Raw genomic sequence first — 72,089 nt, forward strand, 5'->3', positions numbered from 1 at the left:
ATCACCCCACCTGGCTTTCGATGTCAAATTTTAACTTTGTTCCCTAATGATTGTAAAAATATATGGAAAAATCAAAACAACAAATTAGTAAGCGATTATAAAATCCTGTTTCCATGCACGGGATCTACTTCAAATTTGCTCCACATATACTATAATACTACTTGCCACAAAAAAGCTACATGTTAGTAGTTGCTGCTTAACATATGCCCCGATCTTACAAATTCTTAAGAATATGCTTCACTTTATGTATATGAGCAATCCCAATGAAGTCAATGGGGCTTCTTATGTAGCTAAAACTAGGCACATGATTAAGTACACTGTTAATCAGGGCCTGTTAAGAACACAACTAAGATGTGGGCAATCGTGCCTAATGGCCAGAGCCATGGGGGTAGCCAGGCCTGGAGGTTAAAGCAAAGCTGAGCTGTAATCAAGGATCAGAGCCACGGGACAACTGGGGGTGTCATCGAGAGCAGAGCTGACAGTCAGAACCAGGGATAAGAAGCCAAATGCCAAAGTCAATGGACGAGCCGGAGACTTGGTCAGGAAGTGGAGCTAGGGGTCAGAGCCCGGGGTGTCAAGAATGGAGAAGGGGAGGGGCTGAAGTAGGCACAAGAACAGGTGGGGGTGGGCAGGTGTGGGCGGGCAGGTGTGGGCAGAAAATTCATTGAGCAGCCAGCAAGTGCTGGCTGTTGCTGGATCAAAGACTAGCTAGTTCTGCCCCTCCACAAATCAGAAAGTGCAGTCAATCAGGCAGCCCCATTAGGATCAGCTGTGTCCAGTGTGTTGCTAAGAGATTGCCCCTTCTGCAGCTGGCTCCCTGACAGGGCCATAAGTACTGTATCTTTCTTCACTTCTTGGAATTTATCAAGTTCTGGGTGCTTCTGGCTCTCAAAAGTTCTTTAGGAACTCTCATGGTTGCGGCTTCCTGTCCCCTGTTCACAGAGTTCACTGTCGCAGCCCTTTATCTTTTGCAGATCCACACCTTCATTTTAATTAAGAAGTCATAAATGCAGCTTTTGCCTCACACAGAGCTTCCAAGCAAAGAAATGCAGCTCTCTTGATATGCAACAACTGTAAATCTCTGCAGTCATCCCAAATAAAGGCAAAGAATCTATACTAAAATCCATGTAAATTACATATGATTTTTTTAAAACTCTGTTCCATTTTATGGAACTATTTAAGGTAAACACCCTTATTTGGTATGAATGCCAATTTTTAAGCCATGCACCTTGGGGAACAAATTATTTTCTTATTAACAGTACACTGTGAATCCAGATTCTCTTTTACGGAAGGGGACATGCTCTGGATTTACTTTGGTGTAACTAAGCAGAATTTGGCACAGTAGTTTTGTTGCCAGGACAAGTTAACTTTTCAGATTTCCTCTAACTTTTCTACACAATGATCCCTTTATAACAAGAATAAATAGCCTGATTGGCTGATTGAAAAATCCAGGTACTTGATAAACAGAAGGTAGGTTCAGAAGTTCAAGCACCTAGGTGAACTCAATGATGAATTTATAACCAGAACAGGAAGGCATGAACTAAATGGAAAGAAATGAATGGCGTGATTTGGGATAGGAGAATTCCTAGCAAATTGTAAAGATCTATAAGACTGTAATCAGGCCTGCGCTTTGGTATGGCTCAAATGTTGGGCACTGAGGAAGCAATAGGAGCAGATCTTGAATACAGTAGAAATGAAAATGTTAAGATGGATGACTGGAGTTACAAGTTTGGGCCATGTTCAGAACACATGAAATGAAGATGGTACCAATTAGAAAAAAGTTGAGGCAGTCCAGGCTTAGATGGTTTGTTCATGTGAAAAGAAGATTGGAAGGATATATAGGAAAGAGGGAGGTAAACTTATAAGTCAAGGGTAAGAGTCGGGTTGTAAGAGTCATAACTAGGTGGATGGTTTGTAGGTCATACAAAAGGATCTGATTAGCTGTGGAGTTTCCAAGGAACTGCTTCAAGACCGACTAGAATGGAGAAGAAGGACTCAATGAGATGACCCATATAAAGGGTTAAAGGCTAGAAGAAGAAGAAGAGTTAATAGAAGGAGAAAAAAATCCCTTCTTGATATCAGAGGCCAGATTCTCATCTAGTATAAATGGGTGTGGCTTGACTGAAGTCCAGAATGGAACAAAGAAGCTATTTAACAATTGTGACAAAGTTCCTCCTCTATCTTGGTGGGTCCTGCGCTTATTGGTGGATTTTCTTGCCTCAGAGATTCACCATGTGGGTTGGGGAACAGCCCAGAGACCTTCCCCTCTGGGAGAACCCACAGTCCAGGCCCGCCCTCTACTCCGGGTTCCAGCCCAGGGCCCTGTGGACTGCAGCTGTCTATAGTGCCTCCTGTAACAGCTGCATGACAGCTACAACTCCCTGGGCTACTTCCCCATGGCCTCCTCCAAACACCTTCCTTATTGTCACCACAGGACCTTCCTCCTGGTGTCTGATAACACTTGTGCTCTTCAGTCCTCCAGCAGCACACCCTCTCAGCTCCTCACACTCCCACCACAAACTGAAGTGAGCTCCTTTTAAAACCCAGGTGCCCTGATTAGCCTGCCTTAATTGATTCTAGCAGCTTCTTCTTAATTGGCTCCAGGTATCCTAATTAGCCTGCCTGCCTTAACTGGTTCTAGCAGGTTCCTGATTACTCTAGTGCAGCCCCTGCTCTGGTCACTCAGGGAACAGAAAACTACTCATCCAGTGACCAGTATATTTGCCCTCTACCAGACTCCTGTACCCAACTGGTCTGGGTCTGTCACACAATATACAGCAAAATGTACTATAATATTTGATGCACTAACACATTTGTGAAATCAGTAATCACATAGTGTAGAACATGAACCATTTTCCTTAGTGAAAGAACTAACAAACTTTCACCGTGGTAGTTTGAACATCTTGAGAAAGTGTTTAAAATTCTATTTTGGTTAAAATGCTCTATAAATATTTTTGGTTTCTGCCTACATAGCCATTGGCTCTGGAGTACAACTATTTTCCAGTGTAAGTTACAGCAATATCCATCACAGACTAAAAAAATAAATGAAAACAGCAGATTTATAATCATAGAAAGCTTATATCACCTATTGTTTTAAAACCCATGAATGGCTGCCATATGACCAAAAACAAGTCAAACATCCGTCCTGGAAAATATAAAATACATTCCACCTGATCACAAAGTTCTCCATACCAGCATGAAATCCATGGCAATCGTTTCCTTCCCATAACATTGTTGTGGTTATTACAGCTAGAGCAATCATTATTAAAATCAACTTCCATCCAACAACTGGCCTTTCAAGAACAGTTGAAAAAGAGCCAATTTTGACTCTGAGAAAGTGCTTGTGAAATCTTTTGTCCACAATTTCGTAACTCCTCTGCATATCTGCATAGCATATGCACTACATTAAAGTTATGGGTAAAGGTTTTTCTGACATATTGTATTTTGAATATACATTTAACAACTTATGTTGAAGCAATTTAACAAATGTAAGCCTCTGTGTGTCTATTGGTAGGTCTCATTTCTCTCACTGGCTGAGACATTGCACGGAGTGCAAACAAGGACAGCGGTGGCTAACTTCCCATAGGCCTCAGCAGGAGTTCCATGTGTAGAATGAGAGGCGAACACTGCAGTAAGGCATGAGGAGCAGGTGATGCGCTGTGATAATTTGTGCCATCATACTAAACGTGTCAGAAGTAATATATCTGAACCCTTTGTATGGGGGTCACACTTAAAAAGGTCTATATCCAAGAGAAAATTTCCTGTCTTTAACATGGGAAATACCCCTTGACTGAGGGATATATTTCAAAACGATTAAAATGTAACCACCATAGTACAGCTCTCATTTCCTAGACGGTGCACACTGTTGTACTGTAATTGTCAATGTGAAACCATTTACAATCTCTCATTTCAGCTGACAAACATTCAAATCCTTGTGCAACATGCAAGGCATTCCAAGGTCCCATAGCACTTCCCATCAGATTGGGTCTTGAACCCTCCATCTTGATGCCTGGACACATTCCAGTTCAAGTAACTTACATTCTTGCCCTTATAATTGCAATTCGATATGACATTCATATTCACTCCTTATTCTGAAGTGTTGTAGTGTGGTCTAATCCATCAATCTGTTTGTTTGTCTGTCTATGGTATATCAAAGACACATATCAACATGGTATCTAAACAGCTCCTCATTTCAGTGGTGGGAAAAGTGGTTGCAATTCATTTCCTATTTGATAGGAGAGTGTAAGTTGTGCTTCACTGATAGGTGCTCCTCTTTTATAATCACTTTCTGTGACTATTCTAGTGAACAAGTCTCCTGGCAGATACATTTATAGAAACAGTGAAATTTAAGCCAATACTACAGAATATTGACAGAAAATGAATGTTGAACTTGTAAACAGAGGCATGTGCATGGGAAACCTAATCCAGTCTGGGAGCAGAAATAAACAATGTGACGCTGGTGAACAGTCAAAACTCATCAACACAGCGCGAATTTCAGATCTTCACTACACATAGCAAACCACTAGCAAACAATCTTCAGACCAAGAATTAGCTAAAGAAACTAGTTGACAAATATTTTAAAATAACAAAAAGCAAACTGCTTGTAGACAATTCGCAAATAGGACAAAAAGTGATGTTCATTCAATACATTGAATTAAGTCTACAGAAGATTTTTTCCCCCTGGTCTTATCTTAGCTTTAGGAACGTAGAAATTCATACCAGTAAGTTGAATGTTGATGGCTTTGATGTTTCAGAATTTAGCACAAGCTGCAATTCATGATTATAATGAAACAGGGACTGTTGGAAACACCTATCTTACAGTAAAGGAGTATGATGCATGGAAAACCTTTGCCAAGAAAACACATTGAAACAACAAAGTCAATATTTACAGATTCAGCCTGGATCTCTCTTAGCTGACAAACCATTCAGGTACCAGGCCCCAGACAACCACAGAGTGAACAAGCCTATGGATAATGGAAACTATTACACTTATTAAATAGAAAACCTGTTAAACTATTATATATAACAACAATCAATGATGATTTAGATGCAATCCTTTAATGGCATTCTTTGAAAATCACTTTGATAATTACCCTTATTATACATCATGAAATCATGAGATTTAAGTTTGAGATTTATTTCCTGGAAAGGAAGTGTGGAAATATATTAAAGGGGGCGGATGGGGGAGGAGAGAGAGAAAGAGTTAGTTTATTAAGTTACTTAAGTAATTAAACAGGGTCCTGAGCAGCAGAACTGTTGGTTGAAAATCCTGGCTCCATTGAAGTCACTGGCGCCAGGATTCGGCCTCCTGGGTTCTGTTCCTGGCTTTGCTGCTGATTTCCTGCAAAACCTTGGGCTAGTAAGTTAATTACCTCTTTTAACTTCAGTTTCCACATCTGAAAAAAGGATCTAACAATCCTTCCCTACCTCATGTAGGTGTGAGAAGGTTTCATTTATTAGCATGGGTGAAGAACCTGGAGCACCTGAGGTGAAATATGCTTTACAGGTTGTTATTACCTTCTCCAGGTGACCTCCAGGCAGCTGTGGTTGGGAAAATATACATCCCTTCCCCCCACCCCAGTGTCACCTCTTCCCTCCTATTCCATCCTGCTCCCCTCCTTGCATAGATTTTGGACGAGTCAAGAGGCCTTCACAGACTCCAGGGAAAGTGAGCGGAGGCTACTTTTGTGGAGGAGGCTGAGTCTCCACTCTGTGCCAGAAGAAGAGGTCTGCACCGGGATCTGGGGGCATGATTTCCCCCTTCGTATACAATTTCCAAGAGCAAATAGAAGGAAGATTCAATCCTGCAAATCTCTGAGTGCCTCCAAGTCCCGAAGAAATCAAAGGGAGGAAAGGGCGCTTGCAAAAATCAAACCTATAGTCATCTCTCAGCTGCACAAAGAGAGCTCAATACAGAACAAAAAGCTGGTAAATCAAAAAACACTGCAAAAAAACAGAGCTCTTCAGTGAAAGAGGATTGGAATTCAGAATTCTGGTATTGGTGGAAAAACTTCCCAGCCCATTGGTTTATAATCAGATTGCCTTGGATAAAATCAGAAGGGATCCAAACCTTCAGTCAGATCTTGAACTGAATCCAGATTCAACACTTCCCCAGTTCCACATACCTTTGTCACTTCCTGGTAGAAATTGATCCGAGGTGGATTTCTGAATCCGAACTTTTGCAGGGGAAGGTTTCAAATCTGAATCCCCAACTGGATTAGGAACTTTCTCTAGAACTGGTTGAACCAAAAATTCAAATTTAAACAGCTCCAAACCTTTGAGAATGTTTGAAATCCAGCCTACACTAGCTTTATATCAGCTGAGTTTTCCTCCATTCTCTGCACATTTAGGATAGGTTTAGTGGAATGAAGGGACCTAAGCAGAGCCAAGGATCTGGCTTTTAATTTTGTGGTTTCAATCCTATTTCAGGAACTGCTAATCCTCCATATTAATTTAAAAATAAAGTCTGTTGCCTCATTCAATCCCATTTTTAAATAGTGGTTCCAGATCCTCAGTCCCCCTTCCAGCTGGAAACCCAGTGATTCCAGCTACCTGGGGATTCCCCTGGTATCTCTGGGCATGGTGTACAGTTGGCACAGCTGACTCTATAACCCCCTCCCTCTCAACCCCTGGTGTAAGGGTGATGTTGGGGTAAGACTGGAGTGCTGCTGTGATCCCCAGCTGCCAGTGGAATCTGGGACAGCCTTCAGGCTGCGGGTTGAACTGGCTCCAAACATCTCTAGGGACCACAGAAACAGAAAGGTGGCTTAAAGCCCACTTTTCTGCACACTGAGATGAGCGCTGGCAAGGCTGAGGATGTGGTCCCCATAACTTGACTCTTTTTTTTTTTTTTAAAGGACTTGACCTTTTTCGGTTGCCCGAAAAAGGTCAAGTCCTTTTTCTTTCCTTTCTTTTCCACAGTCAGCATTTATGTCGCGTTGTTGTTACATTCTTTCTTGCCAGTTGATTAGCTTTCCAGTCATGGACATATTAATGATCCCTTGCTTGTTTATAACATTCCTGACAAGGCTTTTCTGTGTCAGATTTTACCATGAACTATAAACCTTTTCTTTTTCTTGTTTGGTATTTCTCCCCCCCCCCCCCCAAATGTTAATCCCTTATGAGAACAGTATCTGCTAGAACCCCTTTAACTAGTGTAACAAATTATGCTTTTAACATAGTCTGACCCAAACTAGTCAGAGAAGCCTCTATATTAATGGGCTGAATTAATACTGGGCAAAAGGGACATTTGCCTCAAACTCTGGGATTAATGAGTCCCCATGTGGGGTATTATGTAAAGGGTCTTTTGTAGTGTTGTAGCCCTGTTGGTCCCAGGATATGAGAGAGACATTGTGGGTGACATAATATAAAAGATATTACCTCACCCACCTTGTCTCTCTGAGAAATGGTCTTGTCCAGCTACTCACTTACCTTTCTATTACTATTGACTTCAGTGCCTTCAGTCATATACTGAAAAAATCCAGTGGAGGACAACGAAAATGATTAGTGGGCTGGAGCACATGACTTATGAGGAGAGGCTGAGGGAACTGGGATTATTTAGTCTGCAGAAGAGAATAATGAGGGGGGATTTGATAGCTGCTTTCAACTACCTGAAAGGGGGTTCCAAAGAGGATGGATCTAGACTGTTCTCAGTGGTACCAGATGACAGAACAAGGAGTAATGGTCTCAAGTTGCAGTGGGAGAGGTTTAGGTTGGATATTAGGAAAAACTTTTTCACTAGGAGGGTGGTGAAGCACTGGAATGGGTTACCTAGGGAGGTGGTGGAATCTCCTTCCTTGGAGGTTTTTAAGGTCAGGCTTGACAAAGCCCTGGCTGGGATGATTTAGTTGGGGATTGGTCCTGTTTTGAGCAGGGGTTTGTACTAGATGACCTCCTGAGGTCCCTTCCAACCCTGATATTCTATGATTCTATGATCTGTTTGTTTCTCATATGCTACAGTGGTCACACTTAATGTCTGGCTAGTTTCGCCTAGATAAATAGATGAGACTACCTAGCAGTATCTGCAGCTGTCCCCATATTTGCTGTAAGGAGCACTACAAATACTGAAGTAGTAGTATTTAGGTCAAAGGCAACTGGCAAGCCTTTAAAGATGACCACAATAGCATTTTGCTACAGATGGATAATCCATTGAAAGCTATCTGGGGATTCATCCCAATTAAGAATCATAGCAACATATAATCACCACAGATGAATTATATGAGTAAATATTCATCATAGCCTGAAAGGAATTTTGGCCAGCTCCCATGAATCAATAACAGAAGATGTTCACCTTAGCCCTGAACACAGTGTTACCATTACTCTTGTCTCCAAGGGTGAAATCCTGGCCCCATTAAGTCAACAATTAACTTCAATTGGGCAAGAATTTCATCCAAAGAGTCTAAAGGGTGTATTCTTATTTTGATGCAAGAATGGTTCCCTGGGGATATCAAAATGGCTATGCCCTTGAAAGTTTGTTTTTCAAACTGCAGAAGACAGTGCTATGATACAGCTGATAAGTATGATCAAGAGCAGGCTAGTATGGAAAAAGTGAACTTGTACTTGGCCCTAACTTCACTTACGCCCAGGGCCTCAGCTTGAGCTGGCCACCAAATTACTATACAAAATCTGTCAGGTGTGTATGATTTATCTTTAACTACTGACATGCAGCAACTAATAATTTCAAAGACTTAAGAATGTATCTATAAGACTGTCCTCTTGCTGAGATTGATACCTATGTTATTTTGCATGTGGCTTGTAGTTATTTTCTTATATCAGCAAACTATATTTTATCTGTATAGGATACAACATGTGGCAAGGACTATAAAAGAATGAATTATCTCTAATGGTGTTGTGGGCTGGAGCACTGATTTCCCAGACCAAAATAAAACAGTCAGAGGTTTCCTGAACCAGTGCTAGCTCCTGTTCTTGTTATGTCCCCACTTGTTCCCTACTGAGCAGGCCCAGGTTGGGCTTATTGTTAATTTATTGACTGGGGAAGCCTTGGCTTGGGCATCTCCCCTCTTGGAACAGTCCAGCCCCCTCCTGGGCCAGTTGGAGGAGTCTATTTGAGCAATGTCTGTGATCTTTGCTGACCCTCACTGTCAAGACCACACTTCAGGCGCTATGACAGGGATGTCAACCTCTGGCCAAATACGCAGCCAAATTCTGCCTTCTGTCTGTGCACATTGAATGGAACAAGGCAGCACAGTGTTACCTTATCCAGCTAGAATTCAATGAAGACACTAAAGAGGAGTTGGCGCAGGCTGAACCTCCATCCAATCTGGATGACCTAATTGATTTGTTCATTCAAATTGATATCCCCCTGACTGAGCAGTGCCATGAGCATGGCTCAGCACTCTGAAACCTGCCAACACCCTGGACTGTGACTCTTCACCTGCGCAGTTCACTTGAGGACCTGGAACCCAGGCAATATGACCAGTTCAGCTTGCATCTACCAGGAGCAGAAAACCACAGATGCTAAGCATCAGTGCTGTGCTTATATTGTTGGGGACCTGGACACTTCACAGCATTATGTCCGGCAAAGGCTGGGCTGGTCTTTGGGTAAGGAAGCCATCAGGCCACAGCCTTGATAAAGGAACCTGTGCTGGACCAGTCTGCTTCCTCCTTTATAAATTCTTGGCTCCCTCATGCCAGTGTCAGGACAGCAGCAATCGCAAACCAGCATCCGACACACCTCCGATTGCCACTTCAGATCTGGTTTTCTTTGAGTCCTCAAGACTCATAGACCAGCATGTATGAAGCATAGGGTGACCAGATGTCCTGATTTTATAGGGACAGTCCCGATTTTTGGGTCTTTTTCTTATATAGGCTCCTATTACCCCCCACCCCCCACCCCCTGTCCCGATTTTTCTCATTTGCTGTCTGGTCATGATGTACCTGATTCTCCAAAAACAAATAATGATGAACTGATCCAGCATGTCCTGGAAGATGCCATTAATAAAATGCTGGAAGGTCGATGGGGCATTGCACAGGCTGACTGACATAAAGAGCAACAGAGGGTCCTGTGGCACCTTTAAGACTAACAGAAGTATTGGGAGCATAAGCTTTCGTGGGTAAGAACCTCACTTCTTGCATCTGAAGAACTGGGGATCCCAGTTCATGTCCCGTTTCTGGTGGTAATTTCCTGTGCCCTCTGGGAATCAACACCTGTTCCTCGACCACTTACCACCCAAACACCAACAGTCAGACAAAACAAGTCAGTCAGGTTCTGGAGCAGGACCTATGCAGCTTTCTTAATTACCATCAGGATGATTGGCTGTTGCTTACCTCCCACAGAATTTACCTACAATAATGCCACATATATCTCCATCCAACACACCCCTTTTTTTGCCAATTATGGATTCCATCTTTGCTTTCACTCCAAATTCCCCACCACGTCTCCAATGACCACCTTTGCTGACCTCATCACTTGCATCCATCAGATAAACCAAGAGTTTAAACTCTGGTTAGAAGAAGCTAAGGCAACATACAGATGATATGCCGATCAGCATCATTGGCCAGCCCCTAGCTTCTCAGTAGGGGATAAGGTATGGCTGCCCACCCAGAACCTTAGATCTACTCACCCATCTGCAAAGCTGGACCACCAGTACATGGGGACCTTTCAGATTACAGAATGGATTAATATAGTAACCTTCAGGCTACAGTTACCAGAATCTCTTAAGGTCCATCCCACATTCCAGATCTCCCTGTTAAAGACACATACCAAAAATATCTTCCCACATGGCACCACTCCCCTGTCTCTACCAATAACCATTCAGGGTCAGGAAGAATGTGGTTCGGCAAATTCTGGGCTCTCGCTGTCTACAGGGAAGGCGCCAATACTTAATTGACTGAAAGGGATATGGCCCTGATGAATGCTCGTGGGAACCCACAGAACACATCCATAACTTTGACCTCCTGCTCACTTTTCACTGCATCTACCCAAAGAAACCAGGCCCCAAGGCCTCTAGCGGGGGGATACTGTCGGGATTAGGGCTGCAGCAGAGTCAGTCTCCTGGCAATCCAACAAGCATAGCTGGTCAGCAGTATATTACCTGGTTGATTGCATCACCTGATTGGTAGGAAGGGCAGCTGGCTGGCTTTAAGCACAGCAGCAGCTGCAGCTTCCTTGCTGCTCAATGTCTATCGTGCCATTCCAGTCCCTGTAGCAGCAGACTTCCAGTCCCTGCTCCTAACCTGCATCAGCTCTGGTTCCTCTTCAGTTCCTGCCTCTCCAGAAACTATGACCCACGACTCTGATTGCCCTCCAGCTCTGGCATTTGGCTTCTGTCCCTCCAGCCCTGACCCTGGGCTTGTTCCTGGACTCTGCTCACCCTGGACCCAGCTCTAACCGGTAGGCCAAACTCTCGCTTTAACCAGCAGGCCAGACTACCTATGGCCCAATCTCTAACACTCCCATTAATTTCAAGGTGCTTTTTAGAATCCCACCAGGTGCCTATCAGCATCTCTAGGTATCTAAATAACCTTACAAAACTGGCACTTAATGCCAAGTATATTCACGTAATGTGTTCAGTCTGAATGAATGTATGTATCTTTTCCCATTTTTCTCTTGCCAACCTGCTTCTGCAGAACTAGCTGCCTTGCTTAGACACTGTAGATGAAATCCTGGCCACCTGAAGTCAATGCAAGGTTTGCCATTGCTTTCAATAGGCACCAGGATATCACCCTTTATGCAGACTTGGAAAATACTTGTCCCTAAATCCAACTTCTCATTTGGGAAAGCAGCCCTGAGACCTCCCAGTATTCATGTTACATGCCAAGGTGGTAATTTAAACATCCCTAAGGAGATATATATTTCCCATTTGAGAAAAAATTGGACTCTGTGAATCCCCAAAATGACAAAACTTTCTCCATAATACCTTATGTGGTGTCAAATTGACCTGTGATACTAGTTATAAAAGAAACACTGCCCCACAAGCAATACTTCCTGGAATCATGTGATTCCCAGCATCAGCAAACCATTACAATGTCATTTGCAGATTTTTCTGAGGACTCTGCTGTGATTAGCGCAACACTGTGCAGACACGTTGTCTGATAAATGAAAAATTTCAACATCACTCAAAGAAATCTACACACAAAATGAGCTCATCAAAGTTGTAAATAGACATTTATTGCAAATAAAAATCCACATTCACATCATTAAACTCATTAATTTTAAGGAGATCATTTTACATGAAAAAAGCAACAGAGGGTCCTGTGGCACCTTTAAGACTAACAGAAGTAAAGCACTTCTGTTAGTCTTAAAGGTGCCACAGGACCCTCTGTTGCTTTTTACAGATTCAGACTAACACGGCTACCCCTCTGATATTTTACATGAAGAATCTGTATTCATCAGGGCTGCTGCTTTTATCAAAACAGCTGCTTGTGACATGCATGTATTTATTTAAACGTGGCAAGCCAAATACCTATCTAACTATAAAAGTTTTGATTTGGCTGATGACATAGTTCTGACACTTCCATTGCTTCATTTTCTCTGGATCTGACAGTACAGGCTCATCGAAAACCCCAAACCAACAATCTGGAAAACAAAGACATTTATGGTATTACTTGGCAGTCCTGGAAATCCCTGCATAGAATTGATACACAGTAAGAATATTTTGTTTGCAAATGTCTTGGATTTACATGCAGACTAAATCTGTGGTGGAGTAGATTTTTTCCAATGACTCTCACTAGAAGCATGACTCTAGAGTATTGGGATTTTAATGAAATCAGTATGTACCACAGGTAAGATTGCAGAGAAGATGGAAGACTTAAACTTTGTTTTAAAAAGTTGATGGCCCATGTTGATGGGGGATCCTTCTTCAGACATGGGATTTTTAAATACAGCTATTCATTTTTGTTTTCTAAATCTCTGGAATAACTTCTCAGACTCTGGAGTATACCAAGATTTTAGTTTCTTTGACATCTTTCATCTTTTCTATTTTTACCTTTTGTGTGTTTCACTAGCTTTTATATTATATCTATACACACACATTATATACATATGTACTCAGACACCCTATCATTTTGTGTGCTAAATAGTCACATTACAAATATTTTAAATGTACCAGTAATTTGATCAGGCCAGAAATGTTGCATCTATTAAAGAACTAGCTGACTGAAATAAAATCTGACTAAGGCGCAGTTTTGATGCAGGAATTACTGGGTGAAATTCTGTGGCTGGGGTTATGCAGGAGGTCAGATTATTCAGTGGTTCTCAACCTGCAGCCCGCTTGCGGCCCAGTCAGCACAGAACTGCGGCTCATGTGACATCCTCAGGGCCATAGAGGTAGTATTTGATGCAGCCCACATAACACATTGTGGGCTACATATGCGGCCCACAATGGTAAATAGGTTGAGAACCAATTAGATGATCATAATGATCCCTTATGCCCTTAATTTATCACTATATGAAGTGTTAAGTAAAAACAGGAAAGATCCAAATAGTCATTTATGAAGCAACTAAACAACAGTGTTTAACTTTTTCAAGAAATTTACAGTGGAGAACATAGAGAATATACAGATCTAAAGCCAGACAAGGAGACAAATTCATTAGTGGCTAGTGTAAGCCACATAGGCATATTCACTTGTGCCTGTGTTGACTTTGGTCCAACATCCCCAATTCAAGGAGAATATGGTCTAATTTGTACAAATATCACAGTGAGTAAATGTATCAGTATGCCGATAGCAAAAAGAAGAGACAAGGAGAAGCTTTGGAAGAGCACTTGTTGAGTTTGGTAGGGGGTTGTTTTTGGGGGTGGAGAGTGGTTAAGCAAGTGCCCTTTTAATGGCTATCATTTGAGGTGTCATAACACATTAACATCTTGATGGCAGAACTTCAGCGGGTGTAAAATGTCATAGATTCAGTGACGTCAATGGAGCTATGACAGTTTGCACCAGCTGAGGATCTTTCCCTTGGATTTTTGTTTGTTTGTTAGTCCTCTCATGATCAAGAGAGACAGCAGCAACGAACCATGCCCAAGTGGAGAACAGTGGCAGACTGTTGGCCAGAAGAAGCGGCATTTAAGGAGAAAACTGAGGTACAGCAACTGTAATCACTAAACTGAAGTGACTACAAGTTTATTTTTCATGGACAAGTTAATTCATCACATACATTTTTACTACATTTAAAAAGTTCCTTTTGCATTTTCACAAATGATCTATTTTTCCTTATTTGTGCTTTGCAATTTTCATCTAAGTGATCCACCATAGGTAGCTTCTTGAAATAATACCCAGCTGTCACAGGCAGGCTGGTCCTTTAGGCAAGCTGAATTCAGCCTGGCTTCTGACCTAGCAGTTACCCTCAGCCTTGCCCCTGATCTAGCCATGGAGCGGCAATTAGTGATACCAACTGGATGTAATGGAATGAGAGTAACTGACCCCAGTTGCAGAGGATTACTTAAACACAGCTGAGTGGAGAAGGCCCAGAAGAGAGGAGGTATGGAGTTCCCACTCTCTATGGGAAGGGGTTCGGGCAGGTATACTGAGGAAAGCCACAGTGATAGAACTGATCCCTGTGTGGGGACAGACACTGGAAAGGGGGCAAGATCCAGGGAGAGACCATACAGGAGAGAAGACTCTCCTATGGAGACAAACCCACAGAGTAGGCTCCTGTGGTTGAATAGCTCTGAGGTAGGGTTCTACATGCCGCAGAAGACTTCAGTTGCCCAAGAGGGCAGAAGAATTATTCAGATGTTTGGATTTTCATTTGGACCTTTTGGTTACCCTGGAGGGGATTTGAACTTTATGTGACTTGGCTGGAGGGCTGAGGTACGGAAGAACCAGTGTGAGGCAGATGGTCAGTAGGCAGTGCTGGAAACGAGGACCCCGTGCAGCATCGCACCCTGACACACAGGTGTGCTATGCATGGTGAGTACACGACCTTATATGAAATGCTAAGTAAGAGGTTAGTTGCAAGTCATATCAAGCACTTCAGTTGTCCTGAGTCTTTTCTGCTTACTATTATTTTTCTGGACATGGATTTTTTAGGTTGGGGCTCCTGCACACTATTAGGCCAGGGAGAATAATTCTCTGCCAAAGCAGTGCTATAATTTAAAAACCTTTTCAGTCTGAATTATGGATTCAGTACATGCAAAATGCTCTTTGTCATCCTCAAGTGTCTAATTTCAGGGGGGGAAACTACAAAGAAGTAATAAAAAAAATGTGAAATAATGGAATGAGGCAAAGCAATTAAGTTCCCTGTTTCTTAGGCATAGACGGAACCTAACATTAGTCAGGTGGTTAACTAGATAACATCACTTTTCCCCCTCATTCCTTTAGAGTAAATGTATTGTGTCATTGTTCAGTAAATGAAGAAACAATTGAAATAAGTAGCCAAAACATTCCAATTGTATATTTTGCTCTTTACCTGCTTAAATTTCCTCTAGCGGGGAACTGTATCCTCAGAACAATAATTCCACATCATAATCTCTCTATTATGTGAGGGCTGCAATTTAGTTACAATTGAGATTAATGTAGCTGACCTGAACTCTTGACAATACAAAGCTTTCTTAAATCAATGTATTTAGAAAGACAAGGTCGATGACTTTTTTTGGACCTGATCCAAAGCCCATTGGAAGGTCTGTTGACTTCAGTGGACTTCAAATCAGGGCCCATTAAAGCAATTTTTTAAAAAAAGGTTGAATTTCAGGTTCCAGCAAGTAGTAATGGCTGAAATTGAGATGGTTCAGGGTGACAGTCTGGTTCAGATGAGCATCCCAAAGTTCAGACCAACTTCCAGCTCAGCTGGAAATCCCATAAGGATGGGTTCTCTTGTGAAATTTCTACCATTTCCTCTATCTAGTTGGGCCAGAAATAGAACAAGAATAGCATCTCTTTTGGTATTTTTGGCCCCTCTGTTTCTGCTGCTGACAAGAACCAGAAAATAAAAACACACATGAAAGTGAGAAAAGAAAAATATAAAAAAACCCAAAAAACTCTATGATGGGGCTACTCTCTAGATCCACCCACTGTGAGCAAGTGGGTAGGAAAGGAAGGGGTGAAAGGAGAATCTCTCGTTCTGCCACTTCACTGCCAGACAGCATACATAGGACTGGAAGGAACCTCCTGGGTCATTAAGTCCACTTATTTGCTATTGCAGGCAACCCTATCATATAATCCCATTCAGACTCCATTTTAAAGCTATGTTGTTTGCCCCATTACCTCTAGTGGGAAGCTGTTCCAGAACCTCACTCCTGTCGTGGTTAGAAACCAGTAACTGTCCTGATGCACAGTAAGTAAACTATTCTCCTCCCAGCAAGTGGGGGGAGGGATAGCTCAGTGGTTTGAGCATTGGCCTGCTAAACCCAGGGTTGTGAGTTCAATCCTTGAGGGGGCCACTTAGGGATCTGGGGCAAAATCAGTACTTGGTCCTGCTAGTGAAGGCAGGGGGCTGGACTCGATGACCTTTCAAGGTCCCTTCCAGTTCTAGGAGATAAGATATCTCCATTATTAAAGTGGGGGGGAATAGGGAGAGGACTGTGACTCTCCCCGCTATGCTGCTGGGGTTATGCAGCTACGTACCAGCTCTTGCTCAGGGCCAATTGTAAAGTTACAATTTAGTCCTTAGGCTGTAATTTCTTTGCAGGAAGTGGGACGTGCAACCTGTTTGTACAGCACCCACCACAGTAGGGTCCTAATCCTGAGGTCTTGAGCCTTACTGCAATATATCTAAATACTAAATGATAGTACAATTAGGGATGAGGTTAAAGCCAATTCACTCTTGCCTAATAGTAGAGCAATCCAGGTATTTTAATCCCAGACCCAGCATACTTTCAAATGCAACACTTTGCTTGTCATCTAGTAAATATTTTAATGATTTATACCTCAATAAATGCCAGTCCAAATGCGATCCCCATAAGTATGACCATATGGTGTTTGAAGAAATCAATTACCACAACGCTACATGGCTGAAAGAAAAGAAAAGAAAAGATTAATTATGAGTAATATAAGCTCATTAGGAGTACAGCCTCCAAAATCATTGGCTGCATGGGATAGCACTGGCCAAAAAGGTAATCCACCATGGGCAAGAGAAGCTGTTCTAATTTGCTCTGGTTTGTTACAAAGACAAAGAGTACATCTGCAACCATCCTGTGCTCTGGGAGGAATATCTGCTCTTTCTCTTCCCAAATATGAATCTAGTATCCAAATATACACGTAGGGTAAAGTTTCAGAATAAAAGACACTGCTTCAGTGTCTAGGGTTTGTGATACTGCCACATGCAAAATGAAGTAAAAATATCATTTGCTCTTATTTTCTCTGTCTAATCCCTTTTTATTATAGAGGGGCCAAAGCTGTGAAGTTCGGGTCTGGAAGTGAGTCAATTTCCCATTACACTGATATTTGCATTTGCTATTCCAGGTCAGGTTTATTACAGGCTCAGAGCAGGATGATTGGATATGGAGCCACATTTAAATCCAAACTTTCTCAGATGTTCGAGGGGCTCAGGCTGGAAGTGGGATGGAGTGAGCAATTCAGATCTGGAGTTCCAGTTTGAGCCTCTCTGTATTTTTTTATAAATGTACATATGCCTGTTCTTATCATGACTACATTTGCTCAAGTCGGTGACTAACTGCTCTTGCAAACCGTGGTGAAGACCAAGTGAGGCCCAGAGCCATCAAAACTACAGGGACCCTCCATCACCACCACTGTCCCCTGCCCGACATGTAGATGGGCTTTCACTCTATTTTCTCCCCAGTGATAAACATGTTTATCTTTCTCTCAAAAAGGCTTTAAATTTAGCTCTGACTCACTATTGCAGCAAGTCTCAAAATGGTGGGTTCATTTCACAAGGATCCTGCCAATATCCACTCTTGCCCATAAAATTTGGTGGTTTGCACAAGGAATTTGTCTTGCACCCACAATAATTCATCTATATTTTCACGCTTGTATTCTCTGGGTCCATTTAGACCCTGACTGAACTTTGGCCAAAGAGGAACATACCATTTCATATTTCTGAATGTTAAGACTTGACTCTGCCACCCTACACACCTGCTGAATATACCCTTATTCACAAGCAGCTTTCCTTCAGTGACACTACTCAAAGAATGAATTAGTACTCAGCATAAATAAGGGTGGCAGAATCTGGCAATGAACTTCAATATTTATAAAAATCTAGCCCCCACATTTGATATTTATAGAAATCGGCTATATAGGGGATGTAGATAATGGCAAAACCAGACATGTCGTAGCACTAACTTTCTAAAAATGCAGACATTTTATGCCTGTTTTCACTATTTTTCTCTGGATTTGCAGAGTTCTAATTTCCATGTAATGAGACAGATAAATCTTGAAATAGATGAATTGAGTTCCCTTCTCCCACCCTCCAATTTTTGTCTGAATTTCTCTTTGCTGCCTGTCATCATGCACCCTGTCTTACTGTTATAATTAAATGCTGAAAGCTTTTCCAAGGGGTTCAGCTGGGGGAAATGGCCCCTCAAGTGTGCTGTCAGAAAACATGCAGCATTTCATTCCAGCGGATTCTATAACTGAGCGTGAACCTTTTAAAAAGAGATTAACAATCTCTTATATTGAAGCCTTTCATCCTGAAATATTCTTAAGTACTTTAAAAGCTATGGGTCAAATCCTGGGCAAACATGTCTGACAATGTAGTTATCTTATTGTGTGGAATCCTGAGCCTGGGGTGAGAGAGGAGGTGAGTAATCCCCATAGCAATATGGAGCTGTCGCTAAGGCCTCCTGTCACTCAGAATCTTCACTGGTGACCACAAGCTGGGAACCCAGACAGGCTGCAGAGGTCCTTCGGGCACTGCACCACACTGTAGAAAGACAGGCATGGCAGGGGGAGTAGGCAGCAGCCAACAAGCATGCTGCACTGCACAACCGCTGGAAGAGAGGAAAATTTAACTAAGGAAAACAGAACAAACCCTTTTCCTTTTCAAAAGTGTCAGGGGCTCTTTAATGACCAAACAAAGCAGACAGAACCTCGCTCTATACCTCTTTTTGGAAAGTGCAATATTTAAAAATCGTACTTACCTTTTTATAAATGTATCTGTTAGAAGAAAAGATACAGAGATCTGTATTTTGGTCTTTCTGTGCACATTCACAGATCTTGAAATTACCATAAGGAGTATTAAAATTGCTCCCCCAGTCTTCATATCCCTTCACCAAACCACAGCACTGATTCTGTAAAAGAGGAGAAATGGAGGGGTGAAAGGGAAGAATGGTGACTGAAAACAAGTCACATAAATCTGTTTCACACTTGCAAACCTTACCAAAACATTGCACATCTAAGAGGCCCTTTGCATACATGTATCAATGTCTTCTATCAATAATCAGAATGGCAGGTGAATTGTAGTCCATAAATAAAGAGGATGAAGAAGGAACAGATTTCCAATATACAATAAGAAAGAATCAGTAACATGGCTTTGGATTAATGAATGCATGTGCCACAACATAACATGTAACAATGTTGGATGTTTTCAGAATTATGTTTTTTCCCTGCATTTTTTATTTGTATGTTAGACATAGCCAAAGTATTTCACATGTGAAAAAAAGCCAACCTGGAAAAAGACAATACAGGCATATAAAAATGTGATAGCTAGAAAAATAACTACCTTAATGGATGGATAGCCCATGAACCTAGGGCCAGAGAGGCTAGGGATTTGTTTTGGGTTTAAAAACCTAAACCAAGTGTGGTTTTGGTTCAGGTTCTATTTTATCCAAACCATCAAAATGCATGGGTGGAGGTAGGGCATCACAAAGTTCTGGTTTTAGCTCTTCTCTGTTTTAAAGGGCAGCTGGAACCACTCATCTTGTAGAGATGCAAACGTCATGGGACATCATAAAACAATCATGATTTACTAAAAAACAGAGCCACTATGGCTCTACCTCTGCTTTTTCCAGAGAGACTCCTCACCCCTCCTGGGGGCTGTCTAGGATATCATAAGCAATGGGTTGGGTCAGCAATAGGAGGGGGCAGCACAAGCTGTCTAAACACTGTCTGGCTACCATTCCCCTAGCATCCCTGGCAGTGTTCATAAGAAGAGTCCTTAAGCTCATCCCCTAAAGTCATGTGCTCTTATGGACCAGGCAATGCACACCCAGGCATAATAAGAATGAATGGTTCTGAGCAGCAGCTGCTCTGTGGTGAACGGCGTGTCCCCTGATGCAAATGGGAGTTGAGAATATTCTGCACTTCTCAGGAGGCATCTTTCAGGATCAGATGCATCTTGAATGTTCCACCTTTTCGTGTTAAGCATGCATGGATATGAGCCTGGATATAAACCCACAGAAAGAACCTCTCTTTTTATCCTGTTTTATTTCTCTCTCTTTTACAATAAAATATAGCATTGCATGACTTTCTAGTAAGGGAGAAAATATTTTAGATAAGCAACACATGGTGAATGTTCCATAAGATATGCTCATTTTTCTTTATGACTTACATAGTCCCTGGCAGGCTCCCTTATCCCAGGAGTAAATTTGCCACTACAGACTGGTGGTTGATTTTAAAATAGTAAAGGTTGGAGTAACAACTTTCCTTCAAAAGCTCTTCAGCTTGGAACCAATGGCCATCAGCCCTCTTCTAAAGCATCTTATCTCACTGGTGGTGCTGTCACTGGGTGACATTTGTCATGGCAAAATAGTATCTGTCATTCTTTGAGTGCTGAAAAGATTATACAGATTGCATATCTAGGTTGCTGCCATAGCTGGTTTGAATAGGGAGTGCAGCCAGATAGAGAGAGAACTTCCCTTAGATAGGGAGGCTTTTAATGCTGGGCGCAGTCTCTCCCTTGGCGCAGGAGTCTGCCAGCTCTGAGTTATTGCCTCATTAGAGACCTGTAAAGTGAAGACCTCAGACTGGGGAAGGAAGGGAGGGTTAGGATTAGCAGAGCTTGTTATAATGTTATCGTTCTTTGTTTTGAATCCTCCTTAATAAAGTCTTTATACAACATTTGCTTTCTCCCATAAACCCATTATGTCATCATTCCAGCACCGCTTAGATCCATCATCATTTATTTTAAATAAGATATCAAATTTCAATTAACACAGGTAAAATGGTGTGTGATCTGTAGCTCTGTGATGGGGTATACAAACCTCACACTGGGACGGAAGAGGTTAAAGGACTAGATTGGGTCCAGGTAGCCCCGCCATTCCAATCCCGCAGAGCATGCTCCAACTGGAGACAGGGTTGAAAAGGGAGCAACCCAGCTCAGAAAGGGGAGGATGAGGAAGAATGCAGACCTGTCCTGAAGGCTCCTGCAAAAAAGGGGCTGGAGAAGCCTCCCTGAAGGCACAGTGCTGTATGCACAGCTCAGCTGGGGCTGGCCGTTTTTGGTTTCCTTTTTCTTTTCCCCTTATCTGGGATCAGAAGCTGAGGGAAGGAAACTGTGTTAGGAAGGGACCCAGGGAAAGGCCCCTCCCAGAGGCCCAATGCTGGTGACCCTCCTAGGCAACAGGGCCAGAACCTCAGTATAAGTGGGAAGGCCACGAGGCCCCCTCTTTCCTCCTCTTCCTGTGTGGCCCTGACCCTGCTCCTCCTCTTTCCCTCTGAGGCATGACTCCATGGCCAGGCCAGAAGCCGGAGCCAGGCTGTGGTAAGAGCTGCCCAGGGAGCCCAGGCTGCTGTGAGAAGCTCCAGACCCTCTACCTGCCACGGGTGGGGGTCAGGGTGCCTGAAAGCAGCCCCCAGCCCATGCCCCTGCCCCCTCGGGCACTCCGCCGAGGGCAGCTGAAACGTTTGGGGCTCCCCACAGCAGCTCGAGTTCCCTGGGCAGCTCTTATCATGGCCCGGCTCTGCTTCCGGCCTGGCCAGGGGGCAGGGCCTCAGGGGGAAGAGGAGGAGCAATGGGTGGGGCCTCTTGGCTAGGGGGTGCTAAGGCCCACCTCAACTCCATCCCCTCTGGGAAGAGGCTGATGCCTCCGGCAGGGGCTGTGCTTGGCGGCAGGGGAGATGATCACCTTATCAGCTTCCTGCACCAGGAAGCGCAGCCCCTGCTGCCACCGCTCCGTGCCTGCCCAAGGCTTGCAGTTTTTTGGGGGGGGCAATGCGACCCCCAAACTACACCCAGGTTAAAAATTGGGAGGCCATGGTCCCCTTGCCCCTCCCCCAGTTCCAGCATCCCTGCTCCTAGAGCCCTGGGTTGGAGCCCAGTGGAGTGGGTGGGCCTGGACTCTCCTACCACTGCCGCATGACCGAGTAAGTGCTAACCACTAGGCTCCTTGGCTCACCGAGGACCCCTTTACAAGCTCCTTCTTTCATTGAGTATTTAGAAGAAATAAAAACTAAAACAAAGTACTTTAAATTCCATCGTCCTGTATCATGTTTGTGTTGGAAAGGAAGTTTTTCTGAAGGTAGAGAAAAATACTGAGACATTTCAGGCATCAGTTAGGTGAGAAACTGAACAATCATTGCCAGTCTAAACTAACGCAGATGCTACAGATAAGTGCTTCACCTATAGAGAGTAACCAAAGCCTTTGAGCAGGTGAGGCACTTTTTATATTGAGAATTTCTTTAGTATTTTTAAGAAGAAAATGAAAATGTTATTTATATTTTATGCCCAGCACTGGCCAAATTCTAAGGTCTTTTATTAGTTACTGCATCCTTACGCAGGTAAATTCGAATAAAAGTTCTAAGATAGAGTTTAAAGATAGAGGGTGGTGACAGAATCACAATCTAGCCTAGGGATGAATCTCCATTTGAGCACGGGGGTTCAAATTGCATCCCTCATGTCCCCATTGCTGTGAATCAAGAATCATAGATGTGAATCAGGTCTGTTTTCTCCAGAGAAGATAAGGTCCACTGGCACAGCAGTCAACAAACCTAGCATTATATGAGGTATTCAGAATGGTAGTAGAGACAGCTCCAAGATGCAAAGTTTGGTTCTTTATCTGACTTTGAGCAGTGTTTGAATCTAGGAATTTAGTCTTTCACTTTATTCAGAGTGACAAATTTTAGGTCTGGATCCAAATCCAAGATACTTTTAGACTGTAATCAAGTCACCTCTTAACCTTCTCTTTGTTAAACTAAATAGATTGAGCTCTCTGAGTCTGTCACTATAAGGCATGTTTTCTAAACTATTATTCATTCTTGTGGCTCCTCTCTGAACTATCTCCACTTTATCAACACTCTTCTTGAATTGTGGGCACAAGAACTGGGCACAGTATTCTAGCAGTAGTCACACCAGTTCCAAATACAGAGGTAAAATAACCTCTGTCTTTCTACTTGAGATTCCTAGTTTATGCATCCCAGGATTACAATAACTTTTGTAAGTAGCTATATGGGAAACAAATATTTACTAATGGGCTCCTCAGTCTAGAAGAGAAAGGTATAACATGATCCAGTGGCTGGAAGCTGAAGCTAGACAAATTAAGACTGGAAATATATATAAATTTTTGACAGTGAAGGTGAACCATTGGAACAATTTACCAAGGGTCATGGTGGATTCTTCAACACTGACAATTTTAAGTCAAGATTGCTTTAGGGATTATTTTGGGGAAGTTCTATGGCCTGTATTACACAGGAGACCTGATAATCACAATGGTCCCTTCTGGCTTTGGAATCTATGAATCAAAGGGTACGTCTATACTTACCTCCGGGTTCGGTGGTAAGCAATCGATCTTCTGGGATCGATCCCGGAAGTGCTCGCCGTCGACGCCGGTACTCCTGCTCCGCGAGAGGAGTACGTGGAGTCGACGGGGGAGCCTGCCTGCCACGTGTGGACCTTTGGTAAGTACCTTTAAGTTCGAACTAAGGTACTTCGACTTCAGCTACGTTATTCACGTAGCTGAAGTTGCGTATCTTGGTTCGAACTGGGGGGTTAGTGTGGACCAGCCCAAAGACTGGATATGCTCAAATTCAGAGGCTTGGTTCAGGTATCTCTATAATGGTCTGTATTTGGTTATAGGCTGCAGACCCTGTACTCTCCATAGCAGTAAGAACAAAGCTTACAAAATCAACAGAATGAGTATGCAAACCCTGCAAAAGAGAGACAATATCTCTGGATCTTCTAAACTCAATAGATAATATCTGCGATCTTGTAAGCTCCATAGTGGTATAACAAGTGCGGAGCTTACATGGGCCTTAGGAAGGGGCTGGAGACCTTTCAAGGAACAAGTGAGTCTGCAGACCTTGTAAATTCTCTTGGCAGCATGTGAAGACCTTGAAAGCTTTTTATTCATGGCTTTCTATGTTACTTACAAGAACTGCTGGGTGCTTCAAATTTTCTTGAGTAAGGGTGTTTGGATGAAGAAATTTACAGTATCTGTAGGCACGTGGCAGTTTGTAATCTTTGAACCAAAGTTATTTGGTTTACATAGCTCAAACTTAGGTTCTTTGAACCAGACAATTTAATTTATGGATCTTAGATACATAATATCCAGACTTTATAAACTCACATGGTCCTTAAGTGATTTACAAACTTTACATGGAACTTTGAAGTTCAAATAGTTGTAGTAAATGAGTCAACCATAAAACCTTCTAAAATATAGCTCAGTAGTTCTGAGAGAAAACAAATGAATATAACAAAGTTGGAATTTCTATACAAGCAGATGTGATATTCCTAAAAAAAGAAGAGGAGATAATTACCAAACATTCTCTTTTCTTCAAATGTGCATGTATCAAAAATGCTTAGTGCTCTGACAACACGCAGGTACTTAGATAATACAATAAAGACAGTGGGATAAAGACAGATACCAAACTTCCTCAAAATGTTCCTCTAGAAAGACTTTCATAAGAACATAAGAACATAAGAACGGCCGTACGGTGTCAGACCAAAGGTCCATCTAGCCCAGTATCCTGTCTACCAACAGTGGCCAATGCCAGGTGCCCCAGAGGGAGTGGACCTAACAGGCAATGATCAAGTGATCTCTCTCCTGCCATCCATCTCCATCTTCTGACAAACAGAGGCTAGGGACACCATTCCTTACCCATCCTGGCTAATAGCCATTAATGGACTTAACCACCATGAATTTATCCAGTTCTCTTTTAAACGCTGGTATAGTTCTAGCCTTCACAAACTTTCAGAAAGTTACAGGATGACTCATATGTAAGCCCCTAGTCAGTGGCTCAGACCCTATGGCGGGGGGAGGGACTGGGCATGGGGGACTGCATAATGGTGGATCCAGCGAATATTCTAAACCAGAGACAACATGTGGGGCAGGGCAAGTGGGGTCATGTGTATCCCCAGATTTGCTGCTTGGCTTGTACTGAGCATGCTCACACGGACTTCACATGCTCAGTAGCATCTGCTGAAGCCTCTGCCCTCACTCTGCTCCCCCACCCCACTATCGGCAGATATGGGTCGTCTCTGTGCTAACCTCTACCCCCAATTCTTACACAAACGTCACTGCAGGGAAATCATCACAGGAAAGAACTCCAAGCCACCCAAAGAGAATAGAATCCCCCTGTACAGTTTTTCAGCTGCATTTAGGGCAGTTTATGCTTTTTCAGAAGGGTGATACTCAACTCTGTGGCAGTGTAGTGATAAAACAAGGGTTAACTCTGCATCAGATGCAACAGACTAGACAGATAAAACCTGCCTTCAATTACCATTTTCTCAAACTTCTGAAATTTCTCTTGAAATACTTTAGAATCCTCAGTGACGGCTTGCAACTTCTTTGCCTCCTCGGAGAGAGTCTTGTTAAGTGTGGTTTCTATCTGGAAATCAAAGTGATATTATATTATAATAGTTCATACTGTGTGTAAAATATTGCAAAGAAATCAGCAAATGTGATTGAACCATACAGTACCTGAGACTTATACACTGCTCCCAAAATACCTGCTACGACCTGAAGGATCAGGATCAAAAGCAGTCCAATAAAAAACTAGCAAGAAAACAAAGAAGAAAAAAGTTAATACTTTTGACAAGCAAAAGATCATTTCTTCCAGCTTGGTGGCAAATTATTATTTACATGAATGGAAACTTTGGTAGAGCAAATTTACATCCTGGTGAGAGCTGATCAAAGTATTCGTCCTAACTCAGTTTGAGACAAAAATTGCCCTTTTTCTGTACACAAATGCCCTGGACCAGTGTAAGGGATGATGTGGTGTTTCACTGTTCCAGGAGGAGCACTGGGAGCTGTTATGTCTCAGGCAGGCACAATCTATCCGAAGACTGCTAAGTTCACATGAGGACTGCATATTGTGCTCTATCCATTGGCATGGTACAGATTGCTGCCTTCCCCAGTACAAATGTTTTGTGCAGATCCATGTGTGACATTTTATGCAAATGATGTAATGCACTAATTTGCATATTTTGACAAACCAATCCCATAATCTTCAAGTTGTGGTGAATATACTTGCACTCCAAGCAGTATGGTGTAGGATGTAGAGCTGCATAGTACTTAGCAGTTGTGGTTAAGGATGCTGGGTAGATGGCTTGGTGCTGGGTAAGGCAAGCTGCGGGTGGGGGGCAGTCAGGTGTGACCTGGGGGCTATCTGAGGTGACTGGGTGGTGGGGGTGACAGTGGTGGGAAGCTGGGAGAAGACTGTCGGGAGAAGCGGAGTGGGAGTTGGTTGGGGAGAAAGCTGGGAGCTGGCTAGGGGCTTTCTGGACCCAGTACTGGGTACCCCTCACCTTCTGTTCCCACATGGTTGCCACTAACTGTTCCTTCCCCTCTGGGATCCAGAAGAGGGAGAAGGGCGAGGGGAGACAGAGTGCCCACAGTGGCCCTGGCACTCAGGACCAGCTTCGGGCCCATTCCCACAGCTGTCAGAACCAATGACATCTCAGTAGGGCTGAAACGATGTGAGTGTCACACCGGATGCATGGCACTTGGCAGCTATACCCGTACACCAGCCCTGCTCTGTGTAAACTATCCTTTGGGATAACTTCTTCCTGGGTTTGATGGAGTTAGGAGTTCCAAGAGTGAAGGGACAGCTATCATGGGAGGCCACTAAGCAGCCACAATATGGTCCTATATTTTTGGAAACCCTCCCAACCCTGCTTATGGAAGTTGCCTTTGTCAGACAGTGAGAGGCATCCCACCATGCGCTGGGTGGAATGGTTCCAAACAGTTAATACAAATAATCATTTGATCAAGCAGAACTGCCCCAGATTACAACCAGTCTCATTTGCAAGGAACTTTTCCACAAGCCCTAATTTTAGTTTGAAAAGTTTAGGCAAAGGTTTTTCTTTCTGTGACCCTACCAAGATCAGCATGCATTGACTTTCCTTCATTGCACCACAGCACCCCAGGAAACCAAGGACCATAATGATGGAGCCCACTGCTATCATCAGGTCAACAGCTGAAAACAGGCTACTATCTAAATTGAGATCCTGTAGAGAGAGAGAAACAAAAACTCAGCTGTAAGAAAATCCTTTCTAGAAGAAGGGTAATTTGTTAGATAACCTGATCTACCTCTCCCTACCCCCCCCCCCCAAAAGAAGGTGACTTTGTAGTTGAGGATAGAGAACTGTTATGTATGGATTAATCAATCAGGGTGACATTCTCTCATGAGTAGAGGACACCCCTAAGGCCTGTGAACCCATTTCAGCCCTATTTTGAGAGTTTAAGTAGGAATTAGCAGTCCATTGTCTTTGTGCTGGCCCTCTGCACAGGGGTGAATTTCACCTTTAGTGAATAAACAAAGGTCTTTTGTCTTAAATATGATTTGTTCTGTTTTCAGCCAATAAATATTTGTTTTTACTTTATGTAGAAAAAAATGATTACCTGTAAAAATTCTGTTATTAATCTAGTGTTGGGGGGGGAAAAGTTCTTCATGACAATCCCAGAAATGCACTCACTTACTCTGTTGCACTTCCTGTGAGAGCACTATTCAGAATAGTACTAGATACACAAGAGGGCACGGTCAGATACATTTTTCCAAGGCTTCTATTTGTTTTAAACTGGTTCCTCAGTATTACTCTAAGGAATGGTGTCTGTATTTTGATGTGTGTGATATTTAAGCAAACGATTCCTATAATTCAATATAATTAAATATCACTTTATTCAGTTCCGATTGGGCATGAGCAGGGCTGTAGGCCAAAATTGAGAGAAACCTTCAAAGAATATTTTCCTCACTGTTGCCAAGATTAGTAACAATGTCTGGAAGTTGTCACATTTATCTTCTGATGGAAATAACAAAGGTGCATATAGACTAGTATAATATGAGGAATGCAGTGTGCTTTACTTTTCCAACCTGAAATAAACCTCCTATTTACTGTTTACTCTGAAACCTCCTATTTACTGTTAGAGAGCTGTATTCATCTAGCCAAATCCTGAAATTGTTACTCAGTAAAATAGTCAGACAAAATGCACATTGACTTTGAATGGGAACTTTGCCTGAGTGAAGACTGGAAATGATGTGTAAGGACTTCAAGATTTGGTCTCCAACTCTTAATTCTGCAGGCAGCAATTGAAGCGATACAGCTATTTAGAACTAGGGATCCAGTTCAGGAAAGCACTTAGGTACACACTTAAATACTGTCCTGAATAGAAATGCTTTCCTGACTCGTGGCCTTGCAGAGCACAGTTGTGATTAAGGTGTCCCAGGTATATAAGGCCATTTGGGGAAGTGTGCTGTATAAAGTCAATAAGACATGTGTGGCAACTTGAGCCTCTGTAGAAGATTGGAAGATTCGAGACTGGAACTTGTCTTCTATCCTCTTATGTAATAAAGAAGCTCATAGCTCTCCACTTCTCCACCACCAATGACTTTATATAAAATATGGCCATATTTCATTGTACCAGGGGACTCTATAACAAATATACAGTGTGTTCTTTCATGTCCACACTCTGGCAAAGGTGGGCGTTCACTCTCAGATTGACTGGCTGCAACACAGCCAGCCACCAGAGGTAGGACGCCAACATCTTTTTTTTTTTTTTAATTGTAAATGTGAAAATGTTGATCAAAGACATATTGTTCTTGATTGATGGGAAAAGTGCCCTGGCTCATGGTATGGCAACAGACTGGCAATCAGATGTCTTGGCACTTTAATCAGCCCTATAAAATCAACTTGGAAGTTGGAAAAATTGTTTCCAACATGGATAGCTATTTTTTTTTCACTTCTGGAATCAGTCAAGAAGCATTTTGAGAACAAAATTACTCACAAAGTCTCAAACCCATTTATCTCCCTCTGGCCCAGATTCATGCACTGAAGAAAAGAGTTATGTTTCTCACAAGTTTGGAGCTGGATGTGTGTCCCCCCCTCATATCAATATAGTAAGTCTTAAAAGCTCAGAGCGCACACTAGTCCACTAAGCCCCTCTGTGCTATCGAACCAGCCTCCCACTGAGGGAGATTCCTGAGCAGTGGCAGATGGAAGAGTTGCTGTTAGAGTGTGACTCCAATGGAACTTTGCTGTCAGGGACCATGGACAGTAGGTTGCAGGGGGCCCCAGAACCACTGAAGAAGCAAAGGGCCTCCACATAGAAGGCCTTGGCCTCTGGTAGATTCCTCAGAAACCTTAGACCATGGTGGGTGAACTTCCTGCTTATTTTGTAAGGAGGGATGGTGGTAGGTGAAAATCCAGTGAACTAATCCAAATAAACTCCATGAAGGGGACCTTGGGCAGTTTTCCTCTCCTCTCGTCTCCAGCAGGATTTCTGCAGGAAAGGACTTCATAAGGACTTCTTGATTTGGCTACCTTAGGGCCCTGTACTGCAAATCCTTACTCATGCAGTAAAAAGGGTTACAGGATCAGGCCTCATATTTTTACAGTTCCATTGGAAACATAGGAAAAATATTTCTTACGTGTAAAGGCTAAAATTGCTCAGGCATTAGACATCCCACTTTTGAGGAAGGGTTAGAAAGCAGAAAATTCACTGGGAAATTCAAAAGGGTTCCTGAGTGCACTTACTTCTTTTTCTAAAAAAATTTGGACTGACTTTTGAGGGGACTATTTGTTATGTGGGTATTGATCTTTCTCCCACATTGAAATCAATGGCCCAATTCCCTTTGACTTCAACGGGAGCAAGATCAGGACCATGTCACACAATAGAAATCTAAGCAGCTTTGCCACCAACACTGTAAACATATATAGTAGTAGTACCATAAAGAAAAGCTCACTGCACACATACCTCTGCAATTGTACCATTCATTTCATCTGACCACCTGACTGATCCCTCTTATTTAATGTTAGAGATCATAATTTGGTTACTATACACACACACCAGTCACCTCACTGAAAGGCTAGCAAGCTCATGGAAATTACGGTGGAAAATGAATTTGTGTTTATTAGCTGACCCAGTGCTTTAGCATTTTAGGCTGAAAAAAGTGTTTTTTTTTTGTAGGACAGAATACATTTACCTCCTGAGCAGCTTTGCTTACACGCATCCAGATAGAGACCCCCAGAATAATGCAGCCACACATCTGCAGGGAAAAAACATCAGTAATAATAATATCTAGCTCTCATCTATAGCACTTTTCATCACTAGCACTCAAAGCACTTTACAAAGGAGATCAGTATCATTATCCCCATTTTACAGTTGGGGAAACTGAGGCAAACAGCGGGGAAGTTCTTTGGCCATGTTTGCCCAGCAGTTCAGTAGCAGAGCTGAGTCTCTGCCCATTAGGTCACACTGCCTCCCTGTACACACACTCAACATCCCCAACTGCACCAGGTGCCTGCAGAAATACTGAAATTATCTGTACGGCAAAGCGAAAGAAAGATCAACAGCCCACAGCTCAGGATACAGCTTCACAGCCGGAAACCTTCATAAATGGCAGTTGAATTTCCCTCACTCACCCCAGTGGTGCAGTGTGCTGTGCACCAGCTGCCTGATGTTCCAATTCCAGAAGTTCCTACAGTTCAGTGATGATTTATGTATGTGGTTTGGGAGGCACTTTGTGATCCCGTGGGATGAGGGTGTATATAAATGTACAATGTTATAATAGTTAGAGAACACAGTGTATACCAGAGTTGTAAAAAAAGATCATTTCTCATATCAGGGCCATCCACATGGAGGTCCCCTACCCCCAACAGCCTTTTGTTCCCTGGCACTGTTTCTCTAATGAAACTGCACTACCAGGGGCTCCCTCTGCCAACAGCCTTCCCAAGCTGCACTGCCTTTTCCAGATAAGTACTGCAGGACCAGAGAAGGGATGGTGTGCATTCCCCCACCCCCCTTAGCCCACCCACTCTTTCCACTTAGCTTAGCCAATACTTGACCCAACCCAATGGGTTCCAACCCTGCAGGCAGCTCTCCACAGACTGGTAGGAAGTGAGAAATAGTTCTGGGTGCAGGACAGATACATTCCTGTGGGCCCAATATGGCCTAATATTAATGATCAAGTATCAAATATTGAAGTCCTCCCTCACTTTTTATTCAGGTAAACTTGCACTGATTTCATGGTTTTTTTAATTATGTCCCTGGGAGTCTGATTGGTGACTGAGTAAAATCTGAGAAGGATTTCAGGATTTGGCCCTGAGTGACCCACCCACCCCGTGTTTTTTATTAGCTGCAGTGGCTGACTACAAACAACCATGTGCAGATCCTGGTTTCCAAGAATAATATCAGCATTGCATATCAATCAGGGGTGTACTGTACCCAACTGGAGACATGCCCAGCTAGTTGAAAGCATACGTCCTGTGGCCTTTCAGATATCCTCCTCAGACCAGAGAAGACTAGGGTGACCAGACAGCAAATGTGAAAAATCGGGACAGGGGGTGGAGGTGTAATAGGAGCCTATATAAGAAAAAGACCCAAAATTCGGGACTGTCCCTATAAAATCGGGACATCTGGTCACCCTAGAGAAGACCTTAATGACTGGATGAAGGATTAGTAGGCAGGCAAAGGGCCCGACTCTCCTCTCACTAACTGTGATGAAACTCAGATTAGAACCACTGAAATAAAGATAGTTATACTAGTATAAGAGGAGAACCAGATCCAAAGAATGTACTGGCTTGAAAGAATGGAGGGGATGTGGGGAGAGGAGAAAGAAGAATCATTTAAGGACAGACTGCCACGTTTACACAAGTTCAGCACTACCTTGCTGTATCCCGTTAGTGGTCACTTTAAGTAAGGGTGGTAGAAGATGACCTTTAAATTTTTGAGAGAGATGATGATATAGGTGTCTCAGTAAGATAAAGACCATTCCTGGACATTCTAAAGTAAAATTGTTATTTTTATAATTTTTAGACAATTTTCCTTAAAAAAAAAACCCTCGCCCACTAAAAGGACCAGTATAATACTCAATCTCAAATCCCATAATGACTTTAGCAGATTATTTAATGTGGAACACGGCCAATACTCAAACCTGAACACTACATTTTTTTCTGCTTCAAAGTAAAAGTCCTGTAAGTACATTAGGCTTTTATATCTGAACAAGAGGAAACAATAAAAAGAGAGGATATTATTTGCTACAGCTATCTCATGTTATCAAATTTTAACTAGAACTTCCATTGAAATCAATGGCGACTTTGGCTTAAAAACTGATGGTATTATATGACCCCATGTTCAGGCGTTGGTCTATGTCACTGAGGAAAATATTTGGTTATGTACCAGACATTATGGGCTTTAGTCACGTTCACTTCAATGGCACTTCTCATGTGAGAAAGTACATTTGGCCTAAACTCATGAACAAAATTTGACCCACAATATTATTAATGACTTATTACTGCCACAGAAATATATCAGTAATAATAAAATGAATAATGGGCCAGAACTAGATTTTCCATTTAGTGGGAAACTCCAATTTCAAAATGTTTCCTTTCCGAAATAAAAGAGAACCAAAAATTGTTGCAGTTTCCTGAAAAATTATGAAATTCACCACCACCACACACAGAAATAGTTTCAGGTCAATCAAAGTGTTTTGCTTTGATAAAGTCTACATATTTCATTCCAATTTAGACTTTCTTCTATAAAACCCAATTTTTAAAAAATCTGAAACAAAAAGTAGTTTCAAAATGAAAAAAAATGAAGCATTACATTCTGAGAGGGTCAAAACACAATGTCTCAACCTTATCGGAATGCTCCATTCTGTTTTTTTTTTTCCAAATGAAATTTTGTCAAAATCAATACATGTTGACAAAATGTTTCATTTTTGACAAATCCGCATTTTTGGATGGAAAAATGTGCCATCAGAAAATTTCCAACCAGTTCTATGGGTAAAAGCAAATAACTGAGGGCTATATTGTGGCTTTGCCACAAGCCCTGACCAAGGGCCACCCATGTAGCTGAACTGCCTCAGGAGCAGACCAATGCCCAGACTGTGTCTCCCAGGGTCACAGTCTGGTGCCTGGTTCCCCACCCCCTTCGTTCAAAGGCAAATGCAGTAATCTGTGCAAGCCCTACACTTGATGCAGATGTGCTGACTGTGATGTCTGACTAGAATACTAGGGCTCCACCCACTCCCTACCCACATGGGTAGGTGAGGGAGTTGCAATTGCATGGAGATTGCACTCCTCCCTGCACTGCTTCATGTATTGTAGGCAGCCTGGGTAAAGAAGCAAGGAGGAGACTTACACACCCTTATTCCCTTGCATGGATGCATAGGCTGGAAATCAGAAGGTTTCTAACTCTCAGAGGAGTGAGGTTCTGGAACAGCCAGTAGGAGTTGCGGAGGCAAACAACCTAACTAGTTTTAAGATGAAGCTTGATAAGTTTATGAATGGGCTTGTATGACAGGATTGCCTGTGATAGCAGGGGATTGGACTCGATGACCCAGGAGATCCCTTCCAGCCCTATGTCCTTACAGGAGCCCTGAATAAAGCTCTGCCTTGATTTTGTTGAAATTCAATATACTAAAAAGTACTCAAGTGCCAATAGCTGTTCTGAGGCTGATGTTACCTTAGCTTCCTATTATAAGCTCAATTTTTCAACCCCACACTGGGGGGCAGTGCAAGTTGGTTGGATTGTTGGCACTTTTGGCAATGCCAATAGACCCAGTGCTCTGCCCACTTCTGGACAGTGCCAGGATGAGTGTGCTTGGGGAACACTGGCTAAAAGCTATAGTAATACCCACTGTTCTCCCTGCTGAATTCTGAGTGCTTCCACAGAATGTGGACATGGGAGAAATGCAAAATGACTTTTTTGTTTCTGTTTTCACCAAAAAGGTTAGTAGCAATTGGACCTCTAACATAGTAAACACCCGTGAAAATGAGGTAGGATCTGAGGTTGAAATAGGGAAAGCACAAGTTAAAAATTACTTGGACAAGTTAGATGTCTTCAAGTTGGCAGGACCTGATGAAATACACCCTAGAAAACTCAAGGGGCTGACTTAGGAGAAATCTGAGACATTAGCGATTATCTTTGAAAACTCATGGAAGATGGGAAAGATTCCAGAGGATTGGAAAGGGACAAATATAGTGCCAATCTATAAAAATGGGAATAAGGACAACCTGGGGAATTACAGACTAGTCATCTTAACTTCAGTACCCAGAAAGATAATGGAGCAAATAATCAAGCAATCAGTTTGCAAACACCTAGAAGATAATAAGGTGATAAGTAACAGTCAACAGGGATTTGTCAAGAACAAATCATGTCAAACCAACCTAATAGCTCATGTCAAAATAACCTAATAGTGACAGGGTAACAAGCCTTGCAGATGGAGGAAAGCAGTAGATGTGGTATATCTTGACTTCAGTAAGGCTTTTGATACTGTCTAGCATGGCCTTCTCATAAACAAACTAGGAAAATATAGCCTAGATGGAGCTACTATAAGGTGAGTGCATAACTGGCTGGAAAACCATTTCCAGAGTAATCAGTTGTTCAAAGTAAAGCTGGAAAGGCATATGGGGTCCCGCAGGGACAGTTCTTGGGTCCGGTTCTGTTCAACATCTTCATAAATGATTTAGATAATGGCATAGAGAGTACACTTATAAAGTTTGCAGACAATACCAATGTGGGGGAGCTTGCAAATGCTTTGGAGGATAGGATTAAAATTCAAAATGATCTGGACAAACTGCAGAAATGGTCTGAAGTAAATAGGATGAAATTCAATGAGGACAAATGCAAAGTACTCCACTTAGGAAAGAACAATCAACTGCATACAGGAACTCCTTGCTTAAAGTTGTAGTTATGTTCCTGAAAAATGTTACTTTAAGTGAAACAATGTTAAGTGAATTCAATTTCCCCATAAGAATGAATGTAAATAGATGAACAGATTAGACAAATTGTAAATAGGTAAATTAATGTAAATAGGTAAACAAATGAATGTAAACAGATTAGACACACCTGTCAGGAATGGTCTAGTTATTACATAGTCCTGCCTTGAGTGCAGCAGACCAGACTACATGACTGTTGAGGTCACATCTATGTTCAGCTTAAACTTTAAACACACTCAAAATCAGCCTGGGCTAGGTCTGAGTTCACAAACCAGCACTGGCTCATTAGAAGTTTATTTATTGTGTCCCCAAGGCATTAAAGGCTTTTGCAAACTCTATCTGGCTAGCCACAAACTTTCAGAAGCTACTGTTTGTGGTTCCTTTTGAGTTTTGTCTTCTGTTCACTGGGAAATATTCCCTGAGGCAAGTCCCGTGGTGTAGCTACTAATTCCACTTCTGGTTTCAGAGTCCCCTTTGTCAACCTGTCACATCTCTTGCCTAAGGGTTGACAAGATTCAGCCATGAGAAGACTGATTTATTTGAACTCAAACCTTTCAAAAACTTCCAGGTCTGCAAACAAGTAAAGACACAACAAGTATGGAGATCTGTTTCAAACCAAACTCAGAAGGCTTCATGCTGCTCTTCTTTTACATCAGGCCTGGATTCTACTCTCTCACATACTCCATCCACTTCAATATAATTACCCCTAATACACACTATTGCAACCTGTCAGCTTGCCAAAGCCAAAGTAAGAGACTCAGTGCAAGACAGAGCCAAAATAAGACACATACAAAAATTATTCCTGCAAAAGATTTAAAAATGCTTCTATAAAATGATTCTAACCCCCGATGTAAATAACTTACAACAGTAAAACCAAGATAGTTAATATGTAACATAGGCAACTTTTGGACTATAATGAGTGATGTCCCTCAAAATGAGGGCACTTGCAATATGTCGTCACAAAAACTAGATCTCTAATTTTGAATGTACAAAAAATGCAGGCATTTACTTAGCATTGAAAATGAAAGAAAACCAGAGACTAAGCTAATGTTGCTGATAAGCTGAAGTTAAATGGATTCTCTCTCCCCTCTGCTCTACCTATTTCCAATCATACTCTAGTTTTTTATTTATATCTAATTTCCTTTATAACTGCTGCTGCTATATTCCCTGAATACGGTGGGCTCTGGTTCCCATACCACTATTAGTAACTTAAACATCAACTTACCCAGAACAAAAAGTTGAAGATGAACATGGAATATTTCATGCAGCTGCTCACCCCTGCCATTTTCAAAAGCTAGTGAAACCAAAATTGCAGAGAAAGGTTTTACAGGAGCTCTTCCTCTCTCTCTCTTTTTTTTTTTTTTTTTTTTTTAAACTCTTCGAAAAGCTCTGAGGCTGTGTTCTGTGCTCTGATACCAAAAGTCTTGGAGGAAAGCAGTTACAATTATTTAATTAATACATCTGCCCTGGGTAAATATTAACCAAGCACCCTAAAGCACCACCAAGTGTTATCTCTGAATATGTGCATAGGCATGTTCTCTTGCTCTGTCTACAGGATTGGACGCTTTTATGTTTGCATTCTTATTTTCCATACCCCAAAAGTAAACAGATACTACAGGATAAGGCGTAATATCAAAAGTGGTGGAGAGGAAATAAAAATGTAAAATGTTTATAGGGTCAGTTTTAAGAGAATCTAACATTAAATGCTAAACACTTGCACTTCTAATACTTCTAACAATTACAAGATTTGCTCTGTTTCATCACTTTATTTACACATTGCCAGAATTCATAGACCTCCCCTCAATCCTGCTCCAAACATCCAGCCTAAGTAATGGGATGGATGCTGGCTTTCTCTGCACAGGAGTGGGAGAGAGGAATCTGCCACCATTATTTCAATCTCAATGCCCTCTCCAGACTGCTCCCGGCTTTCCCTCCATGACAGCATCCCATGGAGCTGGGATCTGTAGTGCAGAGCATACAGCCCTTGGGCAGATTCCCAGATTTTTTTCTGCCCCAGCACAGCGGTCAAATGGTTCCACTCTGAGACTCCCTACACCCTGAGAGCAGGGGCCAGGATTTTGTCCCAGAGTAAATGACAATGACAATTGTAATGACTTTACTTTGGTTTCTTTGGTTGCCCTCAAAGATATTATTAAATGAATATAGATATCAGATTGTTTGGCCTTCTCTATCGCTATGTTTTCTAGAGGAAACCCAACAAAACAATCCCAGGGGATGAAAGTCAGGCAGGCGTTACGTTGGGTTCTCCATGGAAAGAAAGCTTTAATTTGCAGATGGGCCCACAGAACTTTTGCTGGTAGAGGCTGGGGATGGGCTACATTGAATCAGTTTGAGCCCCAGTCACATTGACCAACCCCCCTCTTTAGTCAGCGGTGTTTACTGTTATCCTCCAGATCTCCAATTCTGAGTGCACAGCAAGGTGGTTTGGGGAGTGTTCTATATTTGCATATGTAACCCCTACCCCCTCGGAGTGACACTCTGTCCCCCTCTAGTGGTGGCTCAGCCAGCTAGAGATTGCTACAGTCTTGGCTAAGGGATATGCATCTTTTGGCTCATGCATTTAACTCAAGAGGTCTAAGATTTGATGTCCACTGCCGACACCACGCCCCTGTGTGGGGCAGCGTTACATATATATGTAAATGGTTAATAGGCAAGGTGTCTGAAGATGGCACACATGGATATGTAACCTTGTCCTGGATTTTGTTGGACCAATAAAATTTGTTGGGCACTGAACATGGGTTCTTCTTGTTGCTCTTTAAAAAGGGGATGTGCTCTAGGTTACACTGACTAAATATAGCCCATAATTTTTATTAAACTAAATTTAAGAAGACTCACCTGCTCTGAATTCTGATGACTGGTGTTTAATTAACCTGACTGATATTCAAATTTCAGAGGTATGGCATATTTTTGGGAGGTAACAATTTTACTAATCCTGAGGGCTTTCTGACTAATTTATTTCACAACGTCCAAACTGAATCAGAGAATGTTCCTAAAAATAATTGTGCTTATGAAATGCATATTTCTCAGAAACTTGGAGAAACAACAGAGTAGTATGTTTTAGATCTAAAGACCCAGATAAATAAACAAGTAAATAAATTTATATGTCTTCATGGAAAAATTACATAGCTACAAATGAATCATGAGAATAGTTCAAGTGCCATATAAAATTATATGACAGATTCTTTAAAGGGCAATGAAAGAATTACAGCTGACATCTGCTTTGAAGAGATAAGTCTAAAGTTAAAGTATGGAATTGCATTTAGAGCAGGTTTATTATCAGAGTAGCTCTGAAGAAAAGTGCCATTTTATTGTACCAGAGATTACACAGTCATGAACTGTCTTGTATAGTAGATACCCATTAACAATTGATAAGTTTTAAAATAGTTTTATCTGAAATGTTTGGACCAGCCATTCAAAAAGAAAAGAAATCACTGGGGGGGAAATGTGATAAACTGAGAAGCATTTTGATATAGAAACCAAAGATAAACATGTACATAATGGCCCCTCTCTAGGAGGTTAGTATGCAAACCTTTTGCATGTTATAAAGGGAGTCTATAGGTCCCACCCCACCTTCCCATCTTCTTTCCACCACTCTGGAGCACAAAGGCGGCACAAAGCTGGTGTACTGGCTACCTAACTCCGAAGATCCCCAGCTACTGGAATGGCCCCTTTAGGGGCTGTTGAAGTTGGGAAGAACTTAGAGCTAAAGCTGGGCACATTTTTTTGGTCAAATAGTTTATTCATTGGCATAAGGACTTGAATCCAGATCTTCCATTCCCAAAAGAATGCTCTAACCACCAGACTATGAAGACTTTCTTTCTTTGTTTTTGTTACAAAGTGGAACACCATCAACAGGAGAACTTGAGAAAGACCTAGCCTAGAATAGCCAATATCACAGTGGTTAGAACATGCTTCTGAGAAGGAAGAGACCCAGGTTCATGATCCCTGCCCCAAAGCAGGGATTTAAGCCTGAATCTCCCATATCCCAGGTGAGTTCCTCAAACATTGGGCTATTAGATTAAGAGGAATGGTGGCACCACTTCTTCCTCCAGCGATTCTGTGAATCTAGCCCTTTGCTAGACGCAATGTTTTGTTCGATCCCAAACAATATTATTGAACTGCCAGCAAACCAAAAAAAAAAAATCAGTTATTCACCCCGCTCTATGAAGATCAAGCCAAAGGCTGCTCCAAGGTGTGTCAGAAATAGAACCAGTTTCCCCCTCTGTTATGTTTTCAGTTGTACTGGGCTCATGACCAGTATAGTTGCAGATCTGGCGCTATTGTGTATACAGTTGCAATGAGGTTAGAAGACTTAAAAAGTTTAAGATCTAGATTTTAGTCAGGTCTCAGTCTATTTTTTCAGCATTGCAGGTACAATTGGAGGCTGCAGTTGCTGAAGTAATTTATCAGAACCTCTGGGATTTTACTTCTCTTGTCAGAAAAGAACCACTTACCAGTTATTACAAGCAAGTCCCAAGAGGATTCCAGTTCTCCTTAAGACCAGTGGCATCTCTTTTGTTCACCATTTATCCAGGAGTAAAAACCACCAGGACTTTTTTTTTTTCTTCTGGTCTCTCTGAAAAAACAAACGTGAACTTTCATATGACTTGATTGCTATACCTTGTTTGAGACTGATAAAAGGGGAATTGGGCAAAATTAATGTGGATTATATTATAATGTGGATTATATTCTAATTATAATGTAATCTTCATGTATTACATGAACTTGTCATAACAGTGATGTTTCATATTTATGTGCCAAGGTACCTAAGGTAAAAATGTGCAGTGTATGATTAAAAGTATGTGAGTGCCTTCCATTATTGAGAAGTTTTTAGTAACAGTTGTCTGCAGAGGATGGTAACTCTATTGTATATTAACCTTTATTCTTTGCAGTTGCAGATTTGGAGTATCCTTGATCATTGTATGTTTATTTGCAGTTGCAATTGCATTTAGATCTGTAATGACCTGATTCGCAGGTGCAACCAGAATTGCCAGTAGCAGTTCTAAATGGGTGCAACAATCGGTAATTTGCAAGTAATTCTGCCTGCAGTTCTGTGCCCATATTTAATTGTGCATGCCAAATTTCTCCCACAATCCCGGAGACTCTTATTCAACATTTAGGTCCTTATATATGTGTACAAAAATAAATGCTTTGCCACAAATCACCTGGAATCCTTTTCCAGTTAAAGGCGTTGAAAATACAAATTGCAAATAAGAAAAAACCTAATAGGTTAGCTTATGAAGTTATCAGTCACTCATTTGGGTGCAGTGAATGGGTGAGGCTAGCATGCTAATGTAGGGCAAAAGCTAAATACAAGTAAAGGTAAAATTCTGATATCATTCTGACTCTTGCAGCTGAGTCTCTCAACTGAACGATGAACCTCAGATTGTGATGACCAGACCCGATTAAAGATCCCAGGGCACTGTTTTGCAACAGAAGGTGTGAGTCACCCCCGTTAATTAAGTTGTATTTACCCTGTTCTGGGGTTTCAGTTGGATACAATCTTCTTCATTTCCTGTCCCTAGTATTGTGTAATGTTACTGTACACAACTAAAGAGCTGCCATATACTTTCCAAGGGTGTGCTGCACATCAGTATGGGTGAAATGATTCCTATATATAGTCAGTGTTGAATGCACTTTGAGGTCCATCAAGAAAGACAAAAGATAGATTAAAAATGGGTTTCAAATCCATATCTGAATTGCAAACTCCCCAAAGTGTGTGGGAATCTGGATCCACAGTTTTGGTTATAAAGATGGAGTAATTTGCAACATTTAGATCTGTGTTCAGATTTCAATCACCTACAATATTTCATGGATGTTGGATCTGGGATTTTGGATTGGGTCCATCTATAACAAATGTGAGATATTATTAGATTATTATTAGTAGTAATAATAATACTTAAACTGGAAATCAGTCACTGGCATTTTAGCCAAGAAACAGTTAAGGTGCTATTTCAAATGCAGGCTCACTAGACTACAGTTTTAATTCAATGGCAAGGTGAAAAGGATGAAATACAGTATGAACTTTTTGCCCAATATGGTTAAAGCTGCATAATAGAATAGGCTTGGTATTGCAGAGATATTCCTGTCTATTTGATTACTGAATGTACACATTCAAAATCTGAGAACTGTATTGGGATTTCCTGTCTGTTGTGACTCACTCATTCCTTTGAAAGCACAGCTATGCAAAAGATTCATGCTAGACAATGTGCGTCACTAGACTATGTGGCTGCAGATATGTGGTGGGGAAGAACAAGGTGGTTGTTTCTGCTCACCCCAATGTAGCATGGTTGGGGGAGGGGAGAAGCATCTAGAAAAATGGCCAGAAGAATAGTTCTCTGTAACTTGAGACACCACAGTCCCTTTATAGTCTTTATTCACTGGAAAAATACATTGTGTTAGAACACATACCGTGTTGCCAAATCTCACAAGTTTATCCTCAACTACTAGAATTGAGTGATTATGTGAGAATCTCAGCTTTCATTTTAAAATAAACTATGTTTCTATCCCTCGAGATTGCAGCGGGAAGCTAGAAAACATGACATGAATGCTCCCTAAAGGCTCAAAAACCAGGAGGGAAATAAAAAGAACCAAAAATGTATTGGCATTTTAAAAAATCTTGTGATTTTTCTGATCTGACTTATGTGTTTTGAGGGCATAGTGTTGGCAATACTGCTAATATGGTGTTAAACTCTTTGTGTAGATAAGGACTGCCATGTGTAATACAGTGTTAGCTGGTTGTAAATCGTAGAGTCCACCCTAAGACTGACTACTGATTTAATGTTAAGCACAAAAGCCCTGTCTATACTGAAGGCCAGATTATCCTTTATATGATTCTGGCAATGTAAAGGGTCTACATGAGTGTAAATCTCATTATGTCCCACTTTAGGCCCCTTAACATTGCAAAAATGGTTTAAAAGGGGCTATAATGTAAATGCGAATCTGGCCCTGAGTGTTTCATACTATGTTAGTTAATTAGCACTGCATAGTTATCTGGTGTAGAGAAGCCCATAAGGAGATGTTCCAGCTCAGTTTATGGCTCTGAGGCTCCACAAATAAGGAGCAGCAGAACTCTCCCCTCAACATTCCTACTCTCTGCACATGCATAATGAATTATTTTGGTTATCAGTGTCTGGCTTGGACAAGAGTTAATGAAAGGAAGATGGAGTCATACTGGTGAGACTTGAAAAGAGTACAGTTAAAGGAAAAAGTGGATATTACTCATATCTTAGTATGCCACTGTACTTTGATAGGCACTCTTTCTTTTATTTGATCTTCCTAACGGTTGGGAACTAAAGAGAAGGGACTTGATAAGAAAGAAAAAGAGACAATCTGGCAGCTCTCCCACTTGGTCTCACTCCAAACTTTGATTAACAGTATGTGGAGTCATGTATCTAATTCTTTAATTGCTTATACACCAATGCTAGGATCCTGGGTTTATAGGAACATAAGAATTGCCATACTGGGTCAGACCAATAGTCCACCTAGACCAGTATCCTGTCTCAGGCAGTGGCCAGTACCATAGCTTCAGGGGGATTGAACAGAATAAGGCAATTTTGGACCGATCCATCCCTGTCTTCCCTTCCCAGCTTCTGGCAGTCAGAGGTTTATGGTCATCCCAAACATGGGGTTGCATCCCTGACCGTCTTGGCTAATAGACATTGATGGACCTATTCTCTGTGAACTTAGCTAGGTCTTTTTTGAACCCAGTTATACTTTTTGGCCATCACAACATACCATGGCCTTGAGTTCCATGGGTTAGTTGTGCATTGTGTGCAAGAGTGTTTCCTCTGGTTTGTATTAAACCTGCTGCCTATTAATTTCATCAGGTGACCCCTGTTTTTGTATTGTGGGAAAGGGTAAAGAACACTTCTTTATTTACTTTTTCCACACCATTCATAATTTGATAAACCTTTATCATATGTCCCCTTAGTCATCTCTTTTCTAAGATGAACAGCTGTAATCTTTTTAGTCTGTCTTCATATAGAAGCTGTTCCATACCCTTGATCATCTTTATTGCTCTTCTCTGAACCTTTTCCAGTTCTATTATATCCTTTTTGAGATGGGGTGACCAGAACTGGACACAGTATTCAAGGAGTGAGCACACTGTGGATTTAGATAGTGGCATTATGATATTTTCTCTCTCTTTCAAGAGAAATTGGAATTGCTCATTTATGAGCATAAATTTGACCTAGTTGGTATTTCTCAAACCTGGTGGGAAGATTTGCATGATTGGAATGCTAAAGTAATGGTTATAATCTATTTAGGAAGGACTGAATAGGCAAAACAGGAGTGGCACTACATATTTTAAAGTCACTGACAACTCAGAAGAAAATGATCTTTAATGCTTTTGGAACAAGGTAGTAACAGATAAAGCCTAAAATGGGGTACTAGTTGTTGTCTGCTACAGACCACCAAACCTCACTGTGAAACAGGATACCAGCTCCATAAGCACCTATCTATAATGTGTAGGGGGGAAAGCTGCATTATTATCAGGGACTTCAATCTGAGTGACATATGCTGGAGGCCTCAATAGCCTCAGAATTTCTAAATAGTATAGATGAGAATGCATTGCATCCAACATGGGGGAATTCTATATCAGACCTTACCTTGACAAATAAAGAGGAACTGATCACACCATTAAAAATTAGTGGTTGCTTTGCTGCAAGTGATCATGACTTGATTACATGTGTTGTGTGCAAACAGAATAAAATCCAAACCTGTAATATTATACTTGGAAGTTTAAAAGGGCCAGTTTCACAAACTTGGAAACAGCTATGAGCCAAGTCAGTTGGGAGAAAGAATTTAAATAGAAAAAATGTGAATGAAAATTGGAAACTATTTAAGAATATTTTCTCAGATTCCCCAAAACAACAATCACACAATCAAGAAAGAACGCTATACTGGTTAAAAACCAACCTCACTTAGAAGGGAAGTAAAATCAGCTATAAAATAAAAAAACAATATAATCAATAGAAAAAGGGGTAGTTATATAAATGAATGACTATCGGCTAAGAGCTAGCAATTGTAGACAATTGTTAAAGGACACAAATGAAGACAAGGAGCTATCTATAGCTAGCAGAGTTAATAAGAATAAGAAGAGATGTTTTTAAGTATATTATGAACAGGAATCCTAACAATAGTATCGGCACATTACTAGAAATGGGAATGGTAGAATTTTCAATAAGGCAGAAATGTTCAATAAATATTTCTAGTCTGGATTTGGGAAAAAGCCTGGTGAATTCATATCAGATGATGCTGATGAAATAGTTTCCATTCAAACAGTAACTCAGGAGGATGTTGAATGCAGCTACTGAAGTTGGACATTTTTGAATCAACAGGTCCAGATAACTTGCAACCAAGAATTTTTAAAGAATTTATGGAGGAGCTCCCTGGATGATCAATGTTGATTTTCAATAACTCTTGGATCACTGGGAAAATTCCAGAAGACTGGAAGAAAGTTAATGTTGTGCCAATACTTAAAAAGAGTAAAAGGGATGATCTGGGTAATTATAAGCTTGTCAGCCTGACACTGGCCCCAGGCAAAATAATGGAATGGCTGATATGAGACTTTTGTAATAAAAAATTAAATGAGGGTACTATAATGCCAATCAGTGTGGGTTTATGGAAAATAGATCTACCTTTTTTATGAGATTATAAGTTTGGATGATAACAGTAGTGTCGATGCAATATTTTTTGACTCTGTAAGGCATTTCACTTGGTACTGCACAACATTCTAGGAAACTAGAACAATAGAAAAGTAACATGGCATATATTAAATACAGTAACTCCTCACTTAAAGTAGTCCCGGTTAACGTTGTTTCGTTGTTATGTTGCTGATCAATTAGGGAACATGCTCGTTTAAAGTTGTGTAATGCTCCCTTCTAAGTCGTTTGGCAGCCGCCTGCTTTGTCTACTGCTTGCAGGAAGAGCAGCCCGTTGCAGCTAGCTGGTGGGGGCTTGGAACCAGGGTAGACTGGCAGCCCCACTATCAGCTCCCCGCTCCCCTAAGTTCTCTGTGCAGCAGCTGCCTGCAGTTCAGCTGTGTCCCTCCCCCCACTGCCATGTGCTGCTCCTGCCCTCTGCCTTGGAGCTGCTCCCCGAGACTCCTGCTTGCTGTGCGGGGGGAGGGAGGCAGGAAGGAAGAGGGGGGCTAATGTCAGGGTGTCCCCCTCCCCCCTGCTCCTGCACCCCACTTACCCCATCTTCCATAGAGCAGGGGGGATAGAGTAAGACTCAGGACTGAGGGAGCTTGCAGCAGCTGGTCTCAGCAAGCTGATCTAATTAACAAGGCAGTGTACTTAAGGGAAATGCGCATATCTCCCTCCATTCCTGCTGCCTTGTGTAGAGAGAGAGTTAACCATTGAGGGCTCAGCCAATTGCTAGTTCATCATTTAGCAGTAAGGGAAATATCCCACCCTCTGACTCCTCCACCTCAACCAAGCTTCACAATCATCATCACTGTGTACCATTATTAAATTGTTTGTTTAAAACTTATATTCTGTGTGTGTGTATGTGTGTGTATATATATATATGTGTGTATATATATATACACACACATACATACAATATAGTCTTTTGTCTGGTGAAAAAAAAATTCCCTGGAACCTAACCCCCTCATTTACATTAATTCTTATGGGGAAATTGGATTCGCTTACATCGTTTCACTTAAAGTCACATTTTTCAGGAACATAACTACAACGTTAAGTGGGAAGTTACAGTAGATTAAAAACTGGCTAACCTCATTGAACAGGTGTGTTTCTAATCAGATCCCATAGGTATTAGTTCTTAGCTACTTCACTTTTTTATCAAATGACCTGGAAGAAAAGATTAAATCATTACTGATCAAGTTTGCAGATGACACAAAGATTTGGGTGCGGTAAATAGTGAAGACAGGTCACTGATACAGAGCAATCTGGATCAATTCATATGCTGGGCACAATCAAACACTGTATTTCAATGTGGCTGAAGGTAAAGTCATACATCCAGGAACACAGAATGTATGCCATACTTACAGGGTGTCTATCCTGGGAAGTAATGACTCTGAAAAAGACTTGAGGGTCATGGTGAATAATCACGTGAGTTCCTAATGCAACACTGTAGCCAAAAGGGCTAACGCCATCCTTGGACGTATAAACAGGGTAATGTAGAGTTGGACTAGAGAAGTTATATTACTTCTGTATTTGGCACTGAGGTAACCACTTCTGGAATACTGTGTCCAGTTCTGGTCTCCACAAATAAAGAAGGATGTTGGAAAATTGGAGAGGGTTCAGAGAAAAGCCATGAGAATTAGTAAAGGATTGGAAAACATTCCTTATAACAAAAGATTCAGTGAGCTCCATCTATTCATCTTAACAAAGAGAATGTTAAGGGGTGACTTGATCACAGACTATAAGTAACTACACCGGGAACAGATATTTGATAGTAGAAGGCTCTTCAGCAGCCAAAGGTATAACAAAACCCAATGGCTGGATATGGAAGCTAGACAAATTCAGACTAAAAATAAGGTGCAAATTTTTAACAGTAATGGTAATTAACCATCTGAATAACTTGCCAGTGCTCAGTTCCCTGTGCCTGTTCTTTGACAGGGGATCTGAGTAGAAGTCAATTTACTCAAAATTCAGGCCCTGCTGCACCACTCCGTGGGTGGCAAGACCTTGGAGCCCAGTGTTCCCTGTTCAAAAATCCAGAAGTCCGCTCTGAACTCAGCACCCAAATCCAGGCATTCTGAGGTGTCTGGCTGACACCACCACTGCTCTCCCACCCTTGCCTTGGCAAGGTCTAACAGCTCTGTGTGCTCGCTCGCTCTCTCCTGTTGCCTACGCAACAACTCTTCTGCCAGGAAACAAACATTACACAGCGTATCCGTCTATGATCCACTCTTACTTTCCTCCCCCAGGAAACTTCTCCTCTTTCAACAGACTGGTGATTTTTTTTCCAAGTCCACCTGCTGATATTTTGCTCCATACTAACGTAAAAAGACTTGATCTCCTTCCTTTACAGGATCAGGAATGGCTACTGTTGGAGGAAGCGGGACAGGGCTCTGAGGTGGCACTGAGCATTCTCTTTCTCTCAGGTGCTTGGCTGGCTGGTTATTGTTCACATGCTCAGGATCTAACAGATGGCCATATGTGGGGTTGGGAATAATTTTCCCTCAGGTCAGATTGGGGTTTTTCATTTTCCTCTGCAGCATGTGGATAGGGGTCACTTGCCAGAAATATCTGGGTATATCTCACTTAATCATTTCTGTGCCACTGGGGGGCCTGGGGTATTGGTGTACCTCACTCCTTTCTGTTCTCTGCCTATGAAATGTATTATTCTAGTCTCCTGTGGGCTGTAATACGTCGGTCTGATTTCAGTTGTTGGGTTTAGTGTGTAAGTGCTGGTGGCCTGTGATATACAGGAAGTCAGACAAGATAACCTGTTGATCCCTTCTGGCCTTAGCCTCTCTGACTCTAAGTCCCAAGTATAGTCTGCACATTTCTATTTTAACCCTCCAGCAAGGCTTTTCATTTGCTATTAGCTTCCTTGGCTGTTTTACATCCTTTTTACCTATTTACCTATTTCATGAACAAAGCTGTTCTTTTATATAAGGCTCAGTCGGGGACTTCATGGTTCCCAGGGCCTGGCCAGGATTCATTTAGGCTAAATGACCTTGGATTTAAAACATTTCATTGGTTTCAGAGGAACTACTGATGGAGTAAGTGAGTAATGGTATCCACATCTGGCCCTTAATTATGCAAACCATTTACTAGAACTAACTTCAAAATATCACTGCTGTCAAAATACTCTTGTTAAGGGACAGATTCTGCCACGCTTACTCATATTGAGTATTATCATTTATTTGTATTAGAACCTAGGGACACCAAACATAGGCCAGGACCCCATTGTGTTGTACAGACACAACAAAAAGACAGTCCTTGCCCCACAGAACCTGCAAAGTATCTTACTCTGTGAGTAGTCCTATTAGAATCATTGGGGCTACTTGCAGAGTAAGTTACTATGTGTTGTTAAGGGTGGCATAATCTGGTGTTAAAGCTTAGAGAGCAGTGCTAGAGCCTCTCCACAAGTGTTGAGGCTGCGCTGAAGGCCAAGCTTTCCATTGCAATGCATGCAAAGCACAAGGCAACCATTGTCAGTGCATACCCTAGGTCTAGTACAAAGTTGCTATTGAAAAACCGCTCTCCTTTTCCCACTCAAATGCAAGCCCTAACATAATCAGTATCCCTAGCTATTTAACGAACCAGTTTGCTGTTCCAGCCATGGTGAGTATGGCCCAGGGGCCTGGGTGATGGGCCTTGTGCTGTAACTTGTGGGCAACATAGACGGTGCTTGGAGACCGTGGACCAGCAGTAAGCCTCCCAAAGTCCAGTCTTTGTCCGAGGTTGCTCCGGGGTTTGTGTCCATGAGATAACACAGGAAACCCATCCACCCCCTTCCCTTAATGCTGCTGGTAGAAGTCACCCTGGGCTTGCAGATTCTGAGATCAATGCCGATCCCTGCCACCCAAACTACTGGCAGGTAGGGAAACCGTGATTGAGGGACCCAGAAATCACCATGGATGGGGGATCACATGCTCTATTGTTTGCAGTACGAGCACTTGTAATGAAAACGTCCACTGTCTTCTCTAGGTGACCCTATCTGCTATCAGTCTCCTGAGGGTAACAGAGGTGGCAAGGGAGCAGATGCTGCAAGAGTCTGCATACAGACCTTGTCCGTATGCTGCAATGCTGTGTTCTGCAATGATGCCAACAAAGTTAATACTGGAGTGGCATAGGAAAGTGTCCTACCGTGGTGGAAGAACTAAGGCAGCCCTCCCCAGAAACTTTCTGCAAAGAATTGCAGAGTACCTCCATGAAAGTTTCCTGTAGATCTTCATGGAGGATTCCCAGGCCATCCCTGTGCACATAAACAGTCTTTTCTGGGGGAGGGGGAGGCACCCTCTGGGTAGCTGGAGCTGCCACTGGGAAGCAGATACCCACCACATCTCACTTTTTCTTCATAATAAACATAAAGTATAAGAGCATATAACCGCTGCAGTTTGATTGGAATTGCGTACTCACCAGAGGTTCCTTCCCTGGCATCACACTTGGCCACAATGCTGTCCTGTGACTGCCTGGGCTGCTCCGGGGTTAAAAATAGCTCCTGGCTCTCAGGGAGAATGGATCCGCCACTTGCCTGTCTCCCATTCTCCTCTTCCTCCTCTTTCAAAACCTCCTCCTTCTTGTTGGTGCCTGAGGTGACTCAGACTCCTGTGAGGTATCCATGCTGTGGATAGTTTTGCGGGTAGTGGTGGGGGCACTGCCGAGAATCGCATGCAGCTCCTTGTAGAAGCGGCATGTCTGTGGGGCAAAACCAGAATGACTGTTCGCCTCTCCTGTCTTCTGGTACACCTGCCGAAGTTCTTTGATTTTCACATAGCACTGCTGCGTGCACCTGGTGTAGCCCTTCTCCCCCATGCCCTGCATGATCTTTTCATATATATCTATGTTTCTTCATCTGGATCGGAGCTGTGTCTGCACAGACTCTTCTCCCCACAGACCAACCCATGACCTCCTGTGTACTCCAGGCTGGAGTGTGTTTGGGTCGTTGAGTCGCCATGATCAGCTGGGCTGGCAAGCTCTCCACGCTGATCAAACAGGAAATGGGAATTCAAAAGTTCCCGGGGCTTTAAGAGGGGAGGGGCTGTTTCCTGTGTAGCTGGCTGCTGTGCAGTGGAGTTGAAAACCATCACCAGAGCGGTCACAGCAGAGCATTGTGGGCCATCTCTTGAAGGCCATTTCAGTCGAATTACACAACGCTGTGTCTACGCTGCCTGTCCGTCGATGCATCGACATCGAATTAAGCACTATGCCTCTCATGGAGGTGGAGTAATTAAGTCAATGTAACAGACGAGTTAGGTCAGCAGAAGGGACCTGGTAGTGTAGACTCATACATTATTAGGTTGACGTAAGGTGGCTTTCGTCAAACTAAATTTGTAGTGTAGAGAAGGCCTAAATTGCACATGTGTAATTCACATCAGTATTGAGAGCTTGTTTCCTATTGAAGTCATAGAAGAAAGACTCTATAAAGAGTCTGAGCCTGTGAGATGCTGATCAGCTCATACTTGCTGCTAAGCCCTCTCAGCCTCCACTGACTTAAATGGGAGTAGAGGATGCTCAACAGCTTTCAGAAGGATCTCAGCACCAGGCAGGATTGGCCCCAATATTTTGACTTCCACTATAAAAATAGCATCACTGTTTCAGCTTACCACAAATATTCTGGGATCATTCCCACCTGCACAGACAAACCTATGGGTAGGACCAGGGGACTAGATAGCACAGTGGTAGGTCCCTTAGACTGACAGATAAGGGGCAGAAAAACCCTGGTGGTTCTCTTCATTCCACCTGCAAGAGTTATGTTGAAATGGTAGAAGGAAATTGCCTCTCTGAAAGAAACAGGGGGTTCAGAATCCACAGATCAGCTTGGAGACCAAGTCATCCATTCAGAGACCCAGGGCTTCTTCCACTGCTCTGGGGCACTGGATTGGGCAGTGCAATTCAATTTGCGATCAACTAATAGGGACTCCCTGACTGCCACCATCCATGAAACCTTCACTAAAGTGGGCAGTTCACTGCTCTGCTGAAAAGTTAACTCAACTTCAGGCTATTCACTTTTAAAAGCCTTCCCTAAAGAACTGATATGGGACAATATGTGTAGTGCACCTGTCCCTCCAGCTGTCTACACTATTCTCCCTGCCCCCAGCTCCTGCAAATATCCAGAGTTCCAGAGGGGTTCCTGTTGGCCCAAACAGGGAGCAGGAATGGTCCCATGAAGTAGTTCTCTGCCCTTTACTGTGAGCAGTGGATATAAGCCAGGCCAAAATAAGGATATGTTAATGTTTTTGTCACCAGAGCTGCTATTACAAATCTGTCCCCATGCTAAAGCATTTGTCCACACCAAAGCCAACATTTTAGGAATCGTCTAAACTGCTTCTGGTGCGCGCACTGAATACATACGGGGAGGAAGAACTGTAAAGCACGTAGATGATCAATTTATAGCTTAAATCTAAAAAGAAATAATTCTTTTTGACAGAGAATATTTCAAAAAGAAGGCAATAATGCTGAAAGGAACAACAGAGTGAAATCATCATGGGAACAAATGAAACCTGAATGTTTCCATTTCATGCCTCCTTTGAGCATAATTGCTTTGATTTTCAACAGTTAGGATAACAAAGGATGCTTTTCCCATTGAGACTGTAGGCTCCACATCAGCATGCAGTTGACCTTTGTGCCTCTCTATGCTAAATCATTTGTTGCCATCCCATCAAAGTGAATGATTTTTTTTGGCACTACCTCCCCACGACAAACAAACAAACAATAAAGAACAATGTTTATCCTGAAACTGTGTCATATAGTGTGGAACATCCACCCAAGCATACAATTCCAGCTTCCCAGAACTGTGACAAGATCATCTATATCTGTGGTCAGGGTTTCCATATATATACTATATCCAGAGATGAGCCTGAACAAAAGCTATGGATCCAAACACCCTCCATCTATATTGAAAATCAGATACAAAGATGTGACCTTTATGGCTGGTCCCTGTCTCTATAATGAGGCAAACTGAAATCCCGGATCTGACCACCACCCACACTTTTGGGGAAGTTCAGATCTCTAATAAGTTTTTCACTTTGCTGTTTAGATCCATCCCTGCTATCATCAATGTACAGGACCCAAATAAAATTTATGATCCATAGTGTATTATTATTTAATATTTATATTATGATGACACACAGATGTCACAGTCAAGACAGGGGGTGGGGGACATTGTACTAGATACTTTATGTGTATAGCAAGAGTAGTAAGAGAAAATCTGTGCTCCAGAGCGCTTACTGATAGGAATAAACGGATGTGTTATATACATTATTCACTAAGAAAATTAGAGTCCCTTGACTATAGACAATAAAGGGCCAAATTCTCATTGGGTGAAAATTTGCACAGCTTCATTGACTTCAGTGTAGCTATGATGATTTACACTACAGGAGCATCTGGCCCAAAGACTAAATATTGCAGTATAATAACACCATGATCCGTAAGAAAATCCTAAAACGACTCAAGGGGAAAAACATCGGATATGGATATATGTAGGATGTTTACTCTAAAACCTCCCTAGAGAATCTGTGTGAACTATTTCCTCACTAAGCATGATAATAAAGGCAACAAATGAGGATTATCAAAGTCACCAGCCTTCACTCAAACCCCAATCTGTACTACATTTGTACAAGAAAAAAAAGCTGTGTTACTGATAATTGGCCCATTTTTCATAAGTAACATTTCACATCCATTTGCAAAATGTCAAATATACATCAGAGATAAGTGTCTTTTTGGAAATAAAGATGTATCTAAATAGCATCCTCCATCGCAACAAGACCCATGCCTTGGAAAAATACCATTTAATACAGGCATCTGTGTGCCCATGCACATTTCCCAGACATGCCTCCAACTGAAAACTCAACAGCTCCATGAAGACAACCTTCCACTAATTGCTGTTGCAACATTATTTGGATTACTGGTGCATAAATCTGGTCGAGCTCTTTCACCATCAAACTAGCCATTCATGTGCAAATATGAAGTGATGCGCCTCCCAAATTATGACAACATAGCACATAGCTTAACAATGTGCTTATGAGTCTTCTGATGCTGTGGAGATGTGAGATCATTGGACCAGTTACTTGACCACACTAATATCTTCTGTGCCATTCTAGCCCAATTGAGAAAACTTAAAGTTTGTTTAAGTGGCCAGCTGAAGATCTCCTTTGCACAGAGAAATCCTCCAGTTATGTAGAGTTGGCATAGCCACCTCTACATCACCTTCATCATAGTTTCTGGCACAGGAGGTGTGTCATAGCATGGCCAAGGGAAATGGAAAGGGACCATGGCTGGAATGCTGCTGGGCTCCAGCAATCCCCAACTGTGAAGTTGTGCAACGAGGCACAAATTAGAGCAGCCTTGACATTGCTCTATATTGAATGTCCAGCCCCAAGTTCACTGGGGACATACAACCAACTTTGTCCCCTCAGGACCTGCACTGAGCAAAGCTTGTCTGGAATTGAGACTCTCACCCATTATATCTTAAAGATACATGTGTATGGAAGTTAACAAAAAAGTCACATATGCCTAACAACTAAATTCCTGAATAATACATTCATATTTCCATGCCATCAATGCGTAGCTGCCTCCCATGCATGCCATCATGGCCTCAGGGCACTCTTCACGCAGTCCTTGCCTTTGTTTCCCCAGTCAAGGGGCTTCTTCAATCATTCATAAATCCTTTTGTCCAGTCGCAGGTCTTCTCAGGTTCTGGTTTATTAAATTAACAAAACGTTCAAAATCAAGGTCTCAAGTCCATCCATTTGCCTCCTCATCGGGTCACTCCCAGGCCTTTCAGGTTTCTATCCTGAAGCTCCCAGAAGCCTCTGTACGCCCACTCTGTTCTCTACTCAGTGTACGCTAATCCATCAGCACATCCTAGAGTCCCCTGGGCTGTCATACTATCCCCAACAGTAGAACATGTAAAACATATTTTATACTGCAAATAGCATGCCCCACACAAGTCTCCACGTACCCATCACCTTCTGTTATGTACTCTTATACATCAACCTAAACAGAAATATACAGTATCCTGTGCTGAAAATGCTCAAATCAGACTTAGTAATAGAACAATTAATTAAAACAGGTATGTGCTAAGGCCTGGCCTCATGCACATATCTCTCAGTGTGTGGACAATGCATTCTGAAGGTTCAAAAATGGAAGTCCTAGTTTGAAACTATGTTCAGTCTTCCCCACACCTTGCTCTGTTAATAAATAATTTGCTCAGATAACAATTCATTGCTATGTATGATTCTTGTTTTGATGGTGAGCTCCCTTATATTCACATTACATATTATCTACAAACACACCTTGAGAGCTGATAAGAATGTATGGGTATGGTGACTGCGTGTCCTTCGGTAGTTGGTACGTTATTGATAAGGAAAAATCTGGTTATATTTGATGAAGGAACAAGGAGGAAAAAAAGAACACCCTGGCAGATACATGCTACAGAAATGTTCATGGAGGAATATTGTAAGTCAGCCAAAGGTACAACTTACATAGCATTATGTTATATATGATACAGCCTTATTTAGGTATAGTCAAAAATCTTCCCTCTAAACTGTTTTTCAGCAGAAAATTGGGTTTTTAATTAAACAAAAAAAGTTGTAAAGTTTCGTTTTTAAAAAACGAAAGCACAAAAATGTAAACCTTTTCAGTTTGAAGCTAAAAGCAAAATATTTCAATTTGGAATTGCCATCATAGTGTCTCATGGGAGTTGTAGTATGGTTTTCTCACCTCCCCATTCTCTTCTATGGGCTGGGCTTCCCAGCCAGACTTCATCGCCAATGGTGCACTACAGCCATAGGTATCCCATGATGCAATGACGTCAGCCACTAAGAGAGGAGACCCTGCTGCATCATGGGAGATTTATTCTGACCAAGCAGCCTGACTTTTAGAGGAAAATGGGAGCAAGAGTCACCCAAATTACCCTAACTATGACTCCCATGAGAGATTGGGGCAGCATTTCTGAATGGAAATATTTCAGGTTGTGGCCAAACTATGGTGGGTTTTGATTTTTTGTTGAAAAGAGAAGAGTTTTTGCTGAAAAACTCTTTTTTTATTTTCGTCAACATTTTCTAAGGAAAAAACAGCTATTTTCCAAACAGCTCTAATATTAATTTATGCATTTATATTACAGCAGCACTTAGAGGCCACAGCTGAGATCAGAGACCCATTATGCTTGGGACTATACAAACACACAGTAAGAGACAATCCTTGCCCCCAAAAAGCCTACAGTCTAAACAGACAAGATAGAGAAAGACTGGGGGGGGGGGGGGGGAAGGGTCATAAAGAGGCACAAACAGTCTTGCAGCACCTGTGGCTGTCTAATGTTCAGAATCATGGGTGAAATCCTGGCCCTAAAATGGTCAGCATGAATACCCCTGCCTCCTCCCACCAGAACAAGGTGGAAGCAGGGAAGGAATAGTGGTGCAGAGGAGTTTCTCGGAGGCCCACTGCTGCCTTCGGCTGCTTCTGGGGTGGTACATCTTATATATTACCCCTGGCTCAGGGCTGTGCCTAAAGAGACAACCTAGCCCACGGAAATAGCAGCTAACAATTGGTGTGGAGAAATTTTGTGCTCTTGAGCAAGGAAACAAACCTCACTGGTTGAGAATGTCTGAAAAGTATTAGTAGGGAAAATCCTTTTCCATTCAAAATAAACAACCTCTTAGTAAGACATCATCTGTATTTTGAGATACTAGGCAAAGATTATTCAGCTTTTATTGTCTCCACTTTTATGACAAAAATAGTTCTGCCAAAATAAAAATGTTGATTAGATATGCACAACAACACATAAAAATAATCCTTAGCCACGCTAGAAAAAATGTCCATTTTGTGCTTAACGAAATTTTTGTGGTGAGAGTAAAATCTCAAGGAATTTTATGGAGAACTTTTGCACTGCAAAATCACACACAAATATGCAGCACTCAGTGAAAGTCGTTATCGTTTAGAAAATGTAAAAGGCAGGCTAACTGGAGAGGCCTAACAGAAAGGGATTCATTTCTCTCTTCCCCCCCCCAACCCCCGAAAAAGGAAATAAGGACAAGTGGCAGGTAAGAGAAAGTTGGAGTCCAGAAAACATGAGTTACTACTCACTGTGTGATGCAGCAGAAACAAACATGTACAAAAGGGGGGCGGGGGAGAATGACTAGCAGCAATCCCCATGGAAGCACAACAGAATTGGGATAAGACACAGCAGGTCAAGAAGTGACCAAGGTGTCCACTCTTTTGTTTTCACGTTTCTAATGCAATATTTATAAATAGAGACAGGCGACTCAAAGGGCCAAAAGGAGATGAAGAAAGCTGTTTGGGAACCTATAGACCAACTTATTATGAAATGCATATAATACTAGAGCTCCTTCCACCTGCTCATGTAGAACAATAGCTTAAACCGGGGGTTCTCAACCTTTTTCTTTCTGACGCCCCCCCAACATGCTATAAAAACTCCACAGCCCACCTGTGCCACAATAACTGGTTTTCTGCATATAAAAGCCAACACCAGTATGAAGGGGTACCAAGCAGGGCAACTGCTTGGGGCCCCGTGCCACAGGGGCCCCCACAAAGCTACATTGCTCAGGTTTCGGCTTCAGCCCCGGGTGACGGGGCTCAGGGACCTGAGCTTCAGCCCTATGCGGTGGGGCTTTGGCATTCTGCCCTGGGCCCCTGCGAATATAACACTGGCCCTGCTTGGACACCCTGAAACCTGTTCACGGCCCCCAAGGGGGCCTCAGACTCCTGGTTGAGAACCACTGGCTTAAGCCAAAGAAGGGAACAAAAAATGGTAGCCTGCCTGTTATTGTTTCTTCAAGTGCCAACGAGTGCCTCTCCCATATATACAGTTTGTAGCTCAGCCATTCACAAGAACTGAAAAAGTTCTCTCTTAGCCGATAAGAAAATAAAAATGACTGGAATGCCAGTGCAAAGTATGGTACAATGCAGAACAGCTGACAGTTTGCTACATGGATACAAAAGATGTAGCATTTTGCATAGTCAAAGTCTTTCCAAATATTTACACCAGAGCCAGCCGTGACAGGAGTGCTCTGAGCCAGGGACAAACACCAAAGGACCTTCTGGTTGACTCAGACTGGAGTATGCTGGAATAGGCACTTCAACACATTTTGACAGCCTTTGGGAGGGGGGGCAGTGGGCACTCCCCTGGCATCACCCCAGTTCTTTGGGGAGGTATCTTTCACTAAGGTCCAGTCATCTTTCAGTCTGAGAGTGCCAGGGCACAGACTGCAGTTACCCTTTGCTCAGGTGCAAAAAGGGAGGGTGCCTTGTATCCCTTTTTTAACTCCACTGGACACCCACACAAGCCTAGCAATTAATTCATTTACATGTCCTCTTCTACAGTAGCCATGGAAGACATGCCCTGCCTAAAAGCAATGAATAGTAAGGAGACGCTTTCAGGATGTGGGCAGTCAGAGCTACCAGAAGGCCAGCCCTGTCAGAAGGGTAGCCCTACCCGACAGAGGCAGCTTTGATGCAGGGAGCCACCAGCTTTCTTCAGGGAGAAGAACAAAATTCAACCCAAGTGGGAGGGAGCCCCCTAATCCAGTCACAGGGGAGTATGTGTTGCTGCATTAGGATTCCACCTCCTTGTTTGTCTACCATTTTGGGTGTCTCAGAGGAGGTAACCTTCCTCAGTGTACCTCCTTCTGGGGCTGTTGAGAGGCTACAATTGCTTTTCTTGACAATGCACATTGAGAGCCTCGGATGTGGGGAGGTGTTACATAAATACTAAGAAGAAAACATTGGACAGTGAAAATTACCATGGAAAATAGTGGTGTGTTGCTTTTGTCACCACTCCTTTATCTTGATGTGTTCAGTTAGATTGCAAACTGTAGGCTATTTATAGAGCATTTTAGAGTGTAATTTAAATATATATCAATTACTATTAGACGCATGTTGGATTTTCAATTACGTCCCAGGGGGTGACTATAACCAAACCTTCTGCCTTTGGGTGGGAGCCCAGACACTAGTGAGAGGCAAAGAAACAGGTGTACAATAGAATAGTTCATCTGTTAAATTGACCCACAGTACTGTAACGATGCAACAGATGGCAGAAGAAAACACTGAAATAATATTACGAAACAGAACAGGTGTTCAGCTGTTGCTGAGATGCACTGGGCTGAAAGGAAGAAGCAGCTACTTCTGACCTATCTGTGATTTTATCTTTTCATCTAGTGGTTTTAAACTGTTTTTATTGTGTGTCTGGGATACCAATATTTCTGGAGTTTATGCTGAATTCAGCCCTAGAACATTAAACTTTATCTACTACCAGGCTGGCTGTGAATGTGTCCTTTCACCTTCTTATTTTACAGTTTTTTCATCGTCATGGGGTATTGTTAGTTTTGGATGCTACACTTTTGTTAAGCTTTTAATATTCACTGTCCCAAGGGACACTGATCTTCTACATTCTCAGAAATGTGAGTGAAATCCCAAATTTAGGACTTCTGAGCAGATTATTCCATAGTCCTCCAAATCTGTTTTTCATTAAAAGAGTTTCTCTTCCTTTCTGTTTTTACAATAGTCAGTTTGCATGCTGAGGACACTGCCTGGGTGCATGGTGGAGTTTGCCAAAAGAAAGGATGAAAACACCAAGAAAGGTGTGAACCCATTTGTTTTAGTGGTATGTTAACTAAAGTTATCAAAGTCAACAACGCTTTGTTTTCCTGAAAATGTGGGTGAAATCACACGTGGAACTGGAAAGAGGAATTTCTGTGTGGGGACAAGCACGTGAGAATGAACTAAGCCACCTGATCTGATCCTTGAACCTCAGAACTGAATTGTGCTGGAATAGGAGTGTGTATAAATTCTCTCTCTCGAGGACAATCATAAAAATGAGAGGGGTATCTAGGTATATCTCCTAACATTATCTGTAGCCTCCTGAACAAAACTGTAATACAAATAAACTCCTGAATTTCTGCTCTCACACTTCCCATAATCACCCCAGATACTCTCTGCTCCTTCTCATGCTCTATTCAGAAACTTCAGAACTGAGCTAGCTGATCCTTAACCCCAATGTTGGCTCCTTCTTTCCTCCTGGCTGATCCTACTCTGCACCTCTCCTTCCCCAAGTATAGTCTAGAAAATGAAAGAAGGCCCAGACTTCTATTGTTTTAAGACGTTTTTAATTTCTCCCACTGTGCTGCTCCTACCTGTCCATCCACCTGGAGTGCAGTGCTGAGCCTGCTCATTGCAACACGTATGTACCACATCCTCTCACCAACTGAGAAGACAGCACTGCAAGTGGCACAGAGGGATCTTTGTGATGAGCTGTGTCAGGACGTCAGATTAATATCCACCGGGCAGCACAGCAAGGAGGACTCAAAATATTGGGCCTGAGTCTCATTTACAAGCAGGCTCCTTTACTCTGTCAGAGTGGTACAAAGGGGACTGCGTGTAAATGAGGATAAGGTCCATTGTTTGTTTGTTTTTTAAAATCATCATTTGTCTCATGCCTCACCCAGGAATAGACAACAAATGAGTATACAAATTGTTCACGGTGGCTGACCCTCTACATGTGTCTGTCTGTCTTCCCATTCATGCATAGGTGGCCATAAAAGGGAACAGGGAAATGCAATGGCCAAATGCCAGAAAACAGCCTCACAGATGCCACTACTGTCCTGAATTTACAAATCTGGAAAAGAAAATTTGACCGCTTTATTTCCCGTCCATCTCTGTCCCTGTCCCTCCCTAGATTGGGCTTGCGAACATGCAGTACAAATAGAAGTTGTTTGTGTTTTTATATAAGAACGGCCATGTTAATTTCATCTGCATTCAAAACAAAAACATTTGACAAGTAGAAAGAGAAGAAGGAAATCAATAGGAAAATAAATAGTGGTTTTAAGCTTCTGAAGAGGGTATTAAAATAATGCAGATTAAAGAACAATAAAAAGCTCTGAAACGCCTTGATGATGTCCTTTTATGTGCACATGTGTGGTTTTGATTCATTCACACATGCTCTAGCCAGCTCTCCAACCAGATTGCAGAAAGGGTATGTGTGATTTCCCCCCCTCCCATCTGACCCCCAGAAATGTTTACCGTAAAACAAGCTGAACAAGTTTGGTCTCTTTGTGATGAACACTGTTAATAATTTCAAGAATACAAATACTTGCTGCTTTTCTTTTTCTCATATACTAAAACGAGCTGTAAGACATTCCATTTATTACCTGCCATCAGCACTTCTAATGCACCCATTGTTGTCCTATCTAGGCACCAGTTATAAGGATTAGTAGGAAGACAGAATCACATGTATCTGTCCAAATCATCGCCCTTTCCTTGTTTGTTGGCTTTTGTTACTCAGGAGAATGTTGCTGGGACATTACTGCCACTCCTTTAATGAAGTAAAATCTGTGTAAGGGCATGGGTCTTGCAGCATGTTCTGAACCTAGCAAAATGTGGGCTCACCCTGACCTCCAGTGGCAGTGAATGACACAGCCTATGACTTTCTACCAAGAATGCTCTGGCCCCACTTGTGCGAGTTTCATCCTGCTAATTAAAATGCCCTGTCTCTAGCAGCTGCTGTGGCAGGTCAAGGTGGGAGAGGTACTCTGGATAAGTTTCCTTGAAAACTTTAGAAAGGCTGAACTGGATCTGTAGTAAAACAGGAAGCTATTGTAGGCTGCAGAGCACCAGTACACTGTGCTTTTTGAAGTCTGTTCCATGTAGTAGGCTAGCCATCGCATGCTGGGCCAGCAGCAATTCCTGTGCTACCTTAGTCTCATGTAGTCTCAGGTAGAAAAATACTGCATTAGTCTATTGTGAAGGGAATGAAAGAATAAAGCACAGTCACTTGCCTCTTGCCCTGAAACCCTTGTATGTAAAATGACAAAAATCAATAACCAACTCTGCTTGCCAGGCAAAGGATTTCAGCAACTCTTCTTATCTGGGTGTCCAGAAGCAATGATGGAACCCTGAGACTGCGCACTCCCTTGACTTCTGGGGAGCAGGACAGGATTAAGGCGCTGGCACTATAGGCCCGTGTCTAGGGGTCTGAGCTCCTTGAGTTATGTGGTCACATCAGAATCTCAGAATTTAATTTTAAAATCCCAATAATTTCCCAGCCCTTATGGTTGCAAAGAAAATCTCCAGAACGTGACCAAATGTAACCAATGCAGAGAGGTCTGCCCGAGTCTGCAGACAGCATGAAACAAGGGCTCAGAGAGAGGTGAACTGCCCATACATCCCAATGAGGTGTTAACTCCAAGACCTGTGTTGTAGTGAGCACCTCTCCACCCACACCACCAGAGAACTGTGTGGATGGCAAGAGGAGAAGAGTGCAGCACGCCCAGCTGAACCATCCAAGTAGATACTGACTGGGGTAAGTACTGTGCAGACTCCCCCTGCTACCACTCCTGCCTTTATAGAAGGCATAAGCCCCTTGCTTCTGCTCTCCTGGTTACCACTCTGATTGCTCCTTTGGTAGCTCCTCCTCTTCCTCGCATTCTCTTTCAGTGGGCATGCCCCAAGACTCAGCCTTGGCCCCCAGCTCTTCTCGCTCTACCACTTATCTCCAGGTCTGTTTATCTTAAAGCACCAGTTCAAACACCATCTTCCTGCAATGACTTACAAACCTATCTTTCCACTAAAGACCTGTCTCCCTCTATCCAATCTTGGTATCTCAGTCAGTCTCTGTGATATCTCTTCATGGATGTACAACTGGCAACTTAAACTCAAGATGGCTAAAACTGAGTTTTTGATCTCCTCTCCTATCCACAATTTTTCCTTCACTGTGGACAACACCACTATCCTCCCACTCAATCAAGTCCACAATCTGGGGAGTCATCTTCGACTAAACCCTCACCTCCAGGCGTTGTCCTCCATAATATTTCACAGATTCAGCCTCTTCTGTCTCTCCAGCCTGCCAAGGCTCTTATTCAGGCCCTCATCAACTTATACCTTGTTTATCATAACCTGTTCTTTAGCCTTGATGCCAGCCACAATGCTCCCTTCAAGTCCAATCAAAACACTGCTGCTAAGAGCATCTTCCTGGCTCATCACTATGACCACATCACCTTGCTCTTTGCATCCTTCCACGGACTCACACCATCAAACACAAGCAGCCTGTCTTTGCCTTTAGGGCCTTCACCATTTAACCCCGCCTTATCTATGGACTCCCATCTTGCACTGGCAATTGGCAAGCTGGGACTTCCGCTTGTCCGTTAAGTTATATTCGCTTTATTCTTGCCTTTTCCTCCCAACTTACCTTCCACCCCATTTGTTCATTTCATCCACCTGTTATGTCCCTACTGACAAGTAGATTATGAGCCCTCTGGGCATGTTATGTTCGTCACATGCAAACAGAGAAGTTAGAGAAAAACTAGAATACGTCTTCTGAAAAGGTCACAACTTTAATTTCTTAAAATCCAGAACCGTAACCCACAGGACCAAAATGCACAGAGAAAGCAGGCTGCTTCCTAAGGCAGAGAGGCACAATTTACCCCACCTTATTTTAGGCTGACTCTCTGCAGACTGACTGCAAAAGACCCAGATTGCATGCTTCCCTACAGAGTCTCCTTGCTTGCAAGTAGCATCAGGAAACTCCTCACCCTTACAGGGATAGCTTATCATTTTAACAAGTTTTCACTACATCCCAGGGCAGGAATTATCTTCTTTGTTATTTGCCTGTACAATGCACAGTGCCTAGCACATTGGGATGCTGATCTTTGACTGAGATGCCTAGGGGCTACTACTAATCATAATCATTACCACCATCTGATTTTCAGAGGTGCTGAGCACTAACTGTTATTCATTTCAATGAGGGCTGCGGGCCCTCAGCACTCATGAAAATCAAGTCATTTTTAATAAGTGCCTCAATATGGACTTAGGTATCTATTTTTAGGCATCAATCATACATAGCTACAGCCAAATGAGATTGAGTCTCAGGGAACATCCTGAATCAGAGTTGCTGTTCTCTCCAAATTCTGGACAGATTAGCTTGCGATTTCTCCTCTCTTTTCCAGTGTTCTCTACCTTAGGTTCTCTACCTCTGCTTTCTCCTCTCATTTTCTTCTGTAGAACACAGAATGCCTTTCTGTTGTCTCCAAACAATAGCAATGTCTATGGCCATGGTATAATTCATTGGGCACACAAGCAAGTGGGTTGGCAGATGCCATGGATCCAAATGGCTTGTCATCTGCTAGACCCCAGGTCACTTGGTCCAATAATAATGTATGAAAAGGGATCAATTCATGCCCCTTTTGTGTATGAACTTTGCCGCTACCATGGCTCATTAATCATGCTCATGTTCCATCTTTTAGCTAATAGTCTGATCAGAGATCCGAGCACCGGACTGATTGGTTTTCCTGAGAAAAGGTATTCCTCCCAGATGCTGAGTTGTTAATATTACTGCATACCTACTTGGGTCTTAGGAACCAGAGTTGGCCTGGTATGCCTTGGAATCAGTTGCAGTACTAGATTGCGTAGGACTTTGAGAGAGCTAATGGTTATTAATGTCCACTCTCATTGTTATATATTTGCAGAATATGGGGAGGCCTGTTATAGTCACGGGCTACAATGACCTCCCATTTTTAACAGCTGCTATCTGAGCTATTTGGCTCCATGAAATTATGATCTTTTCAGCCATTGTTCATACATGACTTTGTATCTGTCACTGGTGTGTACTCTTGGCAGGAGTCCCATTATAACTAGAGGAGAGTATGGAAGAAGTTTTTAACTTTATTAACTCCAAGCCACTGAAATGGAATGGTGTTATGTTTTGATTCGTGTTCTTTTGATGTTTTTAAGAATCCCCATCAAACACTGCTGACTGAAGCTAAGTCACTCATAAAATTTCATAGATTGTTAGGTTTCAGAGTAGCAGCCGTGTTAGTCTGTATCCGCAAAAATAACAGGAGTACTTGTGGCACCTTAGAGACTAACAAATTTATTAGAGCATAAGCTTTCGTGGGCTACAACCCACTTCTTCGGAGAAGTGGGTTGTACCCCACGAAAGCTTATGCTCTAATAAATTTGTTAGTCTCTAAGGTGCCACAAGTACTCCTGTTATTTTTTCATAGATTGTTAAAATTTCTGTTTATTCCTGCTCTGAGGGAAATGTAGATTAAACTATTTTAGATGTTATTAGCCGTTATTCCTACAAGACCAATAAAAATCAGGCAGGACAAAATTCAAGGCCTGTTTTGACGTTAATTTGCCAGTGAACAGTCTGGAATAACTGATTTAGCACACAAAAAAAGTTGTTTGTGTTTAATTTCTTGGCTGATGCACATCATGGTCCAATAGATAGGGCACAGGACTAGGACTTGAGACCTGGATTCTCTTTTGATTTTGTCATAAGGTGACCTTGGGCATGTCACTTTACCTCTGAGCTTCCCTGTCTGTAAAATGGAGGTAATGATACTTACTTTCCATGTGCCAGATGCTTCACCACATTCACTGAGTTCAATCAAATGTTGGGACATCAAAAGTATGTGACCACCACCATTGCACCGACACTGAAGGAGGGACAAGTGGCATAACAATACATTCATTCTTTCTTTTCCACTTCTTTGTGTCTATTTGTTCTTTTGCTCATTATCCAATATTATATTAGTATTAGTATTTATTTGTGTGCCAGTATTACCCACAGTTTGCTAGATGCTGCGGAGACACAGGCTGCGATCTAGCAAGTGCTTAAACATGTGCTTAACTGATTTACTCTATCCAAACACTAGCAAATACTTATATAGTCTCATCAGATATTTTTCTTTGTATTCTTTCCCTCTTTCTCTCTCTATTTATACAGGGTTTGCAGGGTTGTTTTTTTTTTAAATGCTGCCATGCATAAGCCTGAAAGTTTCAAAGATTTTTCCACAATAAATCTCAAATAATTTTTCTGGTCAGCATGCTACTTTGCTGCTTAAGCCCATTTCAATAACAGCATTTTTATAGAGAGAAAAATAGTAAAAACAGAGGGAAACATTTATATAATCTGAGATGAAAAATAACTTTATTGGGATTTCTATAATATTCCTGTAGAATCACTTTCTACATTCTCTGTCAATGCTGCCACTCTTTCTAGAAACTTTATAGAAGCTTTGCCTAGCAGATGGATGAGTATATAAGTAACCAGTTTCAAAGAACCTGCTTTTCTGTCCAGGAGCCACATAAATACATTGTGCTTAGCCTTTTTACAGGATTATTTTAGCACAAACACATTGTGTTAGGTGTGGTAATTAAATCAATAAATCTTTTAAACAATTCACAGCTTTCTGATTTATTTGAGTGTACGGTGCAACATCTTGTGCTCCCATTGTGCTTTTTTGAAACATATTGCTATTCTGACAAGTTAATTATTTTCTGTGCCATCTCATTCTTACTTCTGAATGAGGCTGAAGCTTGTGTGTAGCTAAACTATTTTCATAATGTACTTTCTGTTGTATTTTGAGGTTATTTTTTGCAGCTACTTATTTTTAGTAATGAATTAGCATTGCAGTCCAGTAACTCTGTTGTTTTTTGGATGTTTATCCAAAGTTTTTCTGAACATATCTGCATCTCTTGGCTCTGGAAGTCAGTTGGAAACCTTGCAAGATCAAACTTCCTTGAAGAGATTACCTCTCATACCTCTTGGTTACAGTGAGGCCAGTAAAAATACCACAAGAATTGTCTCTTGTACACTTTTGCTCCTGGCTGAAAATGGAAATGATGGGGAATGTGAAATTTATACAATTAATCAAACTTTTCCAGCCCTCAGAAAAAGGTTTGGTTCAGTTCAGGTTCTGGGTGAGAGTTCAGGTCTGTTCTTATTGAATTCAAACCAGTTTAAAAAGCACAAGTATGTATCTGCATTGCACCTCACTGCTCTCTGAGTCTGATCCAAAGTCCACTGAAGTTCACTGAAAGGCTCCAATTAACTTCAATGGGCTTTAGATCTAGCCCAGAGTCTTTGAGTCTCAGAGTGTGGTTATAGTATACGGGGATTTCCACCCTCCTCCAATTCTGGTTATTCAGTGGCAGTTTTCTCAATAACTCTACTGAAAAGTAAACAAAATGCTGTACAGTAGCTCCATTTTAAGAGGAAACTGACCCCTGTGCATCAATTAAGTCAAATAAGGCTAAAGTAGGACTTAAGTGATAGGCAGGCATTGTGCAAGCTTACTGCACATGGGTGAATTTCACCTCAATTATTTGTCCCCAAAACCAAAACCATCAAAGTGATGTCCTAAAAAGACTATTCTTCTCTGAGCATGATTTCAGGTTACACTTTGGCCCTGCTCTGGCAGAGAGAATTGCAAGCAGGGTGGAGTCCCTCCTTGGGGTCCTAGAGATCTGGAGCCGTACTTCTTAAATCCCAGCATTTGCAAAGGCTAGTAACAGTTTTAAATTATTTATCCAACAACATTCTTTAACAAAATTGGAAAAAGTCAAGACAAATCCACATAAAAACAAACCACAACGGATGTAGAAAATATACTTATTAAAATGCAAATACTTTTTGATTAGACTATTGAGTTTTGTATTGAACAGGACAGCTGTATATGCAATTCTGTTTTCATGATTTATGGTAATGCTCCATCATAAGAAAAGTGGAGAATTCTTCCTCCTGCTTCTCCATGTTTTCACTGTACTGGTAAGTCAATTGTTGAAGAATCTATTCTACAATTAAATCTTTGCCAAAAAAGCACTGCAACCACGATCCCAAATAATTTTTCATACATTTCACAATAGGGGGAACTAGAACCATGACATTACATGAATTATATTACATTATTATGTATTTGTGTTCTCTAATGAAATTTGTGAGACAATAGATGAGAAATCAGCAATAATTAAAAAATAATAGTCTCATATATGGATAGTTGTTTAATAAACCCTCTTTTAATTTCTCTCTTTTCTTTCTTTTTTTATTAACATCACTCAACCTGAACAGGGATTTGTAAGTTCTAGGTTCTATGAGTGTTTTATATAATGACATGCAAAATACAAATAGTTTTCTTTTCTGATCTTAATGTAATTTCTGTGTATTGTGATGCACTATTTTGGAAATGTCTATGTGATTGTTAGTCTCCATGCTTTGCTCTGAATATCAATGTTAAATGCATTGTACTACCCAGGGATTTTGACAATTCCATACTGAAAAACATGTACACATTCTAACAAGAAAGGAAACAAAGAGAATTTAACCCATAGAAACCCCTCGCTTTTCCAACAGATCAATAAAACAGAAGATTTTATGGATACTTCTGATGCAATTAAGATGACTCATTGTATTGAAGTCATTGGCTAGCAGAAGGCAAGTATTCCACTGGAATTAGTCCCAGTTCCATTTCAATTAAGGTCATTTTGTGGAAGCTGCCATAAATTATTCATAGTTAGATAAGGGATCAGAGTTATGGAAGGAAAGTAGGGAGATTTTGCCTTAAAAATTAGAGATACATTTCCTCACATTTGTAAGGAACCAGGTTTATTTGCTAAATGGTGTACTAAACTGTGCTTGGCAGATCTTTCTCTATCCTCAGTTAACCTATATATAGGGATATTGATATGTCACTTTCCTCATTTCAAGCATGGAACAATACTCAGAAGATTACCATTTAAGCCAGAAAGACCAATGAGAGCATTTCACACTGAAATATGTGAGTTCCACTCACTCACACCCAATTCCAGACCAACTCAAGGCCAGTCCTAATCTTTAACACCTATTTGGGTTAGGGCTTAGCTATTTTAGAGTCCACCTCTCCATCCACCACCCATTGAGACAGCCATGTTCATTGGGGATGCAGTGCCACCCCATCTCTATGTACAAACTGTCCTTCATTTTAAAAATGACACTTCTTGCCTCATAAAAAAGAAAACTAATAATCACTCCTTAAAGTAACAGCAAATGAATCTTGAAATGGTGGAGAGTAGGACCCTTTGCACACAAAAAATAAGTATGATTCTTAATTGTGTAGTTGGTGCCTACAGAGCAGCACACTGCGTGCATCAGAAATGCAGATGGATCAGATAGATAGTATAGAGCTAATTTTTCCTTAATTTCTTTGTCCTGAAGATTGGCATGTTCTCTGTGTTAATTTGAATTAACTTGTCACAAATCCTTCTTCTAGTAGCTCACGTACTCCCTGGCCACAGAGTTTGTTTATTTGTTTTTCCTTTTTTTAAAAGTGAATGTAATGCTTCTCGAAGGTGCCGGATTTACAGTATGGGCCAGCGAAGCCATCTTTTTTATCGAAGGTACAGCCTGGGCGGGGCAGCAGTGCAAATATCCTCACGCTGTATTTCAAAACTTACCCAAAGGGGCCACGTCTAAGACAAACAATGCGCCTTTTCTCTATGCGCCTTTTCTTTCTCTGCCTCTTTGCAGAAAGTTCTGTTTTACCTTACATGGTCTCGTCCCATGAATAGGGGGTGAACATTTCATAAGCTCCTATTCATAGAGTCAGGGGGAGGGTGTGATTTGTCCCAATGAGAAGTATCAGCGAGGGTTGATTTTCCCAACCCAATGGATCTCTCAGTCTCAGGTTTTCAGGGGTAGCATGAGCTGTCTGCAGAAAGGTCGACTCCACACTAGCTCCCTCTTCCTCTTAGGCTCCTTAGCTGCTGCAGGCACTGTGTTGCGAGGGGACATCGTTGGACCACTCCCTGAACCTTTCTCATGGGGTTCCACAGCATGGAGGAGGAAAGTGACAAGGGCTTGTCTACATGGTGCAGTAATGCTCACCAGTGGGGTTTGAATTCTAATGCACACCAACGTGTTGTACCCTGACAAGTTTGTGTAGACTCTACTGGTGTGCACTAAAATTTCCACAGTGTGTGTTAACATAATGCTATTTCAAACAGTTAAGAGCACTAAGGAAATTTTAGTGCACACCCAGCAGAGTGGACTTGGGCCAGTTAGTGCGCAGCACATTGGTGTGCATTAGACTTCACACCCCACTGGTTTCATTCCTGCACCCTGTAGACAAACTCTAAGTTAATGCAGAGAGTGTCAGTGTTCATTTATCTGCTGAACACTCCACAACTTTGTTGGGAGAGCAGAGCAGTGAGGAGTGGACATCCTTCCAGGCTCCATCCCACACCCTCTGGCCTACAGCGCCGCCACATAGCTCCTCCCCAACAGAAGGAAAGGCATCAGGCAAAGGGGCCCAAACGACAAGGCTGGTACTCTCGTCTCTACAGCTGCTCTGCATCACCCAGTGAATTCGGCCCTTAAACTGAAAACAACAATGCTAAGTTGTGTCAAGAGTAAAAAAGCTTTTGTGATATGAACAAAACTCATGGCAATTAGAAACTGGACAACCACCAACATATTTCTCTGGAGACTTTAGGTCAATGGTAAATTACCAGATTTTGTATTTAGATTTCACAGAAGTCTGAATATTGAATGTGCCCAAAAGAGAAGCTTTAAAAAAGTGAAATGGAATACCATGTGAATTCAAACTGGAACAGGTGCAGAGATGGGCTACTAGGATGATCTGAGGAATGGAAAACCTACCTTATGAAAGGAGATTCAAAGAGCTTGGCTTGTTTAGCCTAAGCAAAAGAAGGCTGAGGGGAGATATGATTGCACTCTATAAATACAGCAAAGGGATAAATACCAGGATGGAAGAGGAATTATTTAAGTTAAGTGTCAATATGGACACAAGAACAAATGGCTATAAACTGGCAATCAACAAGTTTAGGCTTGAACTTAGGCGAAGATTTCTAACCATCAGAGGAGTGAAGTTCTGGAACAACCTTCCAAGGGGAGCAGTGGGGGGCAAAAAAACCCTAACTAGCTTCAAGAATGAGCTTGACAAGTTTATGGAGGGGGTGGTATGATGGGACTGTCTATGATGGCATGTGGCCGATTGATGAATACCAGTAGCAAAAATCCCCAATTGCTGGAGACAGGACACTAGATGGGGAGAACTCTGAGTTACTACAAAGAATTCTTTCCCAGGTATCTGCCTGGTGGGTCTTGCCCACATGCTCAGGGTCTAACTAAGCATGTGGGCAAGGAATTTTCCCCCAGATCACATTGGCAGAGACCCCGGGGGGGGGGAATTGTCTTCCTCTGCAGCATGGGGCATGGCTCACTTGCAGGTTTAAATGGTGTGTAAATGGTGGATTCTCTGTCACTTGAAATCTTTAAACCATGATTTGAGGACTTCAGTAACTCAGCCAGAGGTTAGGGGTCTATTTCAGAAGTGGGTGAGGTTCTGTGGCCTGCCCCTACGAATGTCCAGTTTGATTCCATTATCTATAGCAAAAACACTCAACTGGCAACTGTATAAATACAGCTAGTGAAGTTCTATTTCAGCAAAAGGGCAGAAGTGGTTTATTTTAGGGTGTGTTAATATAACACCTGTGACAAAGTTCCTCCTCTATCTTGGTGGGTCCTGCGCTTATTGGCGGATTTTCTTGCCTCAGAGATTCACCATGTGGGTTGGGGAACAGCCCAGAGACCTTCCCCTCTGGAAGAACCCACAGTCCAGGTCAATTGGGAGGTTTGGGGGGAACCCGGTCCCGCCCTCTACTCCGGGTTCCAGCCCAGGGCCCTGTGGACTGCAGCTATCTATAGTGCCTCCTGTAACAGCTGCATGACAGCTACAACTCCCTGGGCTACTTCCCCATGGCCTCCTCCAAACACCTTCCTTATTTTCACCACAGGACCTTCCTCCTGGTGTCTGATAATGCTTGTGCTCCTCAGTCCTCCAGCAGCACACCCTCTCACTCTCAGCTCCTTGCGCCTCTTGCTCCCAGCTCCTCACACTCACACCACAAACTGAAGTGAGCTTCTTTTAAAATCCAGGTGCCCTGATTAGCCTGCCTTACTTGATTCTAGCAGCTTCTTCTTAATTGGCTCCAGGTGTCCTAATTAGCCTGCCTGCCTTAACTGGTTCTAGCAGGTTCCTGATTACTCTAGTGCAGTCCCTGCTCTGGTCACTCAGGGAACAGAAAACTACTCATCCAGTGACCAGTATATTTGCCCTCTACCAGACTCCTGTACCCCACTGGTCTGGGTCTGTCACATACCATAATATAGTGCCAGTCAAAGCAACCTCTTCTGACTGCGTATCAAGTGTGTGCAGACTGCTCTGGTTTCAGACTTATTGTTTTGGGACTTTCCAGAGCTCTCTGCTGCTTGATCAAGAACACATGAGACTATAGAAGTGTCAAAGGATATCATTGGCAACATCCCAGTAGCAAATCTTTCCTCCTTTCTTGCACGGTCCATTTAATTGAACACTCATATCAGTGGCAGATTCATTGCAGAACACATTTTTCATCTTTATGCCCTTTTTAAATGAAAGTTGTAAAGTTAAATGCTTAAAAGATTTTGGCAAAAAAAAATTATGTGAAAATGGATAACATTTACTTTCTCTAGGCTTGAATTGGAGTAAGTTTTTCACATTGTGTATACACTTGAATATCATACTTTTATGAACATTTCTATTGTTTACAAGCTATTACCAGATGTCTGATTTACAGTCCATTTCTAGAAAATGAGATTCACAATATCTGCTATCCACATGAATCCACTCTGTGGAGATACCTACCCCTGGAGTGTGTGCCGGTTTAGTACTGAAAAGAACTAGTGAGTTAGTTCTCCCACCTTTTCCTTTTGCACCATGATGAGGACATGTTGATCACTTTGCAACTCCAGAGTTCTGCTGCTCACTCACTGATCTTCAAAATATTGGCACTGTTTTAGGAGGACCCGACATAAGAAGACCTCTGGGCCAAATCCTGAGTCCCAATGCTTTACGAAAGCAAAACTCCCATTGACGTCAATGGGAGTTGTGCCTGACTACAAAATGAAGCACTTGGCCCCAAATGCTATCTTTGAAGGGGGCTTTGTGTACAGAACACAGCTGGATCTCATGAAAAGGGTCTCCAAAACTCAGTTATATTTCCACATCTGAACTCATGAAGGGAGCCAAGATAAGAATAATATCTCTGGTCCAGGAAGGTGAATTTAAAACGTACTTTACACATTCTGAAAACATTGGCAGAGATTACAACCGCGTCACTGGTCTCAGAAAAAAAACTATAGTAAAAGGGCACTGGCGTTCTTACGGTCAAAGTAAGGAAATTCACAACAGGTTCATCAAAGCACTATAGCATGACAGAAGTTAGCAATGGAAAAGACCTACACTATTAGGTCTTCAATCCATCCTTCTTTCAGGACAGCATTATTCCCTCCAGCACGGGTGCCCAACCTACAGCCCGCAGGCCATATATGGCCAACCAGAGCATTTCATAAGGCCCATGGCCTACTTCAACACAATATACTAATGGCCGACTGTGACGAAGTGGGACTGTTCTTAATGTTTCCTCTGAATATTGTAGGGGTGCCTCCGTTTCCCCTATGCATTTCTTAAGTCTCTAGGTGGTGGGATAAAGGCCAGTGTGCATAAATGGCCGACACACTGTCTCCTGGCAACTAATGGCCTGGGCCCTTCCCCCCTGCAAGGTGATAGCTAAAGGTATTGGAGAACAAAGGAATCAGGTGACCTCCTGGCCTGGAAAGGGACAAAGCAGAGGAGGAGGGGCTGGAG

General features: G+C 42.1%; 1 protein-coding gene across 1 annotated transcript; it reads right to left on the minus strand.

Moving 5' to 3' along the window:
• Window positions 1–12,484: 12,484 nt before the first annotated feature.
• TSPAN8 (tetraspanin 8) lies at window positions 12,485–36,230 on the minus strand. The gene is made up of 8 exons (XM_065412560.1): window positions 36,171–36,230; window positions 30,208–30,270; window positions 27,107–27,235; window positions 25,707–25,781; window positions 25,507–25,614; window positions 18,993–19,142; window positions 16,824–16,907; window positions 12,485–12,538 (listed from the first exon to the last, which is right to left on the minus strand). Exons 1-8 carry the CDS (start codon window positions 36,228–36,230, stop codon window positions 12,485–12,487), a joined length of 723 nt encoding a protein of 240 aa, XP_065268632.1.
• Window positions 36,231–72,089: the final 35,859 nt, after the last annotated feature.

The sequence above is a fragment of the Emys orbicularis genome, chromosome 1, assembly GCF_028017835.1.
Source record: "Emys orbicularis isolate rEmyOrb1 chromosome 1, rEmyOrb1.hap1, whole genome shotgun sequence".
NCBI lineage: Eukaryota > Metazoa > Chordata > Testudines > Emydidae > Emys > Emys orbicularis.

Excerpts from the sequence above, each read along its gene's own strand:
- TSPAN8 (XM_065412560.1), bottom strand. The coding sequence starts at position 36,230 with ATGGCAGGGGTGAGCAGCTGCATGAAATATTCCATGTTCATCTTCAAC. Across the intron at positions 30,271-36,170 it reads TCTTCAACTTTTTGTTCTGG|ATGTGTGGCTGCATTATTCT; the intron begins GTAAGTTGATGT and ends TTTTCCCTGCAG. Across the intron at positions 25,615-25,706 it reads GAGCAGTGTATAAGTCTCAG|ATAGAAACCACACTTAACAA; the intron begins GTACTGTATGGT and ends TTTGATTTCCAG.